At 37.3% G+C, this 58,747-nt stretch overlaps 7 protein-coding genes across 12 annotated transcripts; 4 read left to right on the top strand and 3 right to left on the bottom strand.

The window, feature by feature from the left end:
- The first annotated feature begins 4,349 nt into the window (after positions 1-4,349).
- Positions 4,350-15,372, top strand: LOC100186775 (collagen alpha-5(IV) chain). Its single transcript, XM_026833922.1, has 36 exons — positions 4,350-4,510; positions 4,593-4,661; positions 4,926-4,974; positions 5,398-5,493; positions 6,620-6,754; positions 7,349-7,510; positions 7,615-7,788; positions 7,855-7,932; positions 7,990-8,097; positions 8,163-8,216; positions 8,300-8,407; positions 8,510-8,617; positions 8,687-8,882; positions 9,053-9,319; positions 9,402-9,610; positions 9,670-9,855; positions 9,924-10,101; positions 10,162-10,362; positions 10,422-10,724; positions 10,787-10,966; positions 11,036-11,143; positions 11,210-11,317; positions 11,388-11,522; positions 11,602-11,844; positions 11,920-12,099; positions 12,170-12,196; positions 12,352-12,468; positions 12,528-12,608; positions 12,688-12,804; positions 12,887-13,048; positions 13,119-13,375; positions 13,431-13,539; positions 13,764-13,955; positions 14,126-14,277; positions 14,348-14,482; positions 14,545-15,372. Exons 2-36 carry the CDS (start codon positions 4,627-4,629, stop codon positions 14,803-14,805), a joined length of 5,211 nt encoding a protein of 1,736 aa, XP_026689723.1. The 5' UTR covers positions 4,350-4,510; positions 4,593-4,626; the 3' UTR covers positions 14,806-15,372.
- On the bottom strand, positions 15,204-28,276 carry LOC100178062 (importin-5). The gene is made up of 25 exons (XM_026834026.1): positions 28,150-28,276; positions 26,950-27,103; positions 26,388-26,507; positions 26,051-26,153; positions 25,646-25,742; positions 25,463-25,567; positions 24,847-24,969; positions 24,478-24,598; positions 23,992-24,198; positions 23,443-23,567; positions 22,837-22,980; positions 22,400-22,519; positions 21,932-22,063; positions 21,453-21,557; positions 21,045-21,139; positions 20,517-20,682; positions 19,794-19,950; positions 19,148-19,320; positions 18,583-18,726; positions 17,931-18,077; positions 17,374-17,480; positions 16,849-16,961; positions 16,277-16,538; positions 15,889-16,030; positions 15,204-15,766 (listed from the first exon to the last, which is right to left on the bottom strand). Exons 1-25 carry the CDS (start codon positions 28,222-28,224, stop codon positions 15,671-15,673), a joined length of 3,333 nt encoding a protein of 1,110 aa, XP_026689827.1. The 5' UTR covers positions 28,225-28,276; the 3' UTR covers positions 15,204-15,670.
- An 863-nt stretch (positions 28,277-29,139) lies between these two features.
- Positions 29,140-32,224, top strand: LOC100175745 (tetraspanin-7). Its single transcript, XM_002120239.5, has 7 exons — positions 29,140-29,316; positions 29,567-29,755; positions 30,033-30,107; positions 30,514-30,609; positions 30,905-31,084; positions 31,397-31,480; positions 31,699-32,224. Exons 1-7 carry the CDS (start codon positions 29,236-29,238, stop codon positions 31,765-31,767), a joined length of 774 nt encoding a protein of 257 aa, XP_002120275.1. The 5' UTR covers positions 29,140-29,235; the 3' UTR covers positions 31,768-32,224.
- A 3,905-nt stretch (positions 32,225-36,129) lies between these two features.
- Positions 36,130-38,059, bottom strand: LOC100185938 (protein yippee-like 5). 4 transcript variants are annotated; one of them, XM_002120503.4, is made up of 3 exons: positions 37,863-38,059; positions 37,468-37,620; positions 36,130-36,678 (listed from the first exon to the last, which is right to left on the bottom strand). In XM_002120503.4, the coding sequence occupies exons 2-3, from the start codon at positions 37,606-37,608 to the stop codon at positions 36,424-36,426; spliced, it is 396 nt and encodes a 131-aa protein (XP_002120539.1). In that variant the 5' UTR covers positions 37,609-37,620; positions 37,863-38,059; the 3' UTR covers positions 36,130-36,423. The 4 variants fall into 4 exon arrangements, with proteins under 4 accessions (XP_002120539.1, XP_002120620.1, XP_026691529.1 ...); XM_002120584.4 differs by having other exon boundaries at positions 37,468-37,639; positions 37,863-38,050; XM_026835728.1 differs by having other exon boundaries at positions 37,468-37,613; positions 37,863-38,050.
- A 1,452-nt stretch (positions 38,060-39,511) lies between these two features.
- Positions 39,512-47,429, top strand: LOC100181907. 3 transcript variants are annotated; one of them, XM_026834445.1, is made up of 12 exons: positions 39,512-40,486; positions 41,037-41,165; positions 41,941-42,030; positions 42,093-42,220; positions 42,683-42,864; positions 43,853-43,923; positions 44,045-44,257; positions 44,537-44,673; positions 45,122-45,280; positions 45,892-46,013; positions 46,539-46,598; positions 46,836-47,429. In XM_026834445.1, exons 1-12 carry the CDS (start codon positions 40,283-40,285, stop codon positions 47,285-47,287), a joined length of 1,947 nt encoding a protein of 648 aa, XP_026690246.1. In that variant the 5' UTR covers positions 39,512-40,282; the 3' UTR covers positions 47,288-47,429. The 3 variants fall into 3 exon arrangements, with proteins under 3 accessions (XP_026690246.1, XP_026690243.1, XP_002119577.2); XM_026834442.1 differs by having other exon boundaries at positions 39,695-40,492; XM_002119541.3 differs by having other exon boundaries at positions 39,702-40,492; positions 44,045-44,188.
- Positions 47,430-47,580: 151 nt separating this feature from the next.
- Positions 47,581-50,550, top strand: LOC100183571 (uncharacterized protein CFAP97D1-like). Its single transcript, XM_002121154.4, has 4 exons — positions 47,581-47,876; positions 48,587-48,786; positions 49,451-49,643; positions 49,916-50,550. The coding sequence occupies exons 1-4, from the start codon at positions 47,784-47,786 to the stop codon at positions 50,051-50,053; spliced, it is 624 nt and encodes a 207-aa protein (XP_002121190.1). The 5' UTR covers positions 47,581-47,783; the 3' UTR covers positions 50,054-50,550.
- A 667-nt stretch (positions 50,551-51,217) lies between these two features.
- LOC100179079 lies at positions 51,218-58,235 on the bottom strand. Its single transcript, XM_018814341.2, has 6 exons — positions 57,875-58,235; positions 56,660-56,774; positions 55,350-55,465; positions 54,910-55,027; positions 52,186-52,332; positions 51,218-51,794 (listed from the first exon to the last, which is right to left on the bottom strand). The coding sequence occupies exons 1-6, from the start codon at positions 58,119-58,121 to the stop codon at positions 51,695-51,697; spliced, it is 843 nt and encodes a 280-aa protein (XP_018669886.1). The 5' UTR covers positions 58,122-58,235; the 3' UTR covers positions 51,218-51,694.
- Positions 58,236-58,747: the final 512 nt, after the last annotated feature.

The following is a 58,747-nucleotide window of genomic DNA, read 5'->3' as shown; positions in this document are numbered from 1 at the left end:
CAATTTAATAATACTGGGGGAATGTGGTGTAGTAAACATGTTACGTAAAACCCCAACCAAAGGTAGTGATGGTGCATTATAATTGGCATTAATCTTATCACACAAGATTGTGGTGTGCGTGTATGTGTGTTATATGTGGATATAAATATTTATTAACCCAATGCCCTTACTGCTATTAGTAAGCGGAACAACGTTGGTATGAAAGGGAAATGTGAATATGATGGATCCGACTTTGCGGGAACAGCCCAAATTTTCCTGCGACACATTAGTACCCTGGGGCCATATGCACTTTATATACACGCGATGGTTTAACTTAGTAGCTCGTATTTCTTGACCTTTGTTTTACAGCGCTTTAAACCATTACGTAAGCAATGAACGTAAAGTAATAAAAATAGCCAATGAGGCGATGTAGTAGCCATCTGTGATAAATTACTTGACCGACCTTATAAAACAGTAAACTAATCAGAAGTTCACGATTATGAGGCCGGGTAATAAGAACGTTCCGCCGTGTAACCAGAAATTGCCCATGATAGATTATATAGCGGCAATAAGTTTTATGGTATTTAGCGGAACGAACAGCTATGTGAACGAATCGTAAAGTTAAAGATGACACATACGGTCAGCTGGCATATGCAGTTGACCTATAAACATTGCAATAACGAGAACCGTTAAAGCAATTAAAACGTGACGGTGAATACCCAGTCACTCATTGTATTACTCGGGACACGTCGTAGAATTTATTTATGAGGGGTAATAACGGTGTAAATGTTAACTTGGCCGATTTTACGGCAATACACCCCGAAAGCCGTCACATCCCAGTCGGATCAAATGCGTTTAGAGTACGACGGGCGATCCGTCATGTTTAGTTTTTTCTATGACCGTAAAACACGTTTCTATTATCCTGGCGGCGGAACTACGTCGAAGAAACTGAAAACTACGTGTAAGACACTGTCCCATGCTCGATAATACAAGGCAGCGTATGAGAACAACCACCTGCCAACCGCAGAACTATAATTACATTAGAAGGCGGAACGCGTTAGGCGTGACAAACGAAATCTATCGGAAACAATATTACGGCCGATTAGCTGGACCCTTATTGCATGCTGTCAGTGGCGGATGTGAAAAGTTCAACCCATTGGAGTGGAATAATTTTAGAAAAGCGATCTCACAGACTTATTCGTACAATCACATTAACCCATGACCTTAGATTCGGTTTCGCACGCATAAATCATTCAATTTGAACAGCGATAATTCCGCACTAGCGGATACTGTTTATCCTTAAGCAGCCTGCCCACTGAGCAAATACAAAAAAACAATCTGATGCCCGTATGATTGAAAACAGCATGCCATCTCATATAACGGTCATTATTCATTTAAACGAAAAGGCTTAGAAATTCCAAATAATTTAAGATTGTTCATACTGAAATAAAATGTATTTCAGCTTTATGAAACAGCTAAATTTAACAAAAATACACACTGATGTTCGATTGTTTACATATACGAAATAACAAAAATCGTCCAGGCGCTGCTTTTTAATCTAAAGAAAAATTGGGTAAAAACTCACCTTTCCGTAAGATATTGAAGCAAAGTTAGCGAACAGGACAATCACGATGCAACCAATCATCGGACTCCGCCCAAATGTTGCCGCCACCATGTCGATGCCTGGCAGTTGGCCTACGAAATTATGCAACGCCGCTAAACTAGACAAGTCAGATAACCTGCATGCAAATATTGAAAACTGTTGCTAATTAGTAAACTACTTGTGCCGTTCTATACTCAGCAATACATAGATCGAGACCGGTGACTGAAATCGGCCGGAATGGCGGGACCTTCCTGCGCTGTACAGTCTGTCGTAAGTCTGTGCGAAGAACTAATATCACACTCGCAAGAGAAAAATGTAGGAAGGAGAAAACCGCTAGACACGGATCGGCGGACAGAAGAGAAAGAAATGGACCGGAGAGGCGGCCAACAAAAAGAAAGAGGGCGAGGAGCCGCTCGTCTCCTCTCGTCAAATTTAAATCGCGACCCGGTCCGTAATGAAACCTACTTTTAAGCGAGCAAATCTAGTCCACTGTCGTCGCCTTCACGATTTATAAAAAGCACGGGAGCTGTGCAAACGAGATTTCAATTCATTAGAGCCCGATCACACAAAGATTGAAAAAACGCCACGGTGCTATATTAGTTAAACCAACAACTGACTTTCGTGAGCCGGTGCAGCCAAACAACGGTCACGCGCAAGGACTGCATTGTTTGCCAGTTCGAATTCTATCCGAGGAAAATGTGAAATAGGAAGAGTCAAGAGTTTCGCGCGATTATTTCTGCAGTTAGCTCTGCGTGCAATTCGCTTCAAAAAAATTAAAACGTCCGCAAAGAACGAAGTGCACCCGGAAACCAAAGCCATGGTCTAGCGGCGCTTAACGCTCCGGCAGCTTGGCCAGAGCAGATAGTATCGCCGTTCGCGAAGTTTCAAGGTGAAATGAGAAAATTTTTCGTCAGGTTTCCTACCTTGTGGTTTTCGTTGTCTGCTGCGGAGCGACTGCGGCCTCCCACTTCCGAGCGAAGAGGCGGAGAAATCGCCTAAACATCCTTCGCGTTAAACAAACCAAGAAAAAGTGGAATCTCGCCTCGGTGCAACGGAACCGATGCAAAAATGCGCGACTTACGATGACGGAAGACTTCCGCAGGGGAAATGTCAAATTCTTCGATAGCGACTGCCAATGATCGACTGTTTTGTAAATCCGCTTTCGAGCGTAACAAATTTAATAAAACAAAAAAACGGAGCGGAATAAAACGTACCGAACTCGGCATGAGCCTATTGTGTTCTGCGCCTCCCGCAAACACATCTTCTTTGATCAGCAAAACGATTTTATGCCTTAAAGCATGCCCAACCCGCATTTTGAATATTTGCGTTTTGGCGAATTTAATATTTATTCTCGGAGGATCAATAACTCCTCTCCTATAACCACCAGAACCGGCGTCGCGTATTGTGCCCTATATTTTACTCGTAACCTGCTTAAAATTTATCTACCGACCACAAAATCATACGGGTTGGTGGTAAGGATTAAGGGGAGGATTAGGCAGCAGATCGTCGGTGTTTGTCACTTGACTCCAATCTTTTGGCTCGATGGGCCGGATGGCGATATAATTGCTTTATATAACTCGCTACGTGTACAGGTAATTTAGGTACATCATTCGAGGAGCCGGTTTGAAAAGGATCGCATTTATCGAGACAAGGTGCGCTTAAATAGGCACCAGACTTTCGTAGATAGCGCCGGAAACCGAGGCACGGAAACACAACGGCGACCAGATACTCCTTGCGAAAGTAAACACGACTTACTACTAATCAATCGATGGTACGCTTGATTTAGGAGGGCTCGATTGGCGAAAGTAATGTTTGTTAATAGTTGGCCTCAAAAACTTTGGTATGGAAGGACGGCGAATAGAAACCATATTAAGAGGTTGCGGGGCCGATGGCCAGCGGCGATGAGAATGCATCGCTGGCGATAACCGATGATAAACAGAACTAACGCGAAGGGTACAGTGGCTTCGCAGACCAAGCAGCAACGGCATGGTAAAAGGATTACGTAATCGCTGCACCGGCATATAACCAGAGCAAGTTTTGATAAGTGATGGAGTATTATCGCGGGTTGTGACGTCAGAGAGCGCGAATTTCGGGAAGCTGGGAGTCGGCGAACGTGTGAACGTTTACGAGGGATGCCGGTCTCATTATAGAAGGTTGCGAACAAACGCGCTGCTGTTTATATTTCCTCCCGTATTATTTTGCAAACCTCTGTGCTTGCTTGAACGCAACCTAAACCAACGTCAAGAGAAACTCCCGGGAATCCGAGTCAGTCACGATTTCCCAAAGGAACGAATACTTCGCGATTTGGTTTCATCACGACCGAATAACAATCGGTCATTCAAAAAAAATTTTCGGACCAGCGAATCTTTGCTTGAGGGGCGTTCGTGCATCAGTAACGTTGCAAGACCGAAGTTTGAGCGGAGAAAATGCAATGGATGATTTTTCCTGTATATTTTCTGAAACTTACAGAGCATACTTCCTTTTCTTTCTTTTACACGACAAGACAAGGAGTCAGAATTTGGTAGAAGCAACCCTCAGGCGAAAACGAGCGAGTGGGAAAAAGCGAAGAGATTAAAGAGAAAAAGACAACGATGTTACTGATTGAAGAGAACAGCGGAGAGAAGGGCGGAATGGGAGCGGCAAATTTTCACTTTTTTAGTCGATCGCGCTCGAGCACGACCGTCGCTTGTCGAACCCGGCTTTTCTACAGCAGAATATTTCGGGTTGTTTTAGGACGTTGATTTTGTTAAATTTTACCGATTTCGCGTAGGTTTCATAGGGCCATGCATTTTTACATCTAGGTGTATGAACTTACTGTGATAGCAGGGTGTAGGATATTATACCACAGACAGGAAGCGGGGAGCAGTTTACATCGGGTCGTCTGCGGAAGCTTGGCGGCTCTTTGACGGCGAGATCTCCGTAGTGCCAGTAAGAATTTTTCGATGTCGATACTCTGTTCTCTAAAGCGGTAAAAATCAGTAACAGCAATTGTAAAACTATGTTTTTTTAGAATTCGGCCAGTTACGTCAAAAAGAAGAGACAATATGGCGCAATTTGTTCATTTACCGAATAGATACACGTAAGTACTTCGACCACTCAAATAAATATGCTTAAACACTAAACAAAATATAACGTCGAATACGGTAAAATTCTTTATATTGGCCTCAAATTTATTAATAGTATACAAATGATATCATAAATGTGTTAAGTAGTATTAATATGGCATTTAGTTAGTGCGTCTCAGCCGTTTACGAAATTCCGTAACCGGAAACAGTGACGTCACTTTTAATACTTAGTTATTGGGACGAAAGTAACTTTCTAAATGGTAATAAATTATTTTCAGATGGCTGCTGTTCGTGTTGTTCGTTTCACTGAGTCTGGAAATCAACGCAGTAAGTACCGGGTTACTAGCAACGAGTTTCTTCGCCATTGTGCGGGGGCAAAACGGTTGTCACATACTTATTAAATCAGTTTGTCAAAACAAGAGTGACGTTTGTTTAAACCGTGGTGTTGTTATTATCAAACAAAATTAAGGTTACCGCAAGTTAAAATGGTGCGAAGTTTCGCACATTTTGTAGCTTGCTGTACACAAAGCAGTTAAGATTTTATTCACATTCCATTTTGTAGTTTAAGAATTCACTTCCATAACTATTGATGCATACTCGTAAAATAAAGGTCAATGCGCTTTGCTTCTAATTCCCAGCCATTTAGGTGTACACAGTGCAAAAGCATTTGAAACTATTATTTTATGACCACGAAGTCGTATATATTATGACCGCAACCTGACGCGTACATTTTATGACCGCAATTTCCAGGAGCGATCTATCAAGAAGCTGAAAGGTCCTTGTGGTGGTCGCGATTGTTCAAAGTTGGGGAAATGCGGATTCTGCGTTTCAGAGAAAGGCCGCCGGGTAAGTGCCCTGTTTAATCTTTAAAATGTAAAGCCACCTGGATCAACCGTTTATTTGTCTTTAAACATCAAATTCCGTATTAAGATAACACTCAAACGCGAATTAAGGTTGCTGAACTGATACAACAAAAAAGACGCAAATTCGAGAAAGGCGTTTTTAACTGGTTAGCGATAATTTTAGTTGAAACACCGGCCTTAATATAGGAATATCTCGTCTTTGAAACGCGGTTCATTTCTGATGTATTACAACCGCGGTTTTGCGCGAATTTATCACGCAGTAGGACGAACGAGAGCTTACCAGAAACATAAATATCCCATAGTCACCTCTCTGATAGATTGAGCACAAAGTTAGCTTAAATGCCCAGCAGCAGCCGGTCTACTTTATCATTTAGGCCGGGTTTCCGTAGAAAATATACTTCTGCGTCTGAGAGTTGACGTTTATGAGTTACATTTGGTGTGTATTCACTAAATTTTACAAAATACGTTTGTGTATCAGACTCTATGGAGGGATTTTGATTTTTTGATTAACAACTTGGCTATCTCACACCGGGTTTACGTTTTGAAATAATAACATGGGGGTATCTGCACTATGTCAAACTTCTAATAGAGAACTGTGTTTATGTAGGGAAACGTAATAATTCGGAACTCGTTAACGGCTGTTTTGAATTCGGTTTCAATTATATCAGTGCAGTGGCTACTATAGTTTTTTCTCTCGCTTGATAATGTGAGGTAATTTTCAAAGAAAAACCGCGGTGGAAATTGTCCAATTGTCAAATTCGTAATGAAAAGGGTCGTCGGGTGGCCGAATTTGTGACCCTTATATTTACCATGGCCCACTTTCCTACATATGGGATGAAAGAACAGGCGCCTTATTATGTCGTCAAACAAACCGAGAAGAATTATGGCTTACTTAAGTATAATGTAACGAAGGACTGTGCTTTGATATTTCTTAGCGGGTCACTGAATACAAACACAAACATTTAATCCATTTTTGTTTTGTTTTTGTAAAATAAGGATAGTTTAAAATATAAAAAACGTTTTGCTGACAATCCGATTTTTGTCAAGGTCGTTTTTTTACGTTAATGCGTTTAGTCTTACCACATGCCAATTGAACTATTTCGTTCCAGGGACCCCCTGGTGCTCAAGGACCGACCGGTCTGCAAGGAGAGATTGGTTTCCCGGGTCCTGAAGGAGTCATGGGCCCGAAAGGATATGGTGGTCTTCCTGGCAGACCTGGGAAAGCTGGAGAGAAAGGAGACAGGGTAAGCTAAAAGTTTAATGTGTAAATACCACTATATTTGGAACAAATATTTTAAGGTTTATATACCTTACAAGCCAAAAAGTTTTTAGTTGGTTAATTAGCAGTAGAGGTTTTAAATTTGGAAAAAAATCTGACCGTGGAGACTAGTCTGAGTGAAATTGTTAATAAAAACACCAGCGATCATATTAATACAAAAAGGTATTCGTTGATCGGCATAAAGCAGAATCATTCGGCGGAGAAGTTGGTTAGGAAAACATCTGAACAAGCAAATAGTTTATCCACTGTCAATCTGTCTTGATGCGCGTGGTTATTTTAAGAACCACTCCTTTCTAACCTTGTGCTCTAGTTTGACTAAGCCCACTGTGTAAATGAGTTTTTCATAAGACCGCTAACGTGTATTCTCCTTTGCATTGACGATAGGCTTTAAAATGTGACCTACTTAACTGTCAGCACAGCAATTCGAAACCCTGTTTTAAAATCGTAATTCAATGAATTGCGCAGACGAGTCGCACAGACCAGGCAATAAACTTAACCGACTGGTACAGCAATTGACTGTCAATTTAATGACAAGTTAAGCAGTAACTGGTTATTTTAGGGGACTATTGGCGTGCCTGGATATTCAGGGATCAACGGAGTTCCTGGACACCCTGGAGAGTCTGGTCCCAGAGGATACCCCGGTAAAGATGGGTGCAATGGAACCATGGGTGACATGGGACCTGCAGGACCTCCTGGATACAATGGCTTAGATGGATTACCGGTAAGACATGAACAAAATAAAAATTTTCTTAACATGCCTGATTGCTTTGACAGCAATATTTTGTCCTAATTGGCATAGTTGCATTTCATATGATGTCTTTACAGGGTCCTGATGGAATGAAAGGTGCAAAGGGAGAACCTGCTTATGTGAATGTTGAGGACCTTACTAAAGGTGCAAGAGGTGAACGTGGCCACACTGGACCAAAAGGACCTTCTGGAAGACCTGGTACCACTGGTCCCTTGGGTCCCAAAGGTTACCCTGGCAAACCAGGTCCACCTGTAAGTAAAACTATGTTTTTATAGGGTATGAAAAGCGCTATACCTAAACCAAACTTCTCTTTAAAGGGAAGGCCAGGAAGTAAAGGTCGAACAGGTCCTCAAGGCCATAAAGGAATTGGTTACCAGGGAGAGAGTGGTGAAAAGGTAAAACTAAAATAAAAATCGGTTTAAACTTTTAACTCAAGTTTCATTTTTTTACAGGGTGAACCTGGCCCTCCAGGATTACCTGGTAGCCCTGGATTTTTGACTGGCCCTCCTGACAGTTTGTTTACACCAATTCCTGGACCACCAGGAAATAATGGGTCAAAGGTAAGTTTAAATAATAGTTAGCCTACTTAATATATATGTATTTATAACCATGTATGAAATTACAGGGAATGAAGGGTAATGTCGGCATGCAAGGAGAACCTGGTTACCCAGGATTTGAAGTAAGTTCTATCTGCTCAAGAAGAGAATTTTTATTTAAAAAATGGAAATGAGAATGATTATGTTTTTAAAATTAATCATCTAGGGAGAAAGAGGAAGATTTGGTGAAAAGGGAGAGAAGGGCGTTCGTGGATTGGCTGGAGGACGAGGACCCACTGGTGCAGCCGGAGTACCGGGTTATGATGGCAGACAGGTACAACATATAAATAGTCAAAGTATGAATGAATGAAACCATTTAATGAAACTATTCATTCATTTAAAATATGTATAAAGCTAATTTACCTGGTTTTCTTAGGGAGAACGTGGGATGCCTGGAAGAAGTGGAATTGATGGAGCTCCCGGTATGAAAGGGGAGCAAGGAGAGCAAGGTCCAGTAGGAGCAGCAGGTCTTCCTGGATTACAGGTAAAAAATGATAAAGTCTGTAATGAACTGTCAGTGTCATTTTGTCAAATAAAAATTTATGATTTTTAGGGCCTACAAGGACCTATTGGTTCTCCCGGGTCACCAGGAAATGTTGGTAAACCAGGTACAGCAGGACCACATGGTCAGCCAGGAATAAATGGTTTTGATGGACCACCTGGTGAAGATGGTCTACCTGGTCAGATAGGTCTGCCTGGTAACCCTGGTGTGCCTGGTGTTGGTGAAAAAGGAGAACCAGGACAGAAAGGTAGTTAAAACTACCATTTTTTCCTTACTTTAAAATGAATAATATCTAACTTTTAAACAGTATTTGTTTTGTACACATGTGGTAATGGGCCAACTCACAGTATATTTGTGTATGACCTCATAAAGAAATTGTGTATACATTTAACTTTAACTGAATTGTATGATTTTTAGGTCGTAATGGTAAACATGGTCAGGATGGTGTCCCAGGTTTACCTGGTGAAGAAGGGCCAAGAGGATTTCCAGGAATTTCTGGTGAATCCATTCCTGGACTGAATGGAAGAGATGGCCCGCCCGGATTACGGGGTGAACCTGGACAGCCTGGTGCGAGAGGTGTAGCTGGTGCACCTGGTCAAATTATCACACCAGATGGAGATCATATGGTTGGTCCACAAGGTCCAACAGGAATACCCGGTGTACGTGGTTTAAAGGGTCTCAAAGGTAAAGGAAATATGTTCAGATAAAAAATTTCTTGACAGTGCTAAGTGGTATGAGCTTTATTGATGAACAATTTAACGTACAGGTGTTGCTGGTAGGGATGGTGGCCCTGGAGAAAAAGGAGAGAAAGGGGGTGAATGTGCGTGTCAAGATGCAGTAGGGGAAAAAGGAAGTCCTGGACCTCCTGGCCAAAATGGTCTGCCTGGACTATCAGGGTTACCTGGCATCAGTGGCCAGCTGGGTGAGCCTGGTGAACCAGGAGAATCTGGTGAAAACGGACCAAGAGGATTTGATGTAAGAAAATTGATGTTTTTACATAAGACATGCATATCCATTAAACGGTGTTCAATTAGGGCCAAAAAGGAAGAACTGGTGAGATAGGTCCACCAGGTCAAAAAGGTGAACCAGCAACTTTGGTCGGAGATGTTAAAGGAGAACCAGGTGAACCAGGTTTGCCTGGTGGTCAAGGTGAACCAGGGATTGCTGGAATTCCTGGTCAAGATGGCAGATCTGGTAGAAGAGGAGCACATGGAGAAAAGGTAGGTTGTAACCTAGTGTGGTATGAATTGTATTCTGTGGTTTTAAAAATATTTTTTATTGTTTAAAGGGTGAAGTTGGACCGCAAGGTTTGCCAGGTCTACCGGGTTTAAAAGGTTTCCAAGGACTTAAAGGTAGAGAAGGGAGAGCTGGACAAGATGCGTTTGGTTTGCCTGGTCAAATTGGCTTCAAAGGAGAAAAAGGAGATGAAGGATTCACAGGACCACAGGGTTTTCCTGGATCAAAAGGTTAGAAGCGAGCTTTAAAGCTAGAAAAATTGAGTTATAGCAAATTCTTTTTTTTTATAGGAGAACCTGGTGAGTCACTAGGAGGAGTTGCTCCTAAAGGAGAAAAAGGAGAGACAGGATCACCGGGTAGAGTTGGATTTCCTGGGCTGAAAGGTACAAAAGGAGAACAAGGAAAAACTGGGGTTGAAGGTGTCACCGGGGATGATGGAGAGAGAGGTGACACTGGTGAACCTGGATTACCTGGAGTGCCAGGAGAACAAGGTAAGTTGTTTAATTATTGTATTTTGGTAAATAAAATAATAACTTTTTGTATTTCGTAGGTCTAAGAGGACCACAAGGCGAATCTGGCTTGCCAGGGGTACCTGGTTTATCTGGTGAACGTGGTGTCACTGGTATACGAGGAGGCAATGGTATGAAGGGTGAAAAAGGTAAAGATGGTGTTTCATACCCTGGTCCTGCTGGCCCTGCTGGCCAGAAAGGTGAAGTAGGAGAACCGGGAGCTAAGGGAGAGTCTGGAAGCCAAGGATTCCCAGGATTAGTTGGCCTGCCTGGTCCTCCTGGATTACCTGGTTTAGAGGGAACTCCAGGTTTAGAGGGTTTGCCTGGAAAAGATGGTTCACCAGGTATATTCATCAACTAATACATAGTTTCCTATTGATATATAATCACATCATGGTCATTCCAGGTGAAAAGGGTGAATCAGCACTTGTTGGAAGGAGAGGTCCACCTGGACCAGAAGGACCAAGTGGTGTTACTGGTCCACCAGGTAAACCTGGGATTAAAGGTAATAGAGGACCACCAGGTTTACCATCAAGTGGTAAACTAAGGGGACCAAAGGGATCAATTGGATTTGCTGGAAGAGATGGTAATTTATCGGATCATATAAACACCTTTAATGTCAATTCAATCCTTTAATTCTGTTATTTTGACACAGGTGAAACTGGTCTTAAAGGTGACAAGGGGTCAACTGGTTTGCCTGGTGAAACTGGTAAACCCGGTCCTGCTGGAGCAGATGGTCTTCCTGGAACTCCCGGTCCACCTGGTATGTTTTACATTACTTCCAAAAATAAGTTTTTAGAATAAACGATAATTCAATATGGCGTTGCAGGACCTCGAGGTGCCAATGGTAGAACTGGACCAAAGGGAAGCGATGGCATAGATGGCTTACCTGGTCTTGATGGTATGTCAGGACTTTATGGCAAAAAGGGAGCTCCAGGTGGGTTTTGCTTTAAGGGATTGATGACTTGGTGCTGAATAGTTGATTTAATGTTTGTGGTTTGTTTCAGGTAAACAGGGAGCGACTGGTCCTCAAGGATTTAAAGGTGAAAAAGGTTCACTACCTCCGGGTGGTTTGGTCGATGTCAGAGGACAAACTGGTGAGAAGGGTGACACTGGGCCAGTAGGAGAACCTGGACAGCAAGGTAAAATATGATTAAATGCATATGTGGCTCAACGATTGTTGATGTGGTACCATTAATCTAATCTTTAATTTATTTGTAGGTCTTCCTGGACCTGATGGACCCAAAGGAAACAGGGGAAACCAAGGTATTAAGGGTTCCACTGGTGTTTCTGGAATACCAGGAGAATACGGGCGGAATGGTTTACCTGGAGTGGAAGGAGAAAAAGGGGCAAAAGGAGCAAGAGGACGTATTGGACTACCGGGTGTTGTTGGTAGACCTGGTCCCATTGGCGAAACTGGCAGAACTGGTTTGCCAGGACCTTCGGGTTTTAAGGGACAGAAAGGTAGATTGTTGTGAAGAAATACCGCATAATTTTTCCCTCTTATTTGAATTTACCAAATATTATGTTGCTTTTTAGGTATGTTGGGTGAAGCAGGTCAACCTGGCCTACCTGGTAGGGAGGGAAGTCCTGGGTTACATGGAGAAAATGGACCCAAGGGAATGCAAGGCAGAAGAGGTTTGCCTGGACTAAGTGGATTAGATGGACCATCTGGTCAAAAGGGTGAAAGAGGTGCCATTGGACAATCAGGACCAAAAGGTAAAATGCCTAAGTGTTGGGTATACTATAAGAAAAATAAGGGCAAAAGTAATGGAATATTGTTCGACAGGTTACCCAGGGTTGGTGGGAATGAAAGGTGGTCGTGGTTTGCCTGGTTTGGATGGACGAGATGGTTTGAATGGTGAACCAGGTAAAAAAGGAAGACGCAGGAATTAATAGGTAAAGTTAAGGGACCAATAAGAGTTTTACTACGTTTGTTGGAAACAGTTGTTTAAATAAACATTTAAATAGGGGAGGATGGAGCACCTGGATTTGATGGTTTGGATGGTCGACCTGGAAGGAGAGGAGAAAAGGGAAAACCAGGTGTATCTAATGTTGCGGGTCCACCAGGTGCAACTGGAATTACAGGTAAGAATCTCATAGGTTTTAGTTTTAAACAAAAACTTTAATTACCGTGCTCTTTAAAGGTGTTAAAGGAGAAACTGGTTTATCCGGTTTACCTGGTGAATCAGGTCCCATTGGGCTTAAGGGGAAGAGAGGCAACCCAGGTTGGTGTTTCCAACGATTTGTATTATTTGCCACTTTACTTAAATGCAATGAAACGACATTGATACATTGTAACATCAGGACCAGCGGGATTTTCTGGAAGACCTGGTCCAGTTGGTGAACAAGGTTTGCCAGGTTTTCCTGGACCAAAAGGAGAACCAGGTCTACCTGGAGGAGTTGGTATCCCTGGCAGACAAGGTAGGAAAATGTTAAGAATTATACAAAAAAAACATTGTAGAAACGAATTTTAATTTAATATTAATTTGACTGCTTAAATAAGGTTTACCTGGAAAGGATGGACAAGAAGGGTTTACTGGGCATCAAGGTTTGCCTGGAATTAAGGGAATGCCTGGGTTGCCAGGCCAAAATGGTCTTGATGGTGTTCCTGGTATTCAAGGAGATACAGGACCAGCAGGTTTAGTTGGTCTTACTGGACCTTCAGGTAAAAGTGCTTTAGAATTCTTTCGTTGTATATTTAAAAGATAAAATTTTAAGTTGAAATATGTTTCCAGGCCAAAAAGGAAGTGTTGGATTACCAGGATCTCATGGGTTTTCTGGTGACAAAGGTGTAAGAGGATTTCCAGGAAACCCAGGACGGCCAGGTTTTCCAGGTCTTGTAGGAGAACCTGGGTTCAAAGGTGAACCAGGTAGGTCTATTGAACCAACAGATCTTGTTGCTGGACCAAAAGGAAACACTGGAAAACCTGGTTTACCTGGATCACCTGGTTTGATTGGCAGAACTGGTCTTCCAGGACTACAAGGTTTTAAGGTAAACATTTATTCCAACAAGCTGTGTATAGTGTTTTTAATACTTGTGTGTAAAGGGTGATCAAGGTGAACGTGGTTTGGATGGACGTGATGGAATACCAGGTTCACATGGACAGAGAGGAAATCCAGGCCCTCGTGGCTTTATTGGACCTAAAGGAAGCCCAGGTATTTACTCATATGGTTGACAGTGAAAAACATTTGTTTGACAATACACTTATTAAAAGTTTAACTTCTTGGTTCATCAGCCATATATTTGATTCCGATTACATTTTAAATATGCTTTAGCATTACTCCACAGCTTTTTCTTATCATTATGAAGGTCTTCTTTTCAATGTGTTAATAAACTTAAAACATATCATATTTAAATTTTAATGATCCACTGTCCACAGGACGAGATGGAACTCCTGGTCGATCTGGTGTAGCTGGTCCCGCTGGACGTGTTCGTCCTCCAGGCCATCTTATTGTTCGTCACAGTCAAACTGTTTATATACCGGAGTGTCCAGCTGGAATGACTAAACTTTGGGAAGGTTACAGTTTGCTTTACCTTGAAGGGAGTGAAAAGGCTCACGGTCAAGATTTGGGTAAGTTTGGTCATGAAGAAATAGCTTGATGTATAATTTTTATAGAACAAATGTTCTATGATTATAAGTGCAGGCTAACATAACATTAAATCATATTAAAACACAATATGTGCATAAATTGGAATAACGCTAATAGGTTTTCCTTTACTGAACAATTTATTTTACCACAGGTCAAGCGGGGTCTTGCATGCCACGATTCAACACGATGCCATTCATGTACTGTAACACACAAAGTGTGTGCAAGTATGGAAGTAGGAATGATAAGTCATATTGGTTATCCACCACAGCTGCTATTCCTATGATGCCCGTTTCTGTTGATATGGTAATGTATTGATTCAAGAGTGTATTGTAACACTATGTATGTTGATTAAAATAACTTTGAAATTTAATAGGTTCCTGAATACATCAGTAGATGCTCAGTATGTGAATCATCTTCAATTGCTATGGCAGTCCACAGTCAAGATATGGTAATTCCACCTTGCCCAGATGGATGGAAAGGAATCTGGCTTGGCTACAGTTTTGCTATGGTAAGCACTGAGTGAATTCCTTTGATGCAAATCGAGCTTATTGTCATTTAATTGATCAACAGCATACAGCGGCTGGTGCTGAAGGTGGAGGTCAGTCTCTATCCAGCCCAGGTTCTTGCTTACAAGACTTCCGTGCAACACCTTTCATAGAGTGTAACGGTGCAAGAGGTCACTGCTTCTTTTACAACAACCAGTACAGTTTCTGGCTTACGACAATTTCTGAGGAAAATCAATTTGGAACACCTGAAATGGAAACGCTGAAAGCTGGAAACTTACGAACAAGGGTTAGTCGATGCCAAGTGTGCACACGGTTGAATCAGTAAAGAGCTCCCATTGGGAACAAGGAAACTCTTTGAGCACACTAACTCAGTTCAAAACAAAACCGAGAACAAATTCTGCTCACACATATGCCTTGTAGCCAACAATCATTGCATTTTTCCATTAACGCCATTCAGCATATACTTTACATTGAGTTGGTTTAATCGTGTGCGTATGTTGCCAATTGTCCAATACCACTTTCAGGGGACAATGCTTTTAACTAATATCATTCAAACTGAATGAGGCAGTATTCAGCACAATACAGCATACTTACAGTGTTTGTTGTTTCTGTACATAACGTGATTTTTTACTGTTATATCATTTATACCTTTATAGCGAATCTCTTTCCTTCCCTAAAAATACTGAACCAGCTACAGGTGCCTTGATAGCAAATCCACGTCAGTCAGGAGAATATAATTTATTTTAAAGGCAACGTTAATTTTTCTGACCGCCCGTTTTTTCAACCTCCCATGCTATAAACGTACAATAGTTTATAACTACACATGCTTACTCAAACCGTTGTTTCATTTTGTGTGCAACTATGCCCGAGTTAAATTAAATGATTTACACGAGATGTGGTGTCGTTGCAGTGTGTCAATGTTAAATTTAACCCAACAGTTAAGTTATAAAAACGTTAGCGAATGCCTAGTAAAGTGGGCAATGCAAAATTTGCATAAAACAATTCTTTCATTGGTTTCATTTAAGGCAGTAGAAACATGAAATAGAGAAAGTAGTAAACGGCCAAGTAAAAAATACAGAGTCTGTGTCCCAGACCACCTCACGGCGCTGAAAGTAGAGATTAGTTCCACCTTAAGATGAAAAAGCAGGGCTAAAGACATGCTGAGGGGTAGGACTTGCTTCTAAGTAATTTTAAGAAGCGTGTGAAGACAAGAAATTGTTCAACGATTGCAGTTTTGGAATATCTAGCTGAGAAAGGCTGTTGTTCCAACATTCAGTGGCAGACATCTAGTAGTGAAAATAGGTTTATATTAAGAGAAAAAAAATGAACATTAAAAAAGGCAATTATTACAAGCATTTAATTTGCATATTACAACATAAAATGTCGCCTCAAAATTAAAACAGCTCACCTGAATTTGCTTGCAGACAACAATTAAACGCTCTGCAACGTCTGCACATTCTTCAAATGCTTCTCCATAAACTGCGTCAGCAATCAAAGAAATAACAGCTGGCAAGTTGCTGTTATTTTCACCGAGTACAACTTGGTTGTTGCTGCGATAAATTGTGATTAGATCAAAGAAACAGCTGGTATAGTGTGCAATTTGAAAGGTAGCAAAGGTCATAAAATGTTCCAAAATGTGTATATTTTGAAAATCAAAATAATACAAAGAAATACTAATGCAAGTATTTTAAAAATTACACATATTTTACTGAGATGGGAAAAAAGTTCTATTAAAATTTAATGCCATGACTACCTATAAATTTATTTTCGGAAAGTATTAAAAAATGATTCCATACCTCTCTATGAGGTCGCATACAAAGCGATAAACATGCGCTGCTTCTTCCTTGTCTTCAGTCACAGGTAACCACGACAACCATAGCTGCAGAAGTTGCGCCACGGCCGCTTCGGATCCCAGAATAGCTGGACAGTGCCGAAGAATTTTCCCGACAGCTGAGATGCAGTTTTCAAGAGGTGCGAGGTTCTCATGAGCAAGAGGTTGATTCTGAACTCCTCTTCCATGAGGACCTTCTATCACTCTCTTTAAGCGAGGTATGGACTCTAATTTATAGAGGGTCAATAAAATAATATTGCTTTTTAATTTCAGAAAAAAAGACCTATGTTTAAGTGTAACTATCACTAGTTAAAATCTTACTTTGCTTTAATTTTGTCTGTACAGTGTAACGGTCACGCCTTTTATCGAAAACACATTTCTTTATTGTTTTATCAATAAATGTGTTTAACAAATGTTGTTTACTGTTACTAGCCGTCTTTTGGCTTTTATAAACTTTACCATTCTTTATTATCGTAATTCGTGACCGAAAAAAGAGAAATAAGTTTCATTTATTCAGATACACAACAGAACTAGTACCTGTAATAGCAGCATAGTATGTTTCACTAGCACATGAAGCCATTACACCAACCCCATAAGCTGCTGCTTGTCTCACTTCAGGTGATTCATCCTCAATGTATGTAATTAAAGGCCTGTGAAGATAAATATTGTAGGGTCGTGTTGTAAGTATTGTCGAGTCTCTACAATACTTATCTTTTTTTACATGCATTAAATATATAAGGCCAAATGAAATAGTCAAGCTGTCAAGGTATTGTATAAAATATAAATTTACATAAATACATTAAGGGTATATGCTGCCACCAGTGTTGGGGATCCTTTGAACTTTTAGGCCAATATCTCCAACCTATCAGCGAGACAGTAACTAATGTTCAAACTATTCTCTATACAGAACAGACCACAAAGTTACATAACCCAATAACTCATATTGTGGCATTGAAGATTATAAAATAGGAAACTACTTAAACTAGTATGTTGTGAAATAACTTTTAAAGTTGCTAATTGAATAAAGCATATCCATGTTACCACAGACATGTTACCGTTTACCTCACAAAGACATCTTGATACTTTATTGACTCAGGACTCGCATATTCAATGACGTCATCAAACACACAAAGCGACCACTGTCTGTCTGCCCACGGTCGGTCACTTTCCTGAACAAACATGTACAACATGAAACTATGGCACAAAACACAACTTTTAGGTGATGCTAGGATAAGAACTTGGTGGGGATAATAAAAGAAACAGGAAATTTAGAGTGGGATGTTTTAAAATGTTTTAGTCTGTGTGAAATGTGAACATACACATCACACATGTAAAGATAGAAAAAGGCACTGCAGAGTATTTGGAAAACAAATTGCCTTCTAACTGCTGTTTTGTTAAATATTTTTGAAACATGCACAACAATTGCTACATGTAAGATTAAAGATAATCTGAAGAGTGTAATTCAATATGTATGGTGGCATTGATGCAAAAGCAAACATGAAAAACTATTACAACTGGAACAAATATAAAAACACTAGTTACAAAATTTGAGTGTAACTTAAAAACATACCACTTTTTTCTGCTTTATCAAAATGAATAAAAAGAACAGAAATACTCACGAGTAGCTTTGCATAATGAGGAAGAAGAACATCGAATAGGGGAAGAACTTCTGCGCGGAGGACTCCGAACAAAGAATGAAGAATATCGGCAACTTTTGATAAAATGTAAACATCTTCTTGATCCTCATCTTGTAAGGTTTCTTCAATCTGGAAAAGAAGAAGAATTAGTTTGATGTTGCAAGGTAACAGAATGACATAATATAGTATCAATTGCGAAAGCAAGCTGTGGACCATACTACTTGAAACGCCACATTTGACCACTGTTTTAATACATTCTCAGAGCACAGGACTTTCAAAATCCAAAAGGACAAAGGACATGAGTTTAAAGAAAAATATCAAACACTTGTTTCTATGGGAAAATACAAGTTCACAATTACAAAAACACTTATTTGCTCATTTTCATAGTTGTAACACCAAAGACAGTTTTTTTACCATTACCAGCGCTATATGTTAAAACAAATTACCATTTATTTCTTTTTTTTAATATTCTGAGCTATTATAAATGAAGACTTTATTACACAACAACTAAAATAAGGTTACATCAAACAGCGTTATCATAAAAAGGGGATTAATTTATCAGATGCCATTTATTACCATAACAGACATTATCAGAATTTGCAACAGACATGAAAAAAAAACAAAAGTAAAATACCTGTTCATCATAATCTTCATCAGCTCTCTTCATTTGTCGTTCTGCTGCTCGATCAAAATGTTGATTAAGCATCGTTTGAATGATCTGTGTCAGTTCTTGATACTGCTCCATTGAAAATGAGCCTCTGCCTCGTAATTCAATACACTGGTAGAAATAAAAATACGGTAAATCCGGGGAAACGACAAAATAGTGCATTTTATGAAGGATAAATTGTGTGTTACATTTTATGAAGGCTTGCTCTTAAGGCCTACATTGTAAAATCAAATCACTAAGTCATTAACTATATAAAAGAAGTTAAATGTATTTTATTTGGTTAAAACTTCAGCTAATCACACAAAAATATAGTCCTAAATATGCTAATCTCGTTTTTAAGAAGCGGACAAAGCAAAAATTAAATCACATAGAAAACTTAGTATGGGTGTATGACTGTAACAAGGTAGTTCATAGCTGCACATAAAAATATGTAATAAAAAGTAACATTTTTTATGCTTGTGTTTATACAATACTTGAAAATAAGATTTAAATATCCTGAATTGATAAAATTATGATTTAAATATCCTTCTACCTTGGCTAGTGACTCCATTGAGCTCGTTAAAACATCTTTGTCGGGTTCATCTTTCACTGCAGATAAAAGGTGGGGAGCGATATATGTCCATATACGGTCAACGTACTCCTCACCACGGAGGGCAGCACACTCCAGCAAGTAAGGAAGTGCCTCGCTTGCAGATGAACGAACTCGTAAAAAATATATGTTAAGAAAAAGTTGTTTTATTGTAATTTTAATGCATACTCAATGTTTGGATGTCATTCCTGAGGAGAAAGTTGTTTTTTTTTTCGCTGTTACCGAATACCTAACAATTAGAAATAACCAAAATAATGATACATAAGTCACTAACTGATATTAAGATAGCACTTTAAAAGAGATTTTTTATATTTTCTGTCATTTTTATACCAGAGAAATACAACATCGTTTAAGTAGTCTACTACTGTTGTTACCATGCATTAAATAATGATTGAAAACTGCCTTCCTAGAAAAAACATTAACTTTATTTCACCACTGTTTCACCTGCCATGAAAACAGATTTCAAGGTAGATTTATATCCATTAAAATTTTAAAAACATGTATATATCAAGTATATAGATTATAATTATAAATATATAATCATAGATATATATATATTATAATATATATAATAAAAAATGAAGGATATCATCATGAAAGTAAAACTTGAGTAGTGGAACCATCAGTTTAACAACATCCTCCACATAATCTACAAATCCTTCCTTCAATTCACGAGCGTAACACACCAACATCTCACATGCAGTCGATTTCTCTTCCAAACCAGCAGTTTTGATGCCAAAGCTTTGCTGAGGAGGAAAATTAGGATGTCGGTATTATTAATATTATGGAGTGCAGTATATATAGGAGAGTGGAGGAGGATGGGACACCTTTTCATTTTATTTTCTTATCCTATTTGCCACTAAACGAAAAAACATTCAAATAATTATAAAGCGTGTCTTTACTACTTCCATAAACCGTTGTTAATTGTTTAAAATACGATCTAGGTATTAAAATATTATGTGCTAAAGGTGTCCCGTTTTCCCCCATCCAAAATACCGAAGATTTTCTTACCATCGATTTTAGGCTAAAATATCGAACAAATTTTAAGCTGTTAATTAAAAATATTAAGAAAAAAAAAAACATTTTAAAAGCATGGTCTATTTCTAAACAAGATTGTGTTCATAAATTGCTTTGCTTTGTATGACAGCAACAATTTATATTAGAAATAACCAAAAGCATTCGCAAATATACCTGTCATACTAACCACGGAACACCAAAAGTATGTGAAATAATATATTGGCCTTTGTCTTAAACAAATTTTGACCCAAAACACAACAAAAGCTGAATAGACATCAGGATTATCTTTCCACACCTGTCCTCCAAGTTTAATGAACTCCCATCCATCGTTCTCATCCAGGTCCTCTGCATCCTGAGAGTCGAGCATCGTAACTTCAGGTTTAATTGATGCAGCCTTCATCAGAGGTCCCATCACCACGGGAAGATATTGGACAAACTTTTGACCAAGCAGTTTGCAAATTCTAAACAGGCATTTTATGAAATGAATGATAGTTATATATCCTCACATGGCAGACTAAATAGATGTTACAATGCAGCTATGGTCTATTTCAGACCAGTACTGCCAGCCACCTATAAGGTACCTTGTATTTAACTGTTTTATTTGAATTTTTCTGTATAACTTATTACTTAAAGGTGGTAATATAAAAAATAAAATAAAAAAATTAAATTCTGATAAAGAAAAAAGCTTGAGTAAAAAATCATATCTCATTTAACTTATCTTTGTTGGAAAATCATTACTTTTTTAATTCTATTTTTTTTTTAGCAAAATAGGTTGAATGATTTTTCTGATAAGTTTAAAAAACAAATATATTGTAGGTCTAACCTGGTCCATGCACTGATCATATAAGATATTTGTGGATCGTCATCTTGCCACGACTCAATGTTTTCTTGCGTGGCTAACAGTTGTTGCATGATTTCCTGCATAATGTGGGTAATAAATATAAAAAATAGAAAAGATAGATGCTTGTCACTTGTATATAATATAGGATATAGAATGCTTGTCATATACTACCCATGAATTAATGCAAGAAAATATTAAAAGGGCATATGTGCATGGGTTAGCAATACAAATTATTCATATACAAAACATTGGTATTAAACGCAGTCAAACTTACTTAGATTAAGCAAATACAGCTTGATTTCATTTTAAGTTTACCTTTTAAGTTACATGAAATTGAGTTTAGGAATGTAAACATTTATAATATAAGTTATGAGATTACAATATATTTACTTCAGCATCTGGCATAAACTTCTCCGATCCAACAGCGAGTCCAATAAGACTGATACATTCGATTGTTTTACCTCGGAGCATTCGTAATTCATTGCTTTTTGCATTCTATTGCATGAAAAGAATATTTTTTAAAAAAATAAAAAAAACAATATGTCTTTGCCATTTTGTCTTTGAAATGTAACCTTAAGGTTTTATTTAAATGTAAAATTCTAAAACCACAAGTTTAACCTATATAACTTAAATTTATCACATACTTTTAAACCTGTTAACCTTAAGCAATGGTTCTTGGCATATAATTCAGACCCTAACTCTCACAATCAAATTTAATATTTCGATTATTTCAATTAAAGACTTGGAATTGTTGACTTTGATTTATCAAGAAAACAACGCTTTAAGCTGGCTAAACATTAACCTGGTCGACTTTTAATCAGACAGTATCTGATACCATTTAAACCGACAAATATAAAAAGCCAAATTACCGCCATTATGTATTTAAGTGAAGGCATGAAACGGTCATAGAATAAAATAAATTTCTCTTCTGCTGTGTCTGCCACTGCAGCTATGGTTGTCGTGATTTGCTCGAGAACAAGTTTGGTACCTTTTTGCACCAACTGTGGGGAATGTAGAGTTTGTTTAAAAATTAAGTCAGCAAACTTTAAAAAACACTTTTTTTATTAAATGTATAATGTAGACTGGGTAAATTCTCTATTATCATACAGTTAAAAGAATAGTCATGTTTCAAAGGGCTAAGACTTTAGTTTTTAGAAAACTTTACATGAAACTTATTTTCCAACACTGTACAAGATAAACTAAAAAGAGCAAACAAAGAATAAGATTTTAAAAAATCCAAAACTGCTTATTTGTGGTGTTTCTGAAAACACCTTGTATCACAGTGCTGGGTATACTAATAAAAAAAAACAATATATATATTGACGCATGTCACTTACTTCTTGTATTTGTGTAGAGAGAACCTGTTCTAGTTTCATACACAGTGGATTTAAATACAGGAGGAGGATTGACTTGGGACAATCCTCTACAAAGTTTACCAAAGCTGCTCCAGCATGTGCCTGGGAAGTTAGTGAGATTATTACCAAACAGTGTTGGAATTTAGAGTTAGATGCTTTGTTTATCCTATGTCAATCTCTTCTATGTAGATTAAAAGTATTTTTCACATTTCAGAAAATGAAAAAAAATGAAATAATTATTTTGTGTAAGTTAATAAATATAGTAATTATTTTTGGATGAGAAGAAGTTTCAGATTTACCTAAGAATTTATAAATATTTAAAATAAGATTACATTGTTTTAGTTGTAAGAGGCTTTCCTAATGTTTTACTTAAAATGGTTTTTAGAATATTTTCAGTTTGGACGGAACCAAATACAAACCTGTACTCGAGGGTTGGCTACATCATCTAACACATTACATAGTGAAGGAACTATTCTTGCGTGACATTGCTTTTGTATTGTTGGTGCAAAGTCTGTGCACATTTGACCAGTTGCATTACAAGCTGCATACCTCACTCTGGGGTGCTGTGGAAAAATTGTAGTGATTATAAACATTACCACAAAAAATGTAGAGAATTATGATAAAAAAACGTTTTTTACCTAAAATCAAACAGAAAAATTGTTTGAAACTATATTAACAAGGTAAAAATTTAAAAGAACCAGACATAAATTGTGAGACTTGAGAAAAGACCAGGTGTGTGGAAGAGTTCTCAACATTCACCAATTATAATAATTTATAGAAACGTTTGGTCATTTGTTGACATTAAAAATGTAAAATTGAAGTTTCATAAATTTAGCGCATGGCAAAAGATGTGAGCCTTGGCCTTAAAAGTGTCAGTCCAGTGGACTATATAATATGTAGAAGTAAAATAATACCTGTTTTAAAAAAAAATTTTTTTTTTTTAATGACAATATTTTTACTATCATGAGCACGCCTAGAGTTTAATAATTTTGACTTTTATTTATTTTTAGTTTGATATTCTTTACCGCGTCATTTAAGTAAGGCAAGACAGCATTGACAATTTGTTCAAGAATTTCTTCCATGTATTTATGGCAACCTTCCCCAACAGCAGATATCGCCATCAGACCTCCATGTCGGTATCTCCAATCCTCTGGATGGAATGTTATGATTAACAACTTAGGTTTAAGTTTGAAACTCAAAGGGAGAAATTTGATAAGAGTTTAAAAGTGGATCATTTTAACTAGCTCTACCTTTTTATTTACTTCATTACCATATTAGTGATTTCTACTGCTCTTCTGGGGTCCTGGGATTAAAGTCTTATTGTGGGACAATTAATAGTGTAATTTGTAATTGTTTTGCACATTTAAGTTTTAACTTTAAGTGGTAGCATTTTCGTTATTTTACTTTGCCTAACAAACTAATCATTTCATCCTATATTTTATGGGTGGAGGTTATGGCCGTGATATGACATGTTATGAGACCTGTTGGCCAGAGTTCATCGAAGCAAAAAATTATATATTACTTATTATAAATACCGACTTTGTTTACCATGATGCAGGATCTTAAATAATTACCGTTTTGTAGCATGGGGGGAACAGTGGACATAATGTGGGGCAGTATGGTCTTTCCTCCGAGAGCACAAGCAAACCGGTCGATGGCGTTTTCTCCCGCAACAGTGTTTGCATCGCCCTCCTCATCCTCTGCATCATCAGCGACTGACCATTCCGCAAGAGCATCTTCATCCTCATCAAGATCAATCATGAGAGCCAACATCTGGGGAACTGGATGGAGAAATAAAATAAAGATTAGTGGTAGATCAGCAAAGCTACAGGTTGATTATTAAAAAAATGCAAGTTCATTCTACTGTTTTCTATTACTCTCTCGCCTTTGAAAATGTGGCTTTTGAAAAACGTTTCAGAATTTTATTAACCTTGAAAAATGTTTCAAAATTTAAAAACAACTAAATGGTCAGATTTTAACAAGAATAATACACTGATTCAATAGTGCAGCAAGAAGTGTGTCATTAAAAATGACTGTATCGAGTACAATACTTGACTAACTTATAATTGGTATGATGGCTTTCTGCTTTCGAATAAGGCCCGGCGCAGTTTCTGACAATGTCACAATCGCTTCAAGGGCAAGCTGCCTGATGCTGTTTTCCAATTCAGCATTGCCAAGAACCTAAGTTGCACAAGAAATTAGAAGTTTATTACTTAGGAATGGTAAAGAACATATTTTATGCCTTGCAATAAAATGGGCTAAATGGGTGCACAATATATGTTAACACTTTTTTATTTTTAAACAAGCCATTTTACTTTAGGTTGCATTATAAAATATACCGGTATCTAATCTTTAATCAGAGCCATTAAAAAACATTGTATCACCAGTGATGTTAAAGCAGCATTGCAGAAGGCAAACCATATATCTACCTTAAGGCAAGTGGTTAGTAAAGGTTCAACAAAAGGACGAACAACTTTCGGAGCATCTTCACATAACTCAACCAAGCTTTTGAGAACAACATCTTTGTCTTCGGATGCGCTGTCCTCTGCTGCCTGAAATTTGAAGTTAAGTTTAGAATCAACTGAATCATTACATAATGTGCGGTATGAATAATTACACAAACTTTTTGAAAAAAACAAAAACAGAAAGCATATTAATTAACAAAAATATTAAAAAAATATGATTAAGCTATTTTTTTGTGATGTTTATGTTTGAAAAATGCTCTTCTGGTTCTGGTAAAAACATTGCTTGTTGCTGGTTGTTAGTAAAATATACTCTTTATCAGAGAAGCAAATTTTAAGCTTTACATTACATGTGGTAACTACAACAGCAGAATCTGAATGGTATATAATTATTAAATTTTATAAAAACAACTTTATAACCATAAAATAGGTTACATAGGTTGTTAATGGTACTTATCTCATTCTTTTGTTTTCTTTAAATATGCTACTTGTTTGTTGTTTATGATATGTTACTTTTAATGTACTTATATATATACATTTATAATATTGCTCCTTTTAAATTAAATCTACAAGCTTAATTTACCTGTATAACAGCAGGCATTAGTTCTTGAAAATGCCTCAACAATTGATTAGAAGCTGTGTTAGTAAGAAGGAATGCCATAGTTGCTTGCGCTGCAAGAAAACGGATCTGTGGGAACAATGAAACTAATGAGACACCGCCCATAAGGCTTTACAATGGACAATACACTAATATTGCACAACATACCGAAGGCTGTTCACTGGCCATCATACATTGTCCCAGCATTTGTCGAATAACGTTCTGATAATGGTCTTGTTGGTTTCCAAAAATACCAGGAAATTGGCTGAAAAATCAAACAGGTTTGTTGCTAAAACTGTATCTTAGCAGCACTTATGAGTTACCACGTATGTAACTTTGTGGGGAATTGTTTTTACGTATGCCATTTATAAATTGAGTTACTCTTAAACGATAATATATACACAGCGCTAAACTTTACTTTTATAAACAAATAACCATTTGCTGTATCATTGATCTAACTGTTTAGTGTCTGGGTCACTTTTACCAACAAAAACTGAGCATAAGAACAAACACACAAACATTAACTTAACAACTGCTATTTTTAAAATGAGCGGGTTCTTTAATTAAAAACACCTGAACACATGTAGTGGTATTTCTTTCATGCCAGGATCCGTTGAGTTGACACATCCAAACATAAACGTCAACACTTCAGGCCAGTGGTTATTACCATTTGCATCTGTGGAGATTTTAAGTTTTAACAGGTTGAGTCATTAAAAACCATAGCAGTAGCGCATACTTACAGTATAACATCATATACTGTTTTGTACAGATATGTAACTACGAGTAAAAATTACTTAATGTGGTCATAAATTCATAACACAATTATACATATTAACATAACTGACAATTTTGAGTGCAAATAATTAATAGCACTGATATATAATATGTATTCAATTCCAGGCAGGTATACCAATGGATTTTCTTGCAAGCTCAGACAAGCAGTCTGCTTTTTTCCTCCTCAGTACAGAGTTTGTTTCTTGTTTAATGCAATCTATTACTTGAGCTCTTAGTTTTGGTTGCATATCCGCATCTGGTGAAGAAGTGAATTTATTACATTAACAAACACTAGGGCATGCTGTTATAAATATTTTTTTTAATACCAAAATTAAGACATATAACACTAAGATCTATTCTAGTCCATTGAATAATTTAAACAGATTTGTTCCTGCTTGTTATCTCAATCAAGGTTACATCTTACATATTATAACAATCAATCAACTAAAACAAAACAAACATAACATGTTTTACTGGTACATACAACATTAGCTGCTGCCTGCTAGTGCTTACTGCTATACATTTTGCTCTTTAATACATAAATTTTTGGGGACTTAAGCCGTTAGCGTTGTTGTTATTTATATATATAAATATTATTATGCTGATAAGTGATAATCCTAATAAAAACTGGTACAGAGATCAAAAGTAGTGAACAACAATTTTATATCTCAAACGTAATATCAGAAACATATTTTTACCCATTTGACCAAAACTTTCATTGTAACTAGAAGTTATGATGCGACGTAGAAGAATAGCAGCAAGAGTGCTGGTTTGTAAACATTGTTCTTGAGTGGAAAGTATTTCTACAAGCAACATGAATCTGTTGACTAGCGGCACCTCTTCATATTCTTTCTGGAGGGAATTTTATATTTTATAATAGATATATATTTGTTAGTGTGGAGAGTTAGGTTATGTGCAATATATAAGAGTATGTATAAGTTTAAGCTGTAGGACTATAGCTGGTCAACTGTAAAATTTTTGATCTAAAAATATAAATTTCCTAGTCCTCCCTGATACTCACTGCAAAATTTTGGCAACAAAAATGGTTGTTAGTGTTAAAAGGTGTGTATCAGTAAACCTAAGAAACATTTTTAAAACAAAAAATAATTGATGGCTAGCTGTTTCATTAAGAGCCAGCCAATCTATTATAAAGTCACATTTTTGTTGTTAAACTGTTTGCATTTGGTTAGCAATGGTTTATCATAGCAAAGAGACAAACGGATTGGTACGCTGCTCCCGGTGGCTAATAAAATTTTGGTATATTCCTAAGGTTATCCTGATGAGCGCTGTATAACTTAAAAAAAAAACTTAGGCGTCTGCAGAAAATTAACATAAAAAATGGGAGAGAGTGGATTTTGCGGGCTTCACCATATTTTTCATAAAAGCCATCATCATGAATTAAACAAAGAATCATTATATACATTATAGAATGAGTTACTACTTTTGATTATATTGTTACAGATTAGGCAATTTGTTAGGGGCTAGTAGTTAAAGCTTTTAATTTTCACTGGCACAAAAAATGGGGCGAAACAAGAATATAATCTGCCATGTCTTATAAATAACATATCGCTATTGCGAATTAATGAATCGTTAACCTTGCGCAAGGCAAGCGAATTGCCATGATAAAACATTTTTTTTTAAATTTATTGTTTTTTATGTTTAAAAATTATGTGATACCGGAGGAACAATTGGAAACCAAATTGTTCACTAGGCACCTGCGACCAGAATACAAAGTGATTTATGTTCCAGCAAAGAGTATAATATGCAAAGAATAAACGTCAGCATAATTTCAATTATAGAACTGAATATACTTGTTGAATAGGTGTACTGTCATCGAATACATATAGGTGTACTCTAATCGAATGGGAAAATAGACCTGTTTACGTGGAATAACTTACTTCAGCTGCATTTCTCGTGTCGTTATTGCTGGAGTTTATTCCAGTTAAAATTTCACGAAATTTACCAACGGTCATGTTTGTAAGGTGACAGATCCTATTCCAAACACCAATTTTAAAACCTATAAAGAGAGTAATTGCTTAATATACCAAAACGTGATGTTAGGTAAATCCTAATCACATTTTCAAACTTGTAATCTGTAAACCTATACCAGCAGACGGCACACATACTCCATATTTATTTCCCCATAACAGCGGCGTGGAACTTCATATCGTATAGAAATCCAAACTTGGTTGCCGTCGTTTAAAAAACGGGGACAACATTTTACTAGGTGTCAAAATATGCAAGATTTACGTGAAAATAGCGTTTATACAGTGAAGATTGAAGGAACCTCTGGGTTAAACTAGCATGCACATAAATTGTTCATTGCTAAAAAGCGTAAGGCCAGGTTTACAGTTGTTTTAGATTGTTCATCTGGGTGTCTAATCATAGTTAGTCACTTTGGGTTAGTAAGAGTATTATTCAACCAGAGATGCCGTAAGTGTCGTTTTGTATCTCTGGTTTAACCAAAAAAAATACGAAGAACGTAAAAAAAGCGAGACCGACTGTTTCTGTCTTACGATATTGCGTCATAATGAGTGTGTAAACGAACAATGAGAGAGAGAGAGGTAAGTTTGTAAACGAAGTCACGAGATCTCCTCGACTAAAATTACGCGATCGAGTTTGGTCTGTTACTGTTAGTAAGTAGTTTATAGGTCAATTGTAACGCGGATAACCATATAACAAAGTAAGGAACAACTATAGAGTCAACAGCAAGGAAGTTGGTGTAAAAAATCGACCAAAGGCAGCGAAGCGGTGATGCCATTGTACCCGATATCCGCCTAATTTTTGTATAATGGTATTACGTAGGTATTGACAGGGCCAAAGTACAATACTGGTAGGGCTGTAGGCGGATGTGTAGTTATAAGGCCTAATGGCTCCGGTTGATATTTTACCATAGTCTTTTTATTACAGAAATAAATTGCACGTAGGTAAAATAAGTACAGCTGTTGGCTACTGTTACTGTTATAGGAACAAAGTTCGTCAAAATGGTGTCCAGATCAATGAAAACAACTCCTGCAGTTACTTGCATGAAAACGCTACTTGCAATTTTTACATTGATATTCCTGGTAAGCTCAATTTTGTTGTATGTTGTTTATTAAAATGTGGAATGCATTGTATTAAAGTGGCTTACTGATGATCCCATGTTATATTGCGATATAGGCCATAGTAAACTCTAAGCTCTTGTAGATTTTGGTAAACAATTAGTGAATTGGACCCTTAGTGGGGTTGTCCATTGGGTGATGCGTCGTTATTTATTTTACAATATTTGAAAATAAACTTCTCAACTTTATTTTTTTTAATGGATTTTTGTTTTAGGTTATTGGTATAGCATTGTTGGTGGCTGGAACATACAGCAAGATCAGCCTCACAAGTTATAACTTGCTCTCGACAACTGATTTTACCAGTGTTCCCTATGTTATGATAGGTGTTGGCGCTTTCATAGTAGTTGTTGGGTTGGCTGGATGCTGTGCTACTATGAAAGGAAACACTTGTTTACTGAGAACAGTGAGTCATGTTTTTGTATTGGCTGTAGTATTTCTATTACTACCGGTATATTTCACATTGTTGTCTCAGCCATAGCATGTTGCTTGGACAGCTAGTAAGGTATGCCCCTTTAATAAATGTATATTGAAGCAGATTTCTGATTTGTAAACACCTTTATTGATCAGAAATATTGCCAGGAGGCCCATTGATTATTTTATAATATAAACATAAAATATGCATGCATCAAATAATAAAGTCTTGTGTGTTTGTAATGAATTATTTATTCTATCCTCTACAGTATGCTGTATGCCTCGGTGTAGTGTTCCTGGCCGAGGTTGTTGGAGCCCTTGCTGTAATAATTTCTCGAAACAAGGTATTAAGCATAAGGTCATGCATTATGCCAGTAGGAATATTGATTGCAAAATATTTTTAAATGTGATGTTGTTTTAATTGGATGCCTCATTGGTCTGTACTTATTGATTGTTCTATATTACCCTGAATTGAGTGCCTATTAAAATTTTAAATACCTGAAATTGGAAATAAATTGTTTATGCCAGCAGTCAGTTACTACATCTTAAAAAACATTTATGCTTTGAGCTTTGGTATTTCATACATTTATCAATCACCATATGGCATTAGTAGGAATGATATAATAAAATGTTACTGTAAAAGAATTGAACATCTCTATATGTGTGAAGTTATATGACTGACCTGTTTTGTAGCAAAAATACATTTAAAAATGTTTTACAAAAATAAAAACTCATTTTGGCAATTTTAAGATCAACAACGGCTTTGAGGCAGGCATGCAAAATGCGATGAAGAAGTACAAGACAGATGGGGCATATAAAACTGCTGTGGATAATGCTCAAAAAACAGTAAGTAAAATATTGTGACGTACCATCAATTGCAATTGGTATACATATGGTATCTTATACTTTAAATATCCTTGGCTTTGTTATTATACACTACATGTCCCATCAAAATCAACTAAACTTCAATTATGAATTATTTATGGCTCTTATTTTGTGCGCAAGCTCCCTTGGAACAAAACACGCGAATTTCCTACCATTAAAAAAACTAGATCTATTTGGATTTAGAAAACCTTAAGCAATCATATTGTTGACAGTGTTAAATAAAAATAAGTTTAATTTTTAAACTCACAAATTACAGCTGCACTGCTGTGGTTCAAACAACTATACTGACTACTATACCCTGCCGGGTTGGAATCCAAATACTGTTCCAATGAGTTGTTGCTCCAACCTAACCTACTGTAAGGAGCATTTGGTGGATAATAAGGTTGAAATTGTGGGACTTCCAACACAAGATGCTTCAGAGTATGTCTACAATCAGGTAACAACTGGTTTTACGTGATCTGCGCTGTGTTTTCTAACTTTATGGGTATGGTAAGCTTACATTGCATGATGGGCCAGCACTGTTTTTGATATAGATAATACCACATACCAGTTTTGTTGTTGTAATGATATTGATTACTTCGTTATTTTTACATGGGCGGGCAACTCAAGAGTTAGAGAAGTCGTTTTTCGATTGATAATCCATATTTTGATTACAATTTCTTTTAGGTATAAGCTTTATTGCGTTAACGTTTCATTTGTGTTACGTTTAGACCATTTTAACTATAACCTGTTACTGTTATCATTGTAGGGATGTCCTCAGTTAGTCTTTGGAGTTGTGAACAAAAACCTTGGAATAGTCATCGGCTCAATGTTTGGTGTTGCTTTCTTTCAGGTAAATCTGATAAACGCCGGTAGTTTTATTACTTTTAATGCCTGGAAAGTCTCTGTGCTTCTAAACCAAAGTTGTTTTTATTGTTTAAAGGTTTAAAACAGTTTCTTAGTGAACTGGTGTTTTAGGTGTACTTTGATCGTAAGCATGTAATTCTATCATTAAATTTACAACCACTATTTAGGTGAGAAACAATCTAATTATAATCACTTTTTTTACAGCTGGTCGGCCTAATTTTGTCCTGCTGTCTTGCATCAAGCATCAACGCAAATAAATACGAGTTAGTTTAGTTGGCAACCATCACTCTTCAATCGTCCGTCCCTGTTTGTTGCTTAGCAGCTGTAACAGTTGTACGTTCACTAGACGTATACGGGCATTCGTAAATATAACAACCTCCATTAATTATAAATTGGCAACTGACTATATTGCACTTTCTGTTCCTTTTTTTCTTGCCGCAAGTGTAATTGCCTGAAATTGTAATATGTTTCAAACCATTATTAGTACCTATGTATCGTATAATTTCACTCAGTGTTGTTAATTCATTTTACTGGCCCCTATTGAACTGTTCTTTATAGTGCAGTGTTGTTAGCGGAGTGTTTATATTAATTACACATTGCATCACCGATCTGTAAGATTCGTCTTGCCATCCTAATTAATCCATCGTCATTTGTAAATAACCCAGTAACCACTTATGTAACCTGTCGTGTGTTTATAATATACATTATAATAAACTGCATGTCTGTGAAACTTAGTGCTATTGAAGTTAGTCCCCATTGGTGGCGTAAAATGGGATTTTATTAAACACAATGTTTTTAATAAACGCACCTTTTAATTAACAACATCTGCATTCGCGGCGGGCCGTTTATTTATTTCTGTAAATGTGATTGCCAAATAGGACAGAGGACAAAGAATAAGCATCTTGCCTCACCCTAAACCACCATAAAAAACGTTCAACAAAATTCATTTAACATTATTTTCCTAGCACATCCGATGTTACATGTTTTTCTATTAGGATGATTTCCTCCAAATAAGGCGCGTGTTCCATCTTACCCAATTCTTAACTCTCCTAAAACTTCACAGCTGTTACATATTGGGATTCCATTTTTTATTTCAGTCATTTCACTACCGTGAAGGATACTTATCTAATACTACAAGACCTCATTTTTATTGTCCAAGTTCCAGTAACGGTAATGAGCAATTATAAACTGAAGTTACGTTTCGTTTATATTAACATTCCAAAACTTTTCGGTATATCAATGTCTTTATTGAAACTGCAAAAGACCTCATTTTTATTGTCCAAGTTCCAGTAACGGTAATGAGCAATTATAAACCGAAGTTACGTTTCGTTTATATTAACATTTCAAAACTTTTCGGTATATCAATGTCTTTATTGAAACTGTCTTTATTGAAACTGCAAAGGACTAAAAAATAAAAGGGTGCAAGTATTAACATTCCAACACTTTTTGGTACATCAATGTCTTTATTGAAACTGTCTTTATTGAAACTGCAAAGGACTAAAAAATAAAAGGGTGCAAGTATTAACATTCCAACACTTTTTGGTACATCAATGTCTTTATTGAAACTGTCTTTATTGAAACTGCAAAGGACTAAAAAATAAAAGGGTGCAAGTATTAACATTCCAACACTTTTCGGTACATCAATGTCTTTATTGAAACTGCAATAGGACTAAAAAATAAAGAAGGGTGCAAAAGTGTTAGATCATTGAAGTTACATTCCACTAAAATTAACAATACGGGTGCCAAAGTGAGACCACCACATGCTCCATGCTGTTCGTGTTGGACAATCAAATTCACTCGTGCTCTTTTTTTTACGTACCGAATCTGAAATAACAAAAATATTAACTATGTATACATCACTGAAGTGCAAGACGAACACCCACTTACCCTTAAATGTTCTTCTCACGCTTAGTTGTTGAAACCGTAGGATGACGTCCGATGAAGTTGTAGCACAGATATCGAAGCACATTCATTGTAAACGTATAGACGTTCCTCAGCTTTGGGTCTGCATTCGACTTCTCATCGCCATCTGTAGAAGAAAAACAACGCACCCTCCCCTTTTGCCGTCGCAAAACACGCGATTTTATGTTTAGACTTGTGTGCTCTACCCCACCCACCCGTTTTACGAACGAACTAAACGCAGTTTACCGCCGCAAATTGGACGGATGTTAAACCTAACGGGGAACGGAAGGTGCAAACTACTGTAATCTTCCCTTGATCATCTAGAAGTTTCTTCTGAGGCAAGAATTGCTCCGGTAGCTCCATCCTTTCATCCATTCATCAAGACCTGTATATTTAGCCTAAATTAAGATGTAGCCACTAACCTAACTTGCCTGTTGAAGTCTTCTTTCTTCTTGCCCATTGGCGCCACCAAGCAGCTTCAACCGATGCAATAAAATTAAATGCACAAAATACACAACACGCAATAAGGCAATTAAAATTACAATATGAAGATCACAAATTAACTTGTTCTTGCACATCTATCTTCGGGATACGTAAAGTTCAAGAACAACCAACTCCTCTACAGGTGCAGAATATAGGTACCATCAGCAGCGTCCATATTTAGATGGCTTAAATTTCCATCTCGCCGAAGTTCCATAACCTGCTTGAAAAGAAAACTCCCTTAGTCAATATAAACTGGTAAATCTGATATGGATTGTCCATACAGTTATTTTGGCACGTAGTAAAATCTTACACACCTTCTGCTTTCAAACGTTAAGCGCGCCCCACTTCATTCATTCATTCATTCATTCATTCATTCTCCATCTGCAATAAATGCAACGCTTTAAGAGTCCTGAATTTAAATGAATAAGTTTAGCAACAAAATATTAATATCAAGAACCACACTACCACAGCACACCATGCAAGTAAACATGTAAAAACTTATAAACACCACCACACGCCACCCAACAAATTGTGAAATGAATTACCGACTCTGGCTTCACTTAAATTTGCGAACTATTCCACGCAAAATACATGGTCGTTGCCCATTGGCTAAGGCTACTCACGTGACTAATCAACGCATTCCACAGCTTCGGAAACCACCAAATCAGAATGGAGATTGCGCAACTGTGTTGTGAACTGCGGCATATATTGCTTGATTAAAACGATTGGTCTATTCGCCGCAAGTTGCGTGGTTCGGTGATTATTGAAAAACACAAACCCGAAATATGTGAACATAATGATTATTCGCATGCTTCAACACCAACCGCTCTAAAGCAATGATCTCTGATCTTGCACTTTGTTAAGTCCAATCGCGTTTAAACTATTTTACACCTTTTTGCAATATATGGTGGGGTGGGGAAGTATAAGACACCTTTTCATTCTATTTTTTCGTCTAATTTGGTAATATTAAAATAATATTCAAGAAATATTAAACCGTAACCTTGGGACCAACATACAGACTGTTGTTAATTGTTTAAAACACGATCAGGGTATTTGGATATTGTGTGCTAAAGGTGTCCCGTCTTCCCCCACCTTACTATATAGTAGGATGGGGAAGATGGGACACCACCTTTCATTCTGTTTTCTTGACTGCCAGTAGTCATGATAGTTAAAAAAGAAAATGCAAGAATTACAAAACCGTACTTCACGACTTACGTAGGTCGTTGCTAAATATTTAAAAAACGGTCGGGGTATTAGTATACCATGTGAGAAAGGTAAGTCCCGTCTTTCTTCAGATATTGTATATTTAAAAGACGAATCATTAGGAGCCTCCCATAATACACGATATAACATGTGTTTGCATTTGTTTGCACAAACATGTTAAAATAGTAAATTGTATATTATATAATCCTCATTGGTGACGTCAGAATGTCAAGTATGATGTAATTACAGTAGTGTGGGGGAAGACGGGACACCTTTAGAACACAATATCCAAATACCCTGATCGTGTTTTAAACAATTAACAACAGTATATGGGAGTCGTGAGAATACCATTTTATAACTTTTTAAATGTTCTTTGTTTGCTACTAAACGGGACGAGTCACATGTTCCCCACCCTACTGTATATTGTGATTATTACATCATAAGCCACCAGAACACATGCCGCGTAATAAATTTAATACAAGTGAATTATGGTTACCGAACACGACCACTTTCAAAGTTAATTTTCGACATGAATGCACGTTTTTATTAAATACATATACAGCGTGTATCAGTGAGAGCTATATATGTAACATTTTGAATGCGATTGGTTTACGAGTGACCAGGTGTTGTGATAAAGTGGGAGGTCCACGTATAAGCGTAGCGCGGACTTTTATATATCTTAAATCGCCACTGATGACCATTCTCCTCTGCTGTGAGAATCGGGTAACATATTTGTTGCGTATTTTTCCAAACATCTGCGTTGACCGCATCAGTCCAATACACCGAGAAAAAACACGCATGGGAAAAAAAGTTTTAATACATTGATCATTTTTCCTATTTCCGTAATCGAGCTGAACATCCTGCTGTATTTTTAACCTCTTATTGCACGACATACTTGACATATTGTTCTGCCTATTTTATATAACCAACTGGAATGAAAAAAAGTGTTGGTTTGTCCTAGACTTGTTTCTGTAACCTAGCGGTCAAATTTATACCAGTAACGCATGACAATAGAATAGAACAAAACTGGCATTAAAATAATAGTGATTGTCAGCATTAGACAGTTTTATTTATGCAATATTTTTCACCTGATTGCACAGAGCTGTCAATCTGTAGTGCAACTCCATTAGAGCACTACAGTCAAATTTATTAGTATACATGAATGAAATTTATACTTAATGATCAACATATAAGTATTAAACATCTGAACAAACAATATGCAGATTGAGAAGCAGCGTCTTCATGTTTCAGTCATTTGTATCACATATAAATAATTATACAATGAGCATAAGCGGAAACAAAGGCACAAGTTAGGAAAAACACATTACAATACAAAGATCATCAATCAACATTATCTCGATGTCTACTATGGCTTAGAGCTGATGGTTTTGGTGTTTCATCAAAACCATCGCTTTCCATAACAAGGGCACGCTCCAGGATTATTCTCCCCTCTTTATATCGTTGACTTTCTTCAGTTGCGTACTCATACATCCAACCGAGTTTTTCATTGCAGTTTTTACACGCTACATCGCGTACCATATGCCTTCCTGTCAACATCACTCTGTCTTGTACATCACTGTAAATCAAGTTCACCACCTAAACAAAAGGGTGAACAGAATAAACATACTCTGTTTACCGTATGTGATTCTTAAGATAAGAAACTAAAACAACATACTGTCTATAACACACAGCTTAAAGCGCATTTGCTTATATAACATGGTAAAACAACATCTGAAAAGAAAATAGCAAACAGTATGCCCGATGTAGGCAATGCAGATGCTAAATGACATGACTGTAATCATTTACCTAGTACATCTGCATGTAAAAATTGGTGTGGGGAATTCCTTATTGTTACCAACAAAAATGACACATTAGAAAACACTTTTGGTAAACTCATATGTGCTAAGTTTTTTGGCTATGTTACCATATTTATGGTTCCCCTTGCATTATGCAGGATAGGAAAAAATGGCCTGCATGGAAAATTTATTCGGTTCGTAAAAGAGAATATTTCATAAGAAAATATAAACAAATATCCTATGCGTGAAAGTAAAACTTTCCAATCTGAACACTAATTTAATTTCATTTGTTACAGATAGAACATAAAGAGTCACTACAGGGAATACAGTTAGAGTCCTGAAGTAATAAGGCACCATGTGTACATCGAGATGTCAGTTATGTTTTGTAGTTTAGGCACGAGTGAAGAATCCTCCGGTACATAGAAAACTAGGCTGGTGGAAAGTGTTGGTGGTTGGTGGTTAGTGGTTGATGGTTAGCGGGTTAGTGGTTATTGGGTTAGTGGTTTGCAAATAAGGTGGAGGCGAACTTTTCACTAGCACCGCAGTTTATTTTGTAAAACACTTCAGTTTTTAAAAATCCTTTTCTTACCTTGTTAAACAGAAAAGCACGTCCGGTGGCTCCAGTGAATCGTGTAGAGATCAACTCAGATCTGTTAGTGAGGGAGGTGTCACATCTGGCGCATGAGAAAAGTCGGGAGCCTCCACTATGTTCAAGAAATATTTTGCCCATGGTTGCTGCTGACTGTATAATTTAAAATACACTAATACAGTTTACATTCAAAAGTATTCAAAATACATGTCTTATTATAGCATATAGCTTATGGGTGAGCTTGATTAAATATGCAGTAAATCTTGGTGCAAAACTAAAAACTAAAAAAACAAAAAAACTGATGACACTATTAAAATTAAAGCATCTATAAAACTATTTATTTACAAAAAAAAGAGGTAAATTTTAAAAAAAGAGTTAACCTTCTTAGTTCTTACCTTATAGGCGACCAAATATTGGATACTAGTTTGCTTCTGCAAAATTCATCTGCAATTAGAATATAGTATAAGCTACAGTTTAACCAACTCTAGAAGTTTTTGGTCTTTATAGTATGAGCAAGAGCAGATATAGGTATTAGGTATACCTCATTATAATATTATAATAACAGAAGCACGTCAGTCAAAAAATTATTGGTGCGGAACGCTCGATCAGCTGATTTTCAGTTAAGAAAAAAAGGGGACCAAAAATATATCGCCTCACTTATGTATAAAAATAAGCACGGTGTATTCATTTATCACATATAAAACTAATCCTTCATACTACTATTTGAGTAACTTTAGCCCTAATATATATTTCTCCATATATAAACACACAACTAATATATAGACTTTGCATATACTGTTTGATTTTCGCTCATTTTTTCATTATTGTTGAATTTCCTTTAAAATATATCCAGGATGAGCCATCTATGTTATTATTAGCCTAATGACAAGGAAAATAAGGTTTACAGACGCTGAATCCATAAATCTTTTATTCATACACAATGGCAATAGCAGACTAAATACATAAGACATTCAGTTTAACATTGCTGCTGCTTTACAATCGAATATTTCGACATGTGTTAGTCAGCCGCAGACTAATTTCTACATTAAATTTAGAGCAACACAGATAAAATTTCCAATTAAAATTTCATTTAATTTGTAAAGGATTTTTCCGTTAAATGTATCGTATAGGGTTTACCAGTGTATAACGCTTCAAGAGAAATTTATGGATATTACAGCCGAAATGATTTATTTTAGACCAACGAGCAGTATGTGATAGATACATAGCAAAATGCCGTCATCCATACCATTTTTCACAGTCGCTAGGAGATTACAAGCCCCACGATTAATGACGACGATAAAAAATACTTTTTCTCTGGCGTTAATTTACTGCCTTTTTCTTGGGTGGTCTGGAGCTCGTGGTTTTAACGCCGTGACCTCTGTCTGCTCGGAATCAAAACCAGAAAAGTCTGGAGTACGAGGTTAGGCTTCTACCCGGATACGACCGTGACCATTAAACGTCGCGTTTGTTTACGCGGTGGTACACGCACGGTGAGTAAAAGTTTTGGGTCTCTTTTCGTGGCGGATTATCACTTATACCCACGGGATTTGACAGGCCATGAAAATCAATAGTTCTGAAAAAATGCAAAATACTACAGGCAAATGCTCATCTGTCATTTGCCTGCAGCGCCAGTCGTTAACAACCGCCTGAAAACCTTTAGCTGATGATGTAACGTCGCGACACGCATCTTGAAAAGCAATGAATCTTTAGCATTTAAAGTTTTAAATTCGAATGCGGTGTGGATTAAATAATCACAGTATATATCTCGCCGCCTCGATTGTTTGTTAAAAGTGGGCGGGTTTACAGATCACTGAAGCGATATAATTAGCTTAATATCCTCCAGAGCTGTAATCTGGATCTCACCCTGGTCCCCTGGGTGCCAAATATCGGTTTGGCGAAAGTTAATTATTTTCTTTTGTTATTAAGCCGGTGTGAAAACAGCAGCTTCTCGTCTGGGATTATTTTAACAAGACTTATAGACATAGACAAAAAAGCTGCCGCTCAATAATGTTTGCAGATCTAATTATTTCACTCTGCGTTTTACATTGGAAAGTAATGTATTGGGAGAGCTGTCTATTAACGTGTCCTTTACGCTATGTAGAAAAACATGTGCAATGTATAACAGCATATAAGCGTCAAACGGGCTTTTAGTCCTATTTTATACGCAAGAATTACTATTGTATGAAAAGTTAGCCAGGATAATTCGGAAACATGTTATATGTCAGCAATGAACCTCCTATAAATATTTAAAGGGTGTTTTTGCAGCATAGGCTTGAATATTGTTTCCGCTATTTAAGCTGTTTAAATTATAATTTATCTTTAGAAAATACCATTTCTTCATTTTTTCCCGACCGATTAAAGTAAAGGCCTTGTTTCTAAAATTAATTTTCTCTCGGTGGTCACGAATAATCGAGTGATGCCAACCTAATCTTGGTTATCTAATTCGGTTGACTGACTTTTACACTTGAATTACACGAGTAAGTCTTACTTAATTAGTGTAAGGGCCCAACAATGGCGGCAGTAACAAATTCTAATTTACCGATTTATTTTCTTCCGCTTATAAAATGAGGTATATTTAAAGGAGCACGTCAAGCGTATAGCTTGTCAGTGCAGCAAAATAAGAAACTACAAACTCGCATAAGGCTGTTGAAGCTTTTCAGGTTATGTGTGAAGGTGTTGAATGCTTACGTATGCAGCACCTTATTCCTTATAAGGTGCATATATATATATATATTTTAAAATGCGATACTATTAAGACACTGTTAACTTAAGCATACGAAACTGATATCAAGCATTTCGAGAAACAAATTTCACCATGGATCCAGATGATCAGAGCTTGGAAACGAGCAGCAGTTTCAGCCCAACAGAAGTTACATTTACCACTGTATCGCCCGTGCATTACGAAGCTCCGCCAAGACTGAACATTGTGGAGCAAATTGTGGTCCCAGTCCTATACTGCATTATATCGTTTATTGGCTTGATCGGCAACGGTATCGTTCTCTACATTATGCGTCACATGGTAAAGGTAGGCTTATATGTGTTTATTACAAGTGGGTTAAAATATATTAGCCACTGAGCCTTATTGACAAGCATTCGTAATTGAAGTGTGTATTATTTAAGCAATGGTAGAACCTACATGATGGTATATTGTCACAGCACCCTCACGTTTAACGGCCTTTGAAAAAAAACATTTAACATTACCTTCTCAATGACCTCACGATCCAAAACAAAGTTTTCATTTGTGTTTTTAGCACGGAAAGAAATACAATGCCCATATATTCAAGTGTGTTTTTATAAAACTGAACGATAAAATTGCGTAGTGTTAAGTAGCACAGAAAATCTTGCTATAACAATGCCATGGTGTTTTATTTTTGCATATTATGTTTTAAATTATTGCATATTATGTTTTAAATTATTGCATATTATGTTTTGAATTATTGCATATTATGTTTTGTAGGCAATCAATTTTCTGCTAATGCGTATTACAGTTGATAAAACCCATTTGTTCGATTTAATTCCACATAAGCTATGAGCGGTTTTAAACGAACTTTAATTGTCTTTGATCACAGAACAAATCAGTGACGGATGTGTACGTAACGAACTTGGCGGTTGCAGACATTTTACTTCTGGGTACTTTGCCATTCTGGGCGGCTGAACACGTAATGGGTCGATGGGTATTCGGAACCATAATGTGCAAGGTAAAATCCTTTGACAGTTTCGAACATCGGTTTACATCGTTAAGGAATTATACTTTGTGTTGGAGTTTCTACACTCCATAGTGTGCAGTGAATGGGAAAACAAGCTGACAGTTTAGTCTATACCGGTCCGCAAATGCTGATTTGGATTTTGGCCATGTTTTCATGTACGCTAGCTCGATATCTATTCAGTAAGCTGGTTATTATCATTATTAAATTTTTATAATTTGTTTGCTCATGTTTATACGGCCATTGGCATGGTTTAAACGAAACCATGTTCTAGTAAGCCATATCAAGGTTAGGTTGAACGAAGGAAGACTTTTTTTACAAAACACTGACGTAAATAAGGCAGCGGTTTGATTATACAAATACATCCCCGTGTATTGGAAACAGCAAATCTGATGTACTAGAATTTGTAAGCTGTCACAAGCTTGTTTAGCTGTTCACTGGAATAACATAAATCGCCTAATGAGGACGGCATGAATAATTTAGTAAATTCGAAACTCGGCGCGCTGAGCCGCTGCGAACACTGTTTTAAAGGCCAATAACTCGCGCTAATTGCTCTTCGAATCCTAGTTGCATTGTCCACCATAACCACAAAACGATGGCGCCACAGCGGGAAGCTTAATAATTGCATGTTTACAATTTGCACAGACTTCGCTATTGTTGAACAAGGTTATAAAGCTAAGGTTACAATTTAATTTTGATACATTCCGTGATCCAACATTTAGTTAAAACGCAAACTATTTGACATTTATCCGTGATTCTTTACCAACAGATAGCGAGCTGCATGACCTACATGAATATGTACGCTTCAATCTTCTTTTTAGCCATCATGAGCTTAGACAGATGGCTGGCTATAGTTAAGGTGGGTCATATATCGGCTAATCTATATCTGCAACACATGCTTATACTTTTATTTTCTTGAAGGCGATCAAATGTAGGACGTTACGTACCGTCCAAAAGGCATGGATTATCAGCTCACTAATCTGGGGACTTTCTCTTTTCTTCATGATACTACCCTCCTTGTTTCGAACGACAAAGCAGTATAGACACGGGTATGGTATTATATCTACTTTAAGGGCAATTGAGATTAAGGTAAAACCCCTTGTTGAAATGCGAACACTGACAATTAACAGACGAACTATCGATTCCAAATAATATCCAGCGTAAACAATCTATAAGCATTATTAAGACAATTTAATTAAAGGTTAGCAAGGATATTTATGATTTCAATGCTGAGTAGAGAAACAATAACCAATACATGCATGTGAACAAAGATTTTTTCCTGAAACAACCGGTTTGTTGATGCGAGATATTACATTTTAACACTTGCGCTTTTCATACTGTCATCAGCAACAGTCCCGCCATCCTGTTTTGAGGATTAGTTTTGTGACGTTATTGTTTTGCTCTTAAGCGCCGAGCAAAGCTTGCTTGGCGAACGCTGTTTACGTGCTTTCACGAATAACAAAATTCTATTAAATGTCTATAACTAATTGTGCTTGAATTAAACTTTTTAGCGATCGATGTGTTTGGGAGTTTCCTAAAGGAATGACTTATCACCTCAACGTTCTTTACAATGTCCTGAGAAGTATAGTCGGCTTCTTCCTTCCGCTCATCGTGATCGTCTTTTGTTACTCTGATCTTGTGCGTTTTATGAGAAAACGAAGTAAAATAAGAAAGAAAAGTTCTGACTCTGCAGGTTCGTTACGTTAGTGTTGTTCACCTGGTAGTGTCTGGCCAATATTATATATTTAAACTTATGAAATATATTCTATTTAGTATATAGGCTGTGCTTCAATGGACAGCAAGAATATGAGTAGGGGAAGACGGGACCCTAATAAGCACACATTGCCCAATATTTTTAATCTCAAAATACATCACGGTTTTACCACGAATTACTACAATCATATCTTTATTAATTGACAACACTTCAAAGAAATGTATTATAACACACGAGGGGTTATTTATCGATTCGCCCACTAGATGTAATTTTACTGGCTCCAAAATGGTTAGAACGCATCAATTAATAAATATTGTATCCTACAAATGCATATGAACGTGTAACAACAGAAAATAATAACTATTATTAAATATTTTTGGGCATTGCTATTCTATATTTTGCAGAAGCCACTTTTAATAAATAGTGCAGATGTCACTATGTATAGGCAGATGTTTCATCTTATAACCAAATGTCACGAGTATTTTTACATATACCACAGATGACGCAACTAATTTATTTAAATTGTTCGTGGTTTAAAAAAGAACGTGATTTTAATCAAGCCATGCATGTGTGATGCAACCTAATCAATAGATTACGCTGTCAACGAAACAGCCAAGACCCGCACAGATCACACACGTCTTGCTGAGCGCGTGGATTTAATTGCATAGTCTGTCGTTAGCATACCATCGATTGGTGTGACTCTGCATGCTGTCGCATAACTCCCATCACTAGATTTTCCACCAGTTCAATTTCGCGTATAGGCCTCCAATCTCTTTGAACAAAACCTTGTTGCCGTAAATGAAATTTAATTTGTCGAATACCGAAACCTTATCTGGTTGTCTAGGAATCCATTTTCGTTCAAATAATCTATACTAATAGCGAGGGAAATCGGATAATCTATCAAGCTATTGGCCAATATACGCATGCCTGATCGTTGTAACGATTTATAGTAAATTAATGTCTTAAGGTAATAACAAAGTGACCCAGATGGTGTTGGTCGTCGTCTCCTGTTTCATTATATCATGGCTCCCCAACCAGGTAAATGCATTTTAAACTCTATGTCAAGGTTGATATAATTTTATCAAAATGTGTGTACTTGTACTACAGGTTACCAACTTCGTACATTTGCTTAAATTGCGTGTGTGTACTTGTACTACAGGTTACCAATTTCGTACATTTGCTTAAATTGCTTGGGGTGGTGAGCTACGGGTGTAAACCGCCAAGTATGAGAATCTCCAGTATGAGCGCTTTTACCACCAATTTTCCATTCACTGACTCAACAACAAGCATAACTGGACACGAGGTACAATGGCTTATATGCGAATCGTGCGCGACCAACAGAGATTTTCCACCCGCCGAAAATAAGCTACAGGTTGCATGGTGTTATGATACGACAACGTTAAAAATTAATACAACAGTATAATTAAAGAAAATAGTGTTTTGTACCAAAACTCGAGAAGCTCTGATACGGTGCGGGAATTTGCATAAATTATTAAGATAAAGAAATTACAGCTCCCCGGGGAGCTATACCTGGTGCTTAAACAGCACAAATGCCTCATAGTATAATTCGGGCGCCTATATACTGGTTAGGATGCAATTAACGGTTTACCTAAAAGCTAATAGCTCAAATATATGAGTTTCCTTTTTCCAGATCGACCCGTCAGGAGCAACGACCCGGAATGGCCTTTTGGACCTTCCGGCCGAGATAGGCACTAACGCGACCGACGTTGATAGATTACTTGAGATAACTTCATCGCTTGCTGCATCCGAACCTTGCGTCAGCGGCCGGTGATTAGGATTTATGTTTTAATAAAATATTAACACCGTTTATACAGACAGCTTCGACCGCCCTTCTTGTTGTTGGCGGTTAAGGGGTTCTGATCATAGTGACTACATCCCTATATACAGCGATCGCTTCTCATTACACTGTGCTCGGTCGGAAGTTTAAATAACAAGACACGCTTTTCATTTTTATTCATGAGATATTTAGGGTTTGCGTCGCCGAGCGTGAATTTTTAATTAGGCAGTATTATTGTTACCAGCTTTTGTGTTCATTTAAGACCCTCCTCATAATTAGGACGTACTCTAAAAACATCGTTTTAAGTACATGGATTTAAACCACGTGGTGCAATATGCAAAACACTAAATCCCTTTTAAAATCAATATATGATCTCGATATAGCCAAGACACCTTTTCAAATAAACCACACGCCTAATTGCCATCTGTATCCTTACAGTACCATCATGTACATTCATCTCTTCACCGCTTGCCTCGGTTTCTCCAATTCAATGATGAACCCAGTTGTTTATTCATTCATGGGAGCAATGTTCAGGAAAAAGCTCTTTCAACTTATAACATGTGCTCCTGAAAGTGGAGGTCCTGGCCGGAACAGAAGGTTAAAACATTGTTGTTTAATTTCCGGATATAGGTTGACTGGACTTCATTATTTGAACGCTCGTAGTTTCTTATTTTATATTTAGGATTGATAGAGAAAACCCTTTAAGAAATTACAAAAAAAATACCGAGATCAGGGCCGCACAAGTGTTGGACTTTATTTAATTATTATATCACGTGTGAGAATGTTGAAGTAGTTGTATTCTCTTGTGACTGATATCGAGCGCCTCTTGTGATCAATATTAAAATCCAAACAAACTAAATATCGATTCTACGATCGCGGTAATTTAGACATTTGAACGGAAAGGTTTAGCTTCAAGTACTCCTCCTGTGGGACAAAACAAAATAAAGTTTCTGTCCGCCATGACGAATCGATCGCTGCCGGTGTGGTTTAATTAAGCGATCGTAGTGCTGCCAATACAAGCTCCAGTAAACAAGTTATACACCATTCACATACCATTGTGATTTTGCATAGTTTTGCTTTTATTAGATTAAGAAAAATGATCTAAATAGTTTGAAAAAATGTTTCAATGTTTGCTTTTCATATCTGGGCGCGGGTGACGAATGTAACAGGCGAAATTCTATTTACGGAGAGTCTTATTTTTACTGTAGAACGAGCATGTGGACATCAATGCGGCACACGACTACCACACGAATAAGAAACAGCACAGTAAGCCTTGGAAGAAAAAAGAGACCCAGCACGGCAATTGCAGCGGGCGGAAGAAACGAAAGAGGTAATCCTTCAATTTTATATAGTGCAGGATGCGGGCACGGTTGTAGACACCACAACGTGTTGTGAAAATTTAAGACATATTTTTTTCTTAAAGAAAGAAATACAAACATTCTCTTTGTGGTTGTGCGCATTCGCATGCGATCGAACATAATCCCTCATGACGTTTTATTTTTAAATCGTCAATTTCATTCATATATTCGAAAGCTAATAAAGAGTTCAGTGTGTGGCGAGATGGGACACCTTAGTACATGATATTTAAATATCCTGATCTTGTTGATTTTATTTTTGTTTACTACCAAATGCGATGAGAAATTGTAGTGATAAGGTGTCCCATCTTCCCCCACCCTTTATACATTCTCGAACATGAGGAGGAGAGGCGTCATTGATTACAGACAGATCACTGAAACCAGACACAAATAACGTACAAAGCATTTTAATCTTCTGACAATTTTTTTTGTCAGACCTTTTAACCTTAGTGTTAATTGTCTCGTAATTTTTGGTTATTGAATAATTTATGTCGTTTCAGAAGCTACTTCTCTTCGACCCGCAAGTCAGCCAATTTGGACACGAAAACAAAACGTTGTCGGTAAGATGAGATTTGTCATGCACGTCGCACGCTTTGATGTACAATACATTTCATCCCCATTTGCAATTTTAATGTAATTTGTAATCATTGCTGTCATCGAATGTAAGAAATCGATGTAATACCTAATTACATTGCGTTGTTTAATTTTCTTTTTTTTTTCGGGGTAAAGAAATGAAATTGTCGTAGATGTTGCATCAAACGTAGCTTGAAATTGAAACAAATCTGATTATTCCACAGAAGACGTCAGGGCGGCACCTGCCGAAATGCCAGACGGCTTATTTCCAGACTACGATGACGACGACGAAGAAGATCACATTCATTTAAAACCGAGATGCGTGGGGCCACCAGTGACCAAGAGACGGATGAAAAACGGGTTTAACCAGCAGTTGGCAAAGAAACCTAAGAACCGTGGAATAACAGGTGTGAGCGAATGCAATGACTCGGACAGCGAACAAGACGACCAAGCTGATGTAACACTTGGCGCCACACAAGTGTCGCCCCTATGCTACAACTACCAGGAAGAAAATAAGAATGACAAGAGCATTACCTGCAACGGTGATCCTGAAGAGAACGCCCCATGCGAGCAAGCGAGGTTATTGAGCAACCCGACAGTTGCAATCGAGGTACAAACCCTCACAGTTCATGATGAAACTGACTTTGGTGGTGTGTGGGCAGGATTGGAACATTAAACAAACATTTCTTACAAATGTGTCGCGTTTGTGACGATTTCTTTATTGTCGTTTCAATGGTGTTGTACATAATCATATATATATGTTCCTATTGCAGTAAATTCAACAAATTCGATTTTCGAAATACACATAAATGAGTGCACTGTGGGAGATCCGTAATAACTGTAACTGGGGCGCAATATAATAACATAGTGGACGACTCTGCTCAGCCAAGCGTTACTGAACGCTGGCTGTTGACATAGCGACCCCATTGTTTGACGCGCGGAGCAAGCACCGCTCAGCTCTTGTTGTTAGGCCATATAGTTTCACGATCGTACTGGTACAAGGTTTCTTTCACAAGAACAATACCGAAAGAACAGTCAGCGAGGTATTTTTGCTTGGGACAAAAGAAGACATTCAATAGCTTTCAAATACTTTTAGAGCAAGGGACATTAGCGAATTCGTGATCGAATTATACATCAGCTATTATCAGTCGGCGAAACAGTGGGCGTTAAGGATGCATCGTTCATACCAGCCTATTTTACCTAGCCACAATAAGTTGCTGCAACAGCGATGGGACTCAACTAACTACAATGACCACAGGAGAAGGGTAAGTACAACTTATATTACAACACTGTATAATATTACGACACTGGTATAATACATTCTGTGTTGCCAAATTTATTTTTGCTTGTACAAGTGTGCAGAGGTCTCGTGATAGAGTCGCGTTTTTATTTGCTTATCGTCATCAAATTTACCCACACGTATTTATGTCAACGTAACCTGTTAGTTTCGGTGGCTAATATACGTCATCGAGAAATGCCACTTCAGCCCGAGCCACGTTCGTATTTCAAGCGCCTCTCGAATACGTCATATGTTTGTTACCCCTCGCAGAGTTCCAAAACTTAAATTATGTTGTTTATTCCTAAGCTTAAAATATTTTTCCGGCATCCACACGAGATCTATCGAGTGCTCTTTCGGCTTTTGCTCGAACTCGAAAGCTGCACTTTCCCCCTTTCGCGTGTCCTTGAATGTGAATGGTTGAGTAAATGAGCAGCTCGTTTACTTTGCCAACGCATTGTGAGTTTCAACTTAACTTTAACCCGAATTATTCCCCTAACCTTTGCTTCGCCGAGCTATTTTCAGCAAAACAACAGGTTTGTGTGTTTTAACAATCATTAATGGTACGTTTCAAAACTATATGCGAAAGACTACAAGTTTCAACTTCAAAGACATATACAGTATTTTATCTAAAATATGAAAAGTTGCACTACAGGCAACCGTTAAATGAAAACAAGTAACATACCCTTCATTCATTAGGTACGATCAGCGAAATCCATGGTCGACACCCGAGCACCACAAACGTATGTCCACATGCATTTAAAGCTGAAGAAGTTGCAGCTTGAAGAAGAAAAAATGAGCACGATCGAGAGAGACAACCGAATCCTCCTCGAAAAGATGAGCTTAGTGATGCGGACGAGGGGTCGAGTGGATAATAAAAATGATTATGAATACAGAAGGTGAGAGGAAATGTATAATATACTGTGGGGAAGACGGGAAACCTTTAGCATGTAATATCCAAATATCCTGACCATGTTTTAAACAATTAACAACGGTCTATGCGAGTCGTGAAAATGTGGTTTTATGATTCATTGAATGTTCTTTGTTTACTACCAAACGGCACAAAAAAATAGAATAAAAAGATGTCTCATTCACCCCGCCCCACTATATGTCGGCAAAACATTTCATTTTTTTACCGTATTACTATGCACTTAAGTCATCTTCTGTACTCTACAGAAGGCAGCAAAAATAATAGTTCGGTCGGTCCTGCTTGGTGTTACAGTATTAAAGCCAAGTTAATTATTTTTCGTTGTTTCTAATAAAACTAAAAATATCTAAATAATAGGTGATATAACACTTACAGTAAATCCAGCATGTTGTACCTATAAACTCAACGCTCAAAACAATACAGGTTTGTGGGCAAATAAGAATTCGAAACATGAGAAATATGGCACGTTTTCGTTGCTTGCAGACAAATAAATTTGAGGCAAAATAGAACTCTTTGTTAGCAGCGGCGAGAATGTTTGTGCGGGAAATCGTTAATTGTCTGCAAGTTTTGATTAAATAAAGAATTCAATAGAACAACATATACAAGAAATACTGACGCGCGTACTTTCCTTTCAGTTTAAACAGAGAAAAACGTCAGAAGGAATTGCTTCGAGTGACTCGTGAGAACCAGCATATATTGGCACGGATTACAATGAGAGAGCCCGATTATAGTCACCGCAAGTGGGAGCAAGAGTGGCAGCAAGCAGAGAAACTTATGAATAACATCGGTCGCTACCCACAGAACTGGTGGAAAGTTGTGGAAAAACAGGTGCGAAATTATTTCTATACCACTGTTGCTATTACACCGCAGAAAATTGGGTTCAAAGACCATATTTGGGTGTCACGATTTTAAACTGTGATTCAAATATATCATTTGTCACTTATTCGTTATGGTATAAACTTAGTATGAGCAAAATAAAAAACAGCGCGACTGTAGTTTAAAAACACCATAATGTATAAATTGCTGGTAACGCATGTGTGATGGTTTTCTCGTCTATAAAGTGGAGATAAGAGGAAGTATTTAACACTTGATTTCCCTAGCGTAAGAAGAAACAAAAGCGAGAGTCTAAAAGCGCTCCTACCGAGGCTACTTCTAGTGATGAAAAGACGATTGAGAAATCTACGGAAGACCCAGTTGCAAAAGCTGTGTCCGAAAAAACAGCTGAAGAAACGGCGTAAATTGAACAGCGAATCTTAGACACTACATTAAACAGTTAAACTAGTGTTTATTTTACTTCAGTGTACATTTATCATGTTTATCAATTTGCGGGCATTGCCCTGCTTTGCACCGACTAGCACTTTTAAAAGCACCGTGTGATTGCAATACAGTTTAAGTGTAGACGTTGGCACTGCGCATGTTGGCTTCCTGCCCATATATTCCACATATACAACCTCATTAAAGGGTATATGCGTGCTGTATAAGCTTCATTTAACTTTTTATAATAAAGCAAAAACGGGTATTTAATTTACTGTCAGTATACTCACAGTTCAGATTTCATGTTATTTTACCGCGTATAACATTTTATACACTTACTATCTGTTCATATACGTATGTGTATTACATAAACTCTATCATTACAAAAGCACCTGCAAAACATCTAAGTGGATAACTAGTTGACAACCTCTTACTATTAACATTGCTGAACGCCACACTAAATACAACATAATTTACCTGTCAGTTATGATAGTATATGCGCCACTAAAATGTTTGCTTTGGGTTTTATGGAATGCTTCTACCTTTAGCTTCTACCGCTGCTCGGTTTGAGCTAATGCGGTATTATCACTGTTTCTTCTGTTTACATTACACGCTGTCTTATAATAAAAACCTTGTAGCATAAACACTGAATCTTTCGGCGCTGTCACTTACACAGTATTTTACAAACAGACATAGCAGGGTGGGGGGAGATGGGACACCTTTTTATTCGATTTTCTCGTGACATTTGGTAGTAAACAAAGAGCATTCAAAAATTTTTAAAACTGTTTCTTTACGACTCTTATAAAACGTTGTTAAATGTTTAAAATACGATCAGGATATTTGGACATTATGTGCTATGGTGCCCCGTCTTTCCCCATTCTACTATAGATATAAAGACAAGGTTTGTGTCTTAATGATCCTGGCGCAGCGATCGAAAAAAATATGCGTTTGCGACTGCTGTGAGTGTTTTTTTAGTGGCTGACAAATTAGGCTATGTTGCACACTACTATTTATTATGAGGCAAGCACTGTATCACCACACACCAGTGTGTAGTTTGAACATCTAAATTTGTTTTATACAGGTTGGGCATCGACACTGGTAGTTTAGAAACTGCGGTTGCTGGTTTAAAATAATGTAAACAAAACACATTTAAAAGCTAAATTTAGTTTATTAAGTCCGAATCTCGCAGGCAAATATTTCAGGCGAAAAATAACGTTCGAGTGACACTTTAGCTCAATAGAACCGAAGGAGTATATACTACTGTAGTTTTGGTGGTTTACACAATAGAGCCAAATGTATAATTGGGGTGATCGCAAATATGCGATGGTATATATTGGTCCGTATTCTCACGCAGATTGATCCAACATTATTATGTGCGGTAAACGAGACAAAGTGCGACGTAACAGGACGGACAAGCGTAACATCACAGACGAGACAAGATGGACGAACAACAAGGTGACAAAACGCACGAGTTAGCGGATGCGAAAGAATGAAGCGGTACGAACATGGATTAGAAGTGACGAAATACATTTTGCACATTTGAAGCGCAGCGAAATAAGCAGGGCGCTGCAAGATGCTGATGATCAATCAGTATAGCAGATTTATGTACAAGAGTTGTGTTTTTATTAGGCGAGCATTCCCGCACCACCTCTGGCGAACTGTCTGGGTGCGCCAGGTGTTCTGTTGCTTGATGTGACCGCCTTAATCTCAACTTTGAACATCATGCTGCAAAAAAAAACAGTCTTCAAAAATGTTGGCCAGCGGTAATTTAATCCTAAGCATTTTCTTGATAGGATGAGTTGTAACGAGTGTTACCCAGCCATGAAGATTAGGATTCGAAACTCACCCAAAGGGCGCGATTATCGTGTACAAAATTTATTACATCAAATAGTACGATAGTTTAGTTTTTAACTGCATTAGCCGCACAAAAGGTCATATATAAACATAATGCAATTTTAATGCAGACGATTTTTGACTTGGATAGTTTTAAATTTGACGTTGGAAGTAGCAAAATCTATTGAAAACGAAAATGAACAAAGTGCTAAAAAGCGGAAGTATATTACAATCGCTTAATTTGGCATTTACTTGATTATCACCTAATTTAAGATATACTTACAATTCACAGATGTACTTGTGCCTGGCGACCTGTGTTCTTCCGCGAGCCACTCCGCACATTTCCTGCTTCCAGAAGTTACCGGTGTAATCCTTGCTGATTACCACTCGCTCCAACGGTTGCCTAGCTCCGTCTGTGACGTCAACAATACTGAAACGAAAACAGTATTGTTTAGAAAATCGATTGTTAAATATACGAATAGATTTTTATGTCGTATTCAAATTTTGTTTCGTGTTTGTTTCGATTATACAGAAAAACGTTAATTGTGCGAAATATTTTTGGCGACATCCACAATATTAAAAACCCTGCAAGATTATATGCTGCACAAACCAATACATAAAACGAATCGGCGTTGATTACATAATTAGCAAGTGTTCTGGTCCTCGTATAAGAAAAAGCACATATAGGGGGAGGAAGACGGGGTACTTTTAGCACATAATATCCAAATATCCTGATCGTGTTTTAAACCATTAACGCAACAGTCTATGCGAGTCGTGATGATCCAGTTTCATAATTCGCTAATTTTTTTTGTTTTCTACCAAATGGGAAGAGAAAATAGAATAAAAAAGCGTCCCATCTCACCCCACCCTATACTTATATATACACATTCCACGAACAGAATAACTTAAAAAGTCGGTTAAAAATTATCTGATTTTTTCAGAATAAAATAAATGCCTCAATACCTACAATTTATGACACCTGTTTTAAGATTATACGTCGCGAAAGATTATTCTTACGACTTATCTGTTTATCTTTACAACAAATATCGTAATTCCAGGTCTTCGGTCCATTAAACGTACTTCGGTACATCGCGCGTGTAACAAATTAATACGTCATCTATGCGAGTACTTTTCCATGACCAACACGTTATATAAAGTAGGGTGGGGAAGATGAGACACCAAGAACATTCGAAGAATTATAAAACTGAATCCACCCGACTGCCTTAAAATGTTGTTATAATTATTAAAAAAGGATCAGAAGTTTGGATGTTATGTGCTAAAGGTGTCCCATCTTATCCCGCAGTACTGTACACTTTTTTCTTTTTGTTTCGTATGTTGAATTGAATTTAAAGGTGTTAAATATTGGTAATATCGCCTTTCTACGTGCTTGCCAGCAGTTTAATTATAGCCACGTACTCGTACACGTGCTAATACGTTTCCATTCTGAAGCAAAGTTTAGTGCCCGACGGTATAAGCTATAAAACATAATCTGTTCCCGGTATTTTGATATTTAAGAACCACATGACAAACGGATAATAAAACGTACATGCAACTTTTATACTGTTGTATATGGACATTGATTATCTTCAAACGCGCGCATTATACACATACTGTCTATAGCTATAATGCTTCTTAACCTCTAAGTCGCAAAGATGCGGCAGCGTTATCTAACTAGAGATTCAGGAGTTTGTTATTCTAAATAATATATCACTTTTACTGTACATCTTCAAAAGGTTGTGCAAAATTGTAGCTTCGGAAACGGGACTTTAAAGCCTTAATTGTTATTAGTTATGCATGTTATTTGGTGTGTGCCGAAAAAGGTGGGAAGTATACTGTAAACAATGTTTTATCTTTACTTTTTCGGCATTTAAACAATAGAGTTTTTGTTAGATACACTTAACTTGTTGTAAAAAAGTGCATGAAACGCAACTTCATTTTTTTTTCTCAGCTTCGAGGAAATCAAAATTTCTCGGTATAAGTTCACGGCTTAGCCTAAGGCGTATGAAAACTGGTTGTTCCAACCTTGCGGTTGTTCAGTAAAAGGTTTGTCTTTCACGACTAGGTTTCAGTTCGACCGCCTGACTTAACGAGACTACCAATTACTCATGCAAGCCAAGCTTGGACATGGAAGTTTAAACAAACCCCTCACGACCCCTCGATAACACACCGGGGAAATCACGAAGCCGTGATTAAAATATAGAACGGAAAATCGTTGTGGAACATCTTTTATTTGTCACGCTGGGTGAGAAGTTCTCACCGATCGTTGTAGAAACGATCATTGTATCGAATAATCGGCGACCTCAACGGTATTTCATGGCATTATCCATCGTATATCTTTACTACTGGTAAAAACCAAAAACCGATATTGCAATGCGATGTCATGTTACACGTACGTGTACCGCTATCCGATAAGGCTTTAAAAGCGATTAAAGTTACATAGGAACAAACTCGATTCGTGGTCGTACTTCTTAACCGAAGAAAACGATACGAGGCTTGCATAATTACAGTAAACTTTAATTGCCTTTGATGTAAACGTCGCTTCGTAAATATAAAAATAATACGAACGTTTTACATCATCTTTGTTATAAACGTGACAGTTCAATTACGGACCGAATTGAATTACAAAACAAAGGCAGCAGATGCAGTGAGCGTTTATTTTAGGCATGAATCATTCAGCGAGCAATGGAAATTATATATTAAACATTTGCGGGTAAAAACCTAACGAGAATATACCAATGGATTTTGGGCAAAAGATGAAACTCTGATAAATGCAACGACTATATAGTTCGATTAAATACCAATAAACAACTGATCAGTATTAAGCATGATTGATAAAAAGTTAAAAACCACCAAAGAAAAACCGAAATTCCACAAACGACGTGTTCCGCAGTGCCCAATTGGGCAAAACCACTGGGCTCCACTACAGACCAATATTTACTGCTGAAGGAGCGCGACGCTAAGGCAGCAAAGTAAGTGGCCGAAATAACAAAATTTAAAATAAAATTACCGGAGAAGGTTCTTCCTCACGTTGCTCCGGAGGTTCCTTGTGATCTCGTAACTCGCAGCGGATCCGTCCTCCCATGTCCACACTGGCAACCCACCGTTGGTACGGTTGTAGGACAACCCTGCAAACACTGAATGTTTAATTTATGAGTTAAACCGATTACATAAATAGCATTTTAGTATATATCAATCTCATTTAGCCAACCGTTTTCTGTATTTTAGAACCATTTAACTATTCAGTATTTATATTTCAGAAATTCTATGTTTAATACAGTTCTTACATTTGCAAGTGTCATTTTTTTGTACATCAGTTCAAAGAGAAAAACATATTGACCTATACCTATTAAATGGAAATATATTATATACAACCACATTTGCTTTTAAACTATATATATAAAATTTATCAGCAGGTCTTATATGATTGTCTTGGACAAGTCTATTTACCAATCCAATAAAATTCCTGATCAGATGGATCCAGTTCGCGAATGTAATCTGCAAGCTTAGTAAGTCCACGGTGATCTTTTGCGACAGCCAGACGTGCGTTCATGTCGGACGAACAACTGTAAACATACTGGCATAAGGTGGGGTAGCCGTGTTTGGAAAAATATAATTTTTGATTTATATGTAAGTAAAAGTATATTATTCATCCTCACGTGGGGGCTACGGCACGTCAAAATCCGATATATTTGTTTCATATTCCCCTGCCCGTTTAGGAGTTATTACATATACAGGATCACTTATTGTGGGTGATTGTATTTTTTATGTGTAAATGACAATCCATAAAGAGTAGGGTGGGGAAAGATGGGACACCTTTAGCACATAATATCCGAATATCCTGATCGTGTTTTAAACAATAAAAATAGTCTGTGGGAGTCGTGAGAATATAGTTTTAGAATTCTTTAAATGTTCTTTGTTTACTACTAAATGACACGGGTAAATAGAGTTAAAAGATGTCCTATCTTCCCCCACCCTACTATAATTCAGTTTTTTGCACGAGGCAACATAGAATGGTGGCAGTGATGGCTCCCGAACTAAAAAAAAAACGATGGCTCATATATTAACGGCCCACCATTAAGGTAGAGCAATCGGCCAATGTCTGAATTTCCGTTCAAATGTCACGAGAGCACACACACATGTTTACAGTAGTACAGCAGCATTAAGTATTTTTATGGCGAACGTTCTTACCACTGAGTCATGGTTGAAATATATATATAGCAAGATTGGCAATGCGGGGTTCGTGGGAAAGATCTAATCTTGACTTATTTAAATGTGAAGAAAAGTTTAACCATGGGAAACAACGTTCATGAACAAAATGAAGGATGTATATGTATTCTGTTTAACCCAGAAACCCGAGACGTTGTTTCTGTGGAAATATACATATACGGATGTCGTGCTGTCTGTTTCGGCTTAAACCGAGAGAATGTATAAACATGGCGGTGGCCCGAAGCTAGACTTTACAAAAGTTAATTAAATGAAACTGCGAAGCAAAAATGTTGTTTAGCAGGTATAGGTGCAGGCAGATTTAAAAAAAACAATGTGGGTATTACACTATTATTAGAAAATCAATGCGTGTTGCTATAGAACATGTATTACCCGCGTCTCTAACGTGCTACATGACAGTGCTGGCACTGTTTTAATAGTTAAACTCGTTTTTGTTGGTATTTTAATGATATAAGGAATTATCGTAATGATGCTTAGATGGGCGCAATCGGCATTCAATTTTGCGTAATTGATTCGTGAGAAAAGTGACTTACGCGGTGGTAGCAGCATCGCAGTCCAACTCTTCGTCGGAGATCTTGAGACAGTTGTAGCCGTCGCTGGTCTTAAAGTAGCCTTCAGGACATTGGCAAGTGGGCTGCTTTGTACAGTCTGTCAGATAATTTGGTAATTAGACTTAATTGAAGGGCGACTACTTTAAAATTTAAAATTCCATTTCGATTCGCAAGCAGCAAGTTTGTGACAAACGGTTGTTTTTAACAAAGAATATAAAAAATGACTCGAGGTCACTTTGTTAACGCGTACGAAAATTGGTATGCCGTTACAGGCTAAAACGATCTCGTGGTGCGCTTAAATTGCACCCAACGCCCACGGCAAAGTTACCAGCCATCTAAACCAAACAAAACGTTCAACTGAGATTCTTGAAGGGTAAGAAACATGATCGTCCGGTTTGTTCGCAAAGTATTAAATGACGTAACACTGTATCTAGATTAGAACAGAATCCGTGCTACTTTGTAATGGAGATATCTCATACATTTGTGGAAAACCATTTTAATCAAAAGAACCTAATATCGATGTGGTATTCGCTATTTCTGGTACAATGACTTTACAAATAGAATAAATGACGCATTCTATTCTAAAAAAGTGAAGTTTATTCGACAAGGCGCATATAAAGGGGGATTTGGGATTTAGGACACATTTATCCCATTCGCTAGTGCATACAATATATATTTCACAAGTTCTATAATAGTATATGGCGTTTTCAAAGACTGGATTATAAACCGTACATTAAATAGTTGTCTTGTAAAAATCAAGCTAACGCAAAAATTAAACGTTTGTCGAATTTCAATCATTCAAAAATGGACCGCAGACTTTAAACCACTTAGATGAAATTCTTGTGTGGTTTTACAAGTGTCAAGCTGACAGTCTCTACGTCAGAACACCGGTCATTTTCGCCGCTTACGTAATCGAATAACTTACGTCACTTTTTGCGTAGGTGTCGGGCTTAGGAAACCTTGATTATCAGTTTAATGGCGACCAAGCTTTACATTTTTACTAAAATAAAGTTGCCGTTTTACACCATTCTATACGACAAAAATATACATCGTTGTTAAATGGGAATTTACTTTTTCCAAGGATAAAATACATCGTTGTTAAATGGGAATTTACTTTTTTCAAGGATAAAATACATCGTTGTTAAATGGGAATTTACTTTTTTCAAGGATAAAACCAACAGGCAAACAACAACTCACTGTAAGCGATTCTTTTGATGTTTCCAATAACGTCGTTCAAGTTGGGAGGGTTGGCCGAGTTGACTTCCTCAGTGTAGTTGGTGAGCGCCTGCTGCATGTCGTACAAGGCAGCCCTGGCACAAGGACATAACGCCATCCATGTCCTGGAGTTGTCCCGTGGCCTCTCCACGTCATTGATTCCGTTTGTCACGCCATGTGCCACTGTTACCAACAGGGCCAGGCAACATGCCTTAGCAAAAAAGGCCATGTTTTACTTGATTCGATTGAATTTAGATTTCCAAAAGGTTATTTGATGACCGGTCAGAGAAGGACCGTATTTCAGTCCTTAATGGTTTCCGAATAACTATTTATCTTACGATCTGCGTAAAACAAAATTAAGTATTGACAGTTGCACAAACTATCTACAACAGCATCAGTGTACAATACGCGACACATTATTTATTCAACATCGCTTTTAACTAAATCACTCGTATTAGCAAATTGATCCCCGTAGCAAATCAAACCGACTATTAAGTAACGTGTACAAGCGTCACTGTGTTATCGCTCATCATTAATTAAAGTCACATAATAGGCGTTGGCCACAAGGACACATAATGAGGTCGTACAAAATAAACAATTACAACCGTGGGGTCGTTGGTTTATGTGCTACATTATCAATTAAAAAGCTTTTGGCTTACAACGTTTTAATGAGCAACGTTCGGGCTAAAACGATGTAAATTGATGTATACATAAAACCCGTAAAATGGACTTGACTAGCTGCTATCGACTTTTTCGTCATGTTCTACACTAATTGCACAACAACAGTGTTTAACGTTCTATTTTGGTAATGAGTTTTAATTTACACATGTCTGGAAAATAGTCGTGATTCCACTT

The sequence above is a fragment of the Ciona intestinalis genome, chromosome 1 (genome assembly GCF_000224145.3).
Source record: "Ciona intestinalis chromosome 1, KH, whole genome shotgun sequence".
Lineage (NCBI taxonomy): Eukaryota > Metazoa > Chordata > Ascidiacea > Phlebobranchia > Cionidae > Ciona > Ciona intestinalis.
This window is presented reverse-complemented; position numbering and strand designations above follow the sequence as displayed.

What these genes read in the sequence shown, in the direction of transcription:
- LOC100186775 (XM_026833922.1), top strand. Translation starts at nt 4,627, where the DNA reads ATGGCGCAATTTGTTCATTTACCGAATAGATACAC. An exon ending in CAGGAAATAATGGGTCAAAG is followed by an intron (nt 8,098 to 8,162) that starts GTAAGTTTAAAT and finishes ATGAAATTACAG; the next exon opens with GGAATGAAGGGTAATGTCGG. An exon ending in TGGACAATCAGGACCAAAAG is followed by an intron (nt 12,100 to 12,169) that starts GTAAAATGCCTA and finishes ATTGTTCGACAG; the next exon opens with GTTACCCAGGGTTGGTGGGA.
- LOC100178062 (XM_026834026.1), bottom strand. Translation starts at nt 28,224, where the DNA reads ATGACCGTTGGTAAATTTCGTGAAATTTTAACTGGAATAAACTCCAGC. An exon ending in TGGCCAGTGAACAGCCTTCG is followed by an intron (nt 25,568 to 25,645) that starts GTATGTTGTGCA and finishes TTGTTCCCACAG; the next exon opens with ATCCGTTTTCTTGCAGCGCA. An exon ending in CTCATTATGCAAAGCTACTC is followed by an intron (nt 17,481 to 17,930) that starts GTGAGTATTTCT and finishes ATGTTTGTTCAG; the next exon opens with GAAAGTGACCGACCGTGGGC.
- LOC100181907 (XM_026834442.1), top strand. Translation starts at nt 40,283, where the DNA reads ATGGATCCAGATGATCAGAGCTTGGAAACGAGCAGCAGTTTCAGCCCA. An exon ending in GAACCTTGCGTCAGCGGCCG is followed by an intron (nt 44,674 to 45,121) that starts GTGATTAGGATT and finishes GTATCCTTACAG; the next exon opens with TACCATCATGTACATTCATC. An exon ending in GGGCGGAAGAAACGAAAGAG is followed by an intron (nt 46,014 to 46,538) that starts GTAATCCTTCAA and finishes ATGTCGTTTCAG; the next exon opens with AAGCTACTTCTCTTCGACCC.
- LOC100183571 (XM_002121154.4), top strand. Translation starts at nt 47,784, where the DNA reads ATGCATCGTTCATACCAGCCTATTTTACCTAGCCACAATAAGTTGCTG. An exon ending in ACAATGACCACAGGAGAAGG is followed by an intron (nt 47,877 to 48,586) that starts GTAAGTACAACT and finishes TTCATTCATTAG; the next exon opens with GTACGATCAGCGAAATCCAT. An exon ending in GGAAAGTTGTGGAAAAACAG is followed by an intron (nt 49,644 to 49,915) that starts GTGCGAAATTAT and finishes TGATTTCCCTAG; the next exon opens with CGTAAGAAGAAACAAAAGCG.
- LOC100179079 (XM_018814341.2), bottom strand. Translation starts at nt 58,121, where the DNA reads ATGGCCTTTTTTGCTAAGGCATGTTGCCTGGCCCTGTTGGTAACAGTG. An exon ending in CATCAAAAGAATCGCTTACA is followed by an intron (nt 56,775 to 57,874) that starts GTGAGTTGTTGT and finishes ATTATCTGACAG; the next exon opens with ACTGTACAAAGCAGCCCACT. An exon ending in CACAAGTACATCTGTGAATT is followed by an intron (nt 51,795 to 52,185) that starts GTAAGTATATCT and finishes TTTTTTTTGCAG; the next exon opens with CATGATGTTCAAAGTTGAGA.
- LOC100185938 (XM_002120503.4), bottom strand. Translation starts at nt 37,608, where the DNA reads ATGGGCAAAATATTTCTTGAACATAGTGGAGGCTCCCGACTTTTCTCA. An exon ending in GTGCTTTTCTGTTTAACAAG is followed by an intron (nt 36,679 to 37,467) that starts GTAAGAAAAGGA and finishes CCTTTTGTTTAG; the next exon opens with GTGGTGAACTTGATTTACAG.
- LOC100175745 (XM_002120239.5), top strand. Translation starts at nt 29,236, where the DNA reads ATGGTGTCCAGATCAATGAAAACAACTCCTGCAGTTACTTGCATGAAA. An exon ending in TTTTTACATTGATATTCCTG is followed by an intron (nt 29,317 to 29,566) that starts GTAAGCTCAATT and finishes TTTTTGTTTTAG; the next exon opens with GTTATTGGTATAGCATTGTT. An exon ending in TAATAATTTCTCGAAACAAG is followed by an intron (nt 30,108 to 30,513) that starts GTATTAAGCATA and finishes GGCAATTTTAAG; the next exon opens with ATCAACAACGGCTTTGAGGC.